This window comes from Notothenia rossii (genome assembly GCF_949606895.1).
Source record: "Notothenia rossii genome assembly, chromosome: 2".
Classification (NCBI taxonomy): Eukaryota; Metazoa; Chordata; class Actinopteri; order Perciformes; family Nototheniidae; genus Notothenia; species Notothenia rossii.
In genome coordinates this window covers 29,401,491-29,465,464 of record NC_136904.1, presented here as the reverse complement: position 1 = coordinate 29,465,464, position 63,974 = coordinate 29,401,491, and the positions used below count along the sequence as shown (strand labels likewise).

At 40.1% G+C, this 63,974-nt stretch overlaps 1 protein-coding gene across 1 annotated transcript; it reads right to left on the bottom strand.

Annotated features, from left to right (window-relative positions):
* Nucleotides 1–4,360: 4,360 nt before the first annotated feature.
* Nucleotides 4,361–49,338, bottom strand: kcnq1.1 (potassium voltage-gated channel, KQT-like subfamily, member 1.1). The gene is made up of 17 exons (XM_079666019.1): nt 48,271–49,338; nt 41,866–41,956; nt 34,729–34,855; nt 34,180–34,258; nt 33,165–33,261; nt 28,862–29,002; nt 27,125–27,235; nt 26,394–26,489; nt 26,118–26,234; nt 20,896–21,034; nt 17,695–17,751; nt 12,756–12,885; nt 8,452–8,527; nt 7,823–7,917; nt 7,200–7,246; nt 7,038–7,099; nt 4,361–6,277 (listed from the first exon to the last, which is right to left on the bottom strand). The coding sequence occupies exons 1-17, from the start codon at nt 48,627–48,629 to the stop codon at nt 6,023–6,025; spliced, it is 2,079 nt and encodes a 692-aa protein (XP_079522145.1). The 5' UTR covers nt 48,630–49,338; the 3' UTR covers nt 4,361–6,022.
* Between the last annotated feature and the right edge of the window lie 14,636 nt (nt 49,339–63,974).

The following is a 63,974-nucleotide window of genomic DNA, read 5'->3' as shown; positions in this document are numbered from 1 at the left end:
GATCAAAGCCGATTCACTGCACCAAAGGATTTTATGTTATGTTATTTTATTACATCGTTTTATTTTATTGCCAACTTGAGTGTTGGTTAAATTATACCACTTTCTGTTATTTATTCTATTTATTAACTTTTTGTTTAACGTCTTTGTATTTTTATGTTTCATTTCACAAATATGTCTGTTCAAATATTTTTCATTTGCATTATTATGTGAGAAAGCACATTTGTACGACTGACTGGTCTTTGTTTCTGTACGTTTCATTTATTTCTCAATCTTGTTGGTGGATTTTTGTATTATGCTAAATGGAACAGCACTGTTTTGTCCTTGTCATGTTTGCCTAGATTAACTGAGAATGTAAAGCCTACAAATATTGCAATGTTAAATAAACTATGTTTTTAATGACACTATTTCTGATTGAGGGATTATTATATCCTAATGCCTCCCTGGAGGATCTGCACCTTTAAGATAAAGCACATTTAACATATTCAGACAAAGACCCAATTATCTACTGTCCATATTAATTTAGTGTTAAATGCTTATGCATTTACACACTCTAAAAAACTGGTTTATATTTTGTAACTTGGGCAAAAGGTAGCTCGGAAAACTTTGTAATTAGTTTTTTAAACAATGCCTCACAACTCTTTAGTCGTGATTTAGATTTGTCGCTTCCAAATGAACTGTGCCTTGCAGAACTGCACATAGTTTGGGATGTAAAACAACCATTTATAATATACTAAACAAGGTATAATTATAACAAACTGTGCATTTGCATTGCAATTTTGAGTTGAGACACAAACCTATTTGGAAATCCTTTACACTTTTAAATATTTCTGTCAAACATCTTGCAAGCCATATTAATTGGAAAATGAAATGAAAGTGTGTTTTGAGTAATAAACAGTATTTTTAAATGCACTTTCAGCTTTTAAGAGTACAAACAAACACTTTACCCAAAAGCTGCTGTCATAACTCACTATGGTAAAAAAAAAAAAAAAAGACCCTGGAGTTCAATAATTTTATAGATTTGTGAACTGAATTTCAAATGATTTGTTTTTCAATTTGACTGCAGTCTTATGAGAAAGTACATCTTTGGTTTTATGCTGACTTCATGGAAGCCACGGTTGAGTAAGCTTATAATAAGTATGCCTCTAAAGCCATAGAAAAAATCAATTCATGTTGCAAGTTTGGCAATCAAAGGAAGAAAAAAACCTTTTGGAGTAATTGCATTTTCTGGGCTGTATTATGAGATGTTTCATAATCACAAAATTATAAGGACTGTGCTGTCAGGCTTGAAATTATATCCGTTAATGTGAGCTGTAACTGCCAAATTAGCCCATTAAAGAGGCCAAATCCCGCAGAGGCGTATTCCCTCCGACAGTGTTGGGGTTTCAGCTCTAAAGAAAGAGGAGAGGCCATCTGGCCGCAGAGCAGAACAATGGCCACAAAGCCGAGTGTGCCGTCCATTTCACCTGCAAATCAGCCCTTAGAGCTCCCTGACCCCCCGAGGTCTCCCCTCAACTCCCCTCTTTTCACTCCATCTCTTTTCATAGTCATCACCTATTATCACTGACATGTGCCCAAACCAATGCCACTCATGTTTATTCTGACTTTGGCTCATGTTTACTTGTGTATCCTCCTGCATGAAGCAAGCATAAAATAAACATAATTTACATTTTTAAATGCCTTAATGCCAAGGATAGTCAATGTTAAGTGTGTTATTTCTGCATTATAGGAACAGATAATCTTACATAATGCACCACTGGATTCATGTAACCAGTCAAGAAATCAATAATGTAACCATCCCTTGGGTGCAAAGTACCTCATGGGATCCCAATCTCTCCGCCCAACTCCTTCATTAGATTCATTAAAAGATGCACATTACAAGCTGCTAGTACATTATCAGTTAATGAAGCTTTCCCTAGTGCAGGGTTTGTGTCAATTAATGCAGTCATATTGCTGAATGTTTTAAACCTGTACTCTGTATAGGTTCAAACACTGATATAAAACCTAAGCTATTGTACTAATTTCCCTAAATGAGAAGCTAAATGAGAAAAATTATTAAGTTTTTGCAACTCCAACAGTGAGCTTTTTTTTTTTTTACATTTCCTCAAGTTGATAAATTAGCACTCAGCGTTTTAAGAAATACACAGTTTTAAAACGTAAAGTGAAAATAACTCTAAAAATAATTTAGTATGTTGCTACATTTTAAGCTTTGTACCTTGTGATTCAGCAAGTTGCAAGTCAGTATCCAGAGTAAGCCTTGGTTGGAAATATTAACTAAAGTTATTTAGCCAGAGCAAAGCTCTGTTGTTGTTTTCATGAATTGAGCATTTACATTTGTTTGTGTTTATGGCTGTTGTTGACTGATGCGGTCTTTGTTGTGGTTCTTTTAAAACCTCTACACATTCCCTGTAGTGAATCTCTGCCCTCCCTCACCTCCTGAGTAGCACAAAGGCCATCCACCCTCAGCACACTTTAGGAGGGTGGGGTCCATTGTTGCGGACACCAGAGGCAGATGGTCACTTGGGCTTTTTCTCCTCATGGCAACTTGTGTAAAGGAATTCCTGGACACCCCATGGATGGCCAGCGAGGAAAAGGTCACCATCTGCTGCCCAAAGGTCACCCGTGCAAAGGGCATGGTGTTAGCTATCTCCATAAGTCAGCGGAGACAAAGCCACCCCCACATCAAAACAATCAAATACATTCTGCTGCCTGCCACTATAAGAGATACACTGATTTTAGGGAGACAGTACCTTGAATCAGTTTGATAGATGACTGAGGAGAAGAGAAACTGCAAAAACCTTCACTTTTTAATATGAAAAATTACTTTTTGCTCGTATCAAACTACCTCTGGCAGAAAGACAAACGCTCCCTGGTAACTGAAATATTTAGCTCATTTGTTTTAGTCAGATATTCGTTGCCTGAAGGCACCATACACAAGACAAAGACACTTGTTAATAATAACTACAATCTTTTATTGCTACAGAAGAATATTTCTAAATATTACAAATGTGAAAACAACATCTGATTACATTGAAAGTCAAGGTTTGAAATGTAAGGCGTTGTTCAAATCAAATCAGGGTTTTTTTATGGAGCACATTTAAAAACGATTTTTGGTCGTGCCAAAGTGCTGTACATGTAATAAAAACACTTTACTACAATAGCAACAGAAGACAATAATTTACAACAGCAAATATAAAAACAAAACAAAGGGAAATGTCAGGAGTCGTACTCAGCTCTGACTAGAAGGCCAGAGAGAAGAAGTGAGTCTTCAGTGAGGATTTAAGAACCAGGGTCTGGGCCGACCTCTCATGCAGGGGCAAACTGTTGTTCCTAAGATATGATTTATATCGTATTTTATTCCACAAGAATACAGCATATTGAATTATAGTAGGCCTACACGATGCTGTAGCAGGGGCAAGTGTTTGGCATTACTGTAACCCATAGATGGAGTACCCGAGTCCTGGACTCGGGCTTGAGTCGGACTCAAGTGCCGATTTTCGGGACTCGTGACTCGACTCGAACTCGCGCACTGATTGACGCGGACTTGACGCGGACTCGTGAATTCTCGCCCACAATTACTCTGACTCGGACTCTTGAATTCTTCACCCACGATGACTCAGACTCGACTTGTACATTGATTGATGCTCCGACTTGGACTCGGATTCAAGCAAGTTTTGTCTGGAGTCAGACGTACTCTGTCCCGGCTCTACAAAAGATTGAAGAGAAGGCTCCATAACACATTACTCAGTTCAGACATATAGGTTGTCTTGAACACAGGGGCGGACTGGGACTAAAAATCAGCCCAGGAAACTCGACCGGCCGACCGGCCCAACTCGGTACCGCTAGTCAATTATCAACGGGGAGGGCTAGTGAATTGTCCGACCGTCCCACTTCGGTACCGGCCCACCAGGTATTCCCAATGGCCAGTCCGCCCCTGCTTGATGTGCTTTCTGGGGCTTAATCTTTATTGATAGAATTTAAACATTCACTATAATAATTGTAGTGCCCCCAACACCCTTGCTTTTATACACTCATTACCAACAAGAACTTATGCCCTTATCAGCCAGGTGCTAAAATGCAACTATTTAGTATATGTTAATTTATTTGTCATCTATCAGTCGTTATCGTCATTATACATGTTGTCCATTGACTTCCGGTAAAAGTTCCTTCAAAATAAGTCCAGATCTTATTACTATTAAAACAAAAGTGCAAAACAAAAACTTTACCATAGGAAAATATTGGCATACAAATATAATCACTTCTCTAAAAGGCAACTCATTTTAAATATAGTTAGACATATTAAAGGTCATTTACAATAATACAAATAATAATAATAATAATAATAATAATATTAGTAATAGGCTTTATATTTGTACAGCATTTTTTATTCAAGAATTGTAGCCAAACTTAGTAGTTAGTATAACATGGCAGGATAAAAGCAATGTAGAGGAGCAGCTACATTTCAACAAATGTATCCACTAAGATTAATACATAAAGACTTGTGACTCAGACTTGACTGTTCTTGGGTGACTCGGAATTGGACTCGAACACAGGTAATAATGACTCGGACTCGACTCGGACACTCCTTGGGTGACTCGGACTTGGACTCGAACACAGGTAATGATGACTCGGACTCGACTCGGACACTCCTTCGGTGACTCAGACTTGGACTCGAACACAGGTAATGATGACTCGGACTCGACTCGGACACTCCTTCGGTGACTCAGACTTGGACTCAAACTCGACTCCGACTCTCCCTAGGTGACTCTGACTTGGACTCGAAAAGTGGGGACTCGAGAGTGACTTGGACTCGTGAATTGGCGACTTGACTACAACACTGCTGTAACCTGAATAAATGTTAAGCTATATGGAAAAAAAAAAAAAAAAAAAATCCTACAAGGAAATAATTTCTTAAAGAAAAGATAGGAAAGTAATGCTTAAATACAACATGTTGAAAATCATTTTTGAGATGTAAATAATGGATTGAATTAATTGTTACTATCATTGTACCAGCATTCAGCAAAGCTGCTAGATATAAAGATAAAGGCACAGAGTAATATGACAAGGTGATACTGGGTCAAATCTTGGACCTGAGAGTTGGGGGTGGGCGGGGCCACAAGGTCAAAGTGGGAGTGGCCTCCAGTACATTACATTCAGTGTCAATAAACAGCAGTTTGCTCTATAAAGTTACGTTTTTTGCTGAATGTTACCGCTTCGCATTATGGCTAAGCTGAGGTGTTTATCAACAAGTAGGTCAAGACTTCCTTTTCCGTGCTTGGCTCATTATTTGTCTGAAACGCATTCTAAGTCAATAGAAGTACATTTACAAGCACATTTTAAGCTAACAAAAAGCTAAATCATTGACAAACAATTTATGATTAGTCAACATTTGCATTCCTTCTCTTTGTTCTACACACAAACTGTTTACTTTCATTAAACTAAAAGCCGCTCTAACATGATTGGCCAACACATTTCCGACCATAACCAGAAACCACAACACTTTGGATACCACTATCTTTTCATGCTTCCTACAGATTCTCCATCAATATGCATTTATTGCATAAGTGCTCCAGTTGTCAGCATCTCTGTTGTAGGGAGTGCAATAAGTGCAGTTAGAGTTAAGGGATTAATATTCTAAAGTTTAGTTACTGCAGTTAAACTTAGTTTATGGAAATTAGCTCAAAGCTTAAATCCAGCCTGTTTACGTTTTAAAACATTATTTGTTTTTAAATGTTCATCAATATGCATTGTCATTCTTCAAACAAACGATTAAAAAAAACTCATAGTTACCACAAATGTTAAAAGCTGTTTTCACATAAATGATTTATACTTATATAATATATCCTATGTTTTTCTAAAAGAAAGGTATAGTAAATCAAATGTCAATAAGTCTTAATCAAGTCATAAAGGATACTTTTATCAACATTTTGGGCAGCTGACAAACAGATAAATAGATTAATAGATAACTTAGTTTGATCTGAATACATTTTATAAATTGTTTTAAAAAGATAAAAACGTCCTGGTCTCAGCAGTTCTCCTCCTGACTGGCATGGTGGGGGCCGGCTTTAGTGTTGGAGGAGAGGGGGGAAGGTGATGAAGACAGCTGGTCATAGCTTGGCAGGCTGTCCTGACTCGGGAGGACATTACAGGTCCTTCCTCGCCTTACTGTCACCCCGCCTCCCCCTACACCTCCACCCTCACAGTCACCCGGGTCCCTCTGGGCCAGCAGGAAGGTGAGGGACTCTGCGATGCGGTTTAGCGTTTGGTCCATGTGCGATATCTACAAAAGATGAAATAGATGTTGATAAAAGTAAACAAAATGCTCTGGCTGAGAGTTATTTAAATGTTATGATGTAGAGATATATTTTAATTCCATTGTGTGACAAAGGCATCATAGTATTGACCTGTGCCACATTCATTAATTGCTGCATTGTGCAAGGCTCATTAAACAAAACTATATTTGGTGAAAGCAAAATTAATTAGTTAATAACACACATTAAATTAAAGCCATAATAATACATCTCAGCCTTTAACAGCAAACATGGAAAACCTCAAATTCACAACCACTTAAGTTGTATTTAGTAAACAAAAAAAACCTTGTTATTTACTAAATTCATTTTGTGACTAAATCATTTGATTTGATTTCACATGGTTTAGAGGCAGGTATGTCAGGAGTATTTGGAAAACAAGTTAAAGGGAGGTTGTCAAAATGAGTGATTTTCTTTGTTTTGACACATCTTAAAAAATCATTGAAAGGAAAACAACATCAAGGTTTCTCATTGTTTGCTGCTTGCTGGCACAAGCTGTTCAAGTTTTTCACTTGAATCCAAAATAACATGTCTATGCAATGTTATTTTATATTACAAAGCAAAGTAAACCTTTGTTGCATTACCCAATTTCAAGTTTCTTTTTAATGTTAATGTTAAGCATGTTTATATTTATTTTCATAAAGGCTAAAAATATAAAATGGTAAAATAACACTCTGAAACATTACACTTTAGAATTGGAAAAGCTTTTGACAGATTTTGAACAAACCCCACCTTTTCCTCCATCCTGTTGAGTCGGACTCCGATTGAGTTGGTGCCTTTGTCTTTGTCTCGGTCTTCAGAGGGAAGTAAATAAAAATACAGGGGGATTAGGACTGTGGTTTGTTCCATATTTACTGTCAAATATGTTCTGAGAGCAGTGGAGTAATTCATTACCGGAGCCCGACTGGAACAAAGTTATCTTCCCTATAGACTGGTCCAGTCTGAGAGAAACAACAGGAAATGAATGAGAGTTGTATACACTTTCCCTTTGTATTTTCTCCACCATCCCTCACTTGTGTTTTAGATAGTTCTTTTTTAGAAAATAAGATAATCCTCTATTAATCACACAATGCGGACATTTAAAGCTGTACACCAGCAATGGGACAGTACATCAACAAGGAGAAGAATAAAAGTATAATTAATAAGTAAACCGTTTAAAAACCAAATCTACACGGGGCGTCTGTGGCTGTGAGGGAATGAATGAGGTGTGAATGGGTGAGTGACATGTAGTATGTAAAGCGCTTTGAGGGGTTATAAAGACCTGATAAAGTGCTGTATAAGTGCAGTCAATTTACCGTTTACCTAACATGAAGTGTCAAAATGAACATGGAATTCAAATCATTCCACATATGATATTGTTGTCTACTGGGAGCAGAGCTGATTTTACTTTCTGAAAGTAAGCAGGCTTCCGGATTGTCTTACATTTTCTGTCTCAAAAACACCATCATCTACTGGGTAGCATTTCTCAGGGTATATTAGTCATACTGTATGAAGCTGTTATTCATCAAGCACTGTACCTTCTTTGCAGCTCCTTAATTCGCACCATGAGGTTGAGGTGACCCTGGGAGTATTGCTCGATCACGTCCCGCACATCATAGGGCTTACGAGCTTGCTACAAATGGGGAAAAAAGGTTTGGAACTTTTACATCAAAGATTTGTCTTCATTATAAACGTCTTGTTAGGTATAACCCCTTTATATATATCAAATATGTAACAAATGTACATTGTATTTTCCTCATATATCATTCTTCTACGTAGACTGATAGAAAATGAACAAACCCTGGGAGCAGGTTTTAGTAGAGTACTTGCTGCAGCAAATTGTTTGGAAAGAAGCAATCCATTTAAGCTGTCAAAGCTCTGCTCACTTTTCATTTGCAAACTAAGACTACTCCAACTCTGGCTGTTATCAACCTCTATCCACCTGTAGGCACAAGTGTACGTTCCCCTGCGGCAAACATTATTTTTGGTACTCCCCAACCTCTACTGCAGAGTGTGTGTTTGCTTGTCAAGTCAGATGCTAAATAATAACTGTACCTCCTATACAACCCCTTAATAATAAATCAATGTCATGTAAGTTGGATACCTCAAATGTGAACACTGAAAAATCAGCCTGTGAGAAAAAGCTGTAAAATGGTGTCTCACGTACCTGGAAGTTTCTCTTCGCTACAAAATAACGCATTCTCTGGATCACCCGGATGGCTTTTCGGTGAGACTCAGTCAATCTGTGTAAAAGAGTTCCATATGAATGCTTTGAAGTTTCTCCTGAGAAAACGAAACGAAGCTGAGAGTGTGGTGAAAACGACTTTTCACAGATGTGTGAGAAAGCATTAGAAAACAGAGAATAACCCTGGAAACTTTAACATCAAGGTCAGCCATTTAAAAACTCCACATTTATTTTTCTTCACACAAATCATCGTGAAAAGATGGTTATTATGACCTTCACACCTACACTTAGGGGAGAATTGTTGAAGTTCAGTCCACATCAAAAGCCTCTCCCTTCAGACTTTCTTTGAATGGGATCAAGGTTTTGTAAGGGTTGTAAATCCTGCATAAAAGGCCCACAATAATTGTAGTTCATTTTGCCTCTATTATAATATTGTGGAATTAATTGACCAGTTACAATCTGGGTTCGTTACCATTGAAAGTTAATGTGTGTGAGGGCTGAGCCGTGCTTTAATGGAGTCAGATTTGGGTCAATATCCTAGCTCAGGGAGCGGGGCTTAAGGGGCGCATGCTCTGTAAACGCACATACGGGTTCTTCTACTCTGACAGCTAGGCGGGTAATCTGTGACGTTTCGCTCTCTCAAAATAGTTCATACTTGGTAGTTTATTTCGTTTAAAAAAAATATCCGCTGATTTACAGACGTTTCTTTCCCCATGTTAGTCAATGGAAAAAAGTATTTCTGGGCCCAGTGACTTCACGGACTGATACGAAAATGGTAGTACCGCAAGATGTGTTCCTCAGAGTCCGACGCACTTCCTGGGGGCTTGGGTTAGAGCTGTACACAGGTTTGACTCCTGAGCAGAAACCTCGGGCAATGTCATCCCTTCTATCTCCCCCTTTCAACTAGGGGTGGGCGATACCACAAAATCTGGATTCGATCCGATACCAAGTATTTCAGGGCCAGTATCGCCGATACCGATATCGATACCGATACTTTTTTAAATGAAAAGCGTCTTATGTACTTTCATATTGGGGAGAGCTGCATGACATGATTTTTGAGCTGAAAGCATCATAAATAGACTAAATCTGAATTCATTTTCATGAATAAAGACAGGACAGTTTTTATAGACGAATAAACGTTTTACTTTTGCAAATTTAAAGTGCAAACATGAAATATAATAATACAAAGTGGCGAGAGTAACGAACTGTCTTCTTGCACACATCACAGTTCGCTAAATTTGAATTACCAGTTGTGAAATTGCTCCTCACAACGCTGCTCTTTTTCTCAGCCACCATGTGCGTGTTTGTGTTGCACTTGCGAGTCGCTGGCTGCTGCTGTCCTGCCCTGCTGGCTGCTGTCAGTCAGCTTGATAATCGGCGTTCAGGCAGGGAGCGCTGCGCGTGCGCGAGCCTCGAGGAGAGGAGGACAGCAGCGGAGAGAGAAGAAAAGAGCATATACTTGTGTTCGTCTGCACATAGTTTTTTGAAGAAATTGACGAGTAGAGGAGACGGGAAAAAAAGTATAAAAGTATCGATCCTATTGGCTCTAGTATCGATATTTTGAAACGTAACGTAATATCGGAAGTATCGATATTTTGGGATCGATCCGCCCACCCCTACTTTCAACATTGTATAATAAATGCTCTGTCTGGACCAAATCATATCTTTAAAAAAAGACACATGCAGTGAGGCACACAGGGAAATAACTTCTTTCAACTCTTAGTTATTCTACTAAAAGTAGAAAGTTTGCAACATGTGTTAACCCTTATGTTGTGTTCGGGTCTCCCGTGACCCGTTTCAAGTTCAAACCAGTTAAGCCCCATGCCCCGCAACATCTTGAAAGAATCAGCGTCTGAGGGCTTCTTAACGTTTAACAAACTATGAATGTGTCATACCCAGTTAACGGGAAGAAACTCAGCTAACTGACTATATGAATCATTTTTAGCTAAACAAAACACAAGGGTAATAGCAAGCCTCTCAATTAGCCCTGAGCAAAAGAATGCTAACGCACCTAGCACAAAACTCACGGTATAAATACTTTTATTACTTATCGGATCTGCACAAACAAGATATCAGATTAAAGCTGAGAGTCCACAGATTCTAGAGGTATAAGCATCATCACAGGCAGCGAAGGGGAAACCAGACAACACACAATTTAGCTGAGCCAAAACGGCAAATATGTCTTACCCTTGCGGTTTTTCTGATCAAAAGTTGTGTTCAATGGCATTAAAACGATAAAACCGCTGCTGAAGGTTAATCCAATGTGTCTGTGTCACTTTGAAATGAATATTGATAATCGATCATTCCATTTTTGTCAAAAACTGAGATTTCATATTAGCTGCTATGATAGCTACAACCCAGCTTCCGGTTTTGGGCAAACTGCGTGCGCATCACTCTCACTCCTCATAGAGAGGCAAAGTCCCGCCCATCTACTTTCGACCCATGGGACCTTATTTCGGATTATTGTGAAGAGAAATTGAAGATGTTGTTTAATTGCTGATATATTTATGATCCACGTCACATATTCAGTTGTGGCGGCACTTCTTCCTGTTTGTCCAGAAGTCTTCTAATCAGGGCTCTATAAATAAAGAACTACGGCAGATGTGTAATATTTAATGGAGCCGAACCGTGTATTACAATGCCGTTATGTGATGACTTCCAAAGAGAAAAGCAAGCACACTCGGAATAAAGTATTATTATTATTAATTTGTTTAATGTTTTCGGATTTAACATTGCATCAACACCATATCCCAACGTGCATTGCGGCTAAAACATCCAATAAACGAGCTGAGGATCTTGCCTACGACTGTTTCCGGTATTGTTTATGACGGATGTATTTTGTTATACACACATTCCTTCACATTTTAATTTCAATTTACATTAAAGTATTTCGTGAGGCCTTCTAAAATGTTTTAAAATATTAACATGAACCCAAGCTGTTGCCTGGCAACGCAATCTTACAACGTCACGTCCATTAATTCCACAACCACACACATGGATTAACATCGATTTAATACATTAATGTAGCCTTTGTTTCTGCTAAAAGAGGTGTCGACCAGCTGGGGCAACAAGAAAATTGGCGAAATCGAGTGTGACTATTAAAAAATAAATAATTATTATATTAATATTGACAATAACAACCGACCGTCGTAGTAGAGCATTTGCTTGGCATTTCCGGGTATTTGTCCACTGGTTGGGCCATGTTAACAATACCGTGTAACTGTCACGTTTGAAGGGACGAAATCGTGACATCTTCACGTCTCCCGGCATGGTAAATCTTCACATGTTCACGTCTTTCCGTGATACCGGGTTGCTTATATTGTGCTCAAGTTGGTGGTTTCCCTATTTGTTGAGCAGAGAGCTCATTCTTTAAGGCCAATCTTTTCCCCCCATTGCTCTAAATCCGCCATTCTTTGACTGTTCATTAAGTTGGTGGACTTTCTATCGATTTAGGAGTAGCTCCATCTGCTATAACTGAAATGCCTGTTAAAAAGTTGCATTATTTATGTTTCAACTCAATTGTGCTTACATTTTTTCAATCAAAATTGCAACTGAGGCAAAGTATTTTGCCTCGGCTCAATGTGTGCTGGGTGCTTAAATGGAAGAGCTTCTGCAGCTTTTTTTTTCTCTAGAAATTGGTCCAACTGCTTCCTGAGATAGAAAGAAACAATACAACTTGAGAAACATGACAAATATTTTTCCAGGAGGCTGAAAACCTTTGCCTCCCACCTACCTACCTGTTTCAATCCCAGCTTCTTTAGTTTCACTTTAAAGACCATGTCTGTTAGGAGAGGTGCAATTTCTGTCTGTTTGTAACAAAGTCTTGTAGTTTAGCTAAAACCTCTTAAAACCGCAATCATCTTCAATTTACAAATACATCCTGCACTGTGTTGTCAATACCAAGGCAAGAGAAAAAGCATTTGAGCTCCATACTGTTTCAGAAATAATCCTTGATGTGGTATGGAACATGATATTGCGTTTGATCATGGCAGCATTTAGAGTATCTGCCGGTAGAATTCTGAGCAGGCATTAGCTCCTCCGCTCTTTTGTGTTGTTTTTTTAAAAAGGTAAGGAACCAGAATCAGCTATTCTCTAACAGGGCTGAAACAGAGGGATATGAGGGGTGTCTAAAATGCAGGATCTGTTTGGTGTTTTGAGCAAAACACATCATAGACATGTTTTTTATACATTTTTATATATCTGAGAATATGCCTTAAAATTGCATGTTAGGAGATCTTTAAAATACGTTCGTAAACACGGCATCTATGCAACGGGGATGAACTCACTGTGACCTGGAGCTGACAGGAACCAGCTCATTGTACGGCTCCGCCTCCTGCTCCAGGTCATCTGCAAAGCTGCAGTTCCTCCGAAGGGGGGGGGGAGAGTGGACGTCCAGCAGGCCTGGGCTTCTGTTCCCTGCCAATCACACGCAAACACACACATTAGACTAGTTATCCATATGTCTGTGTATCCAGGACATTCACAGATGCTGCTGATTAAGTTGTGCTGTTGTATAGATTGGGACTCGGGTCAGGTCGAGGTGCGGTGATTTACAATTCTATTTATCTAAATGCTTTCTTTAATCTCTTGCTGCTTCTATCAGCAAAACAGAAGTAATTGAGCCTTAATGGTGAATGTGCTTGCTGAGCTAAAAGTCACAGATGAAGTAAATGGCTAAAATCCCTGATGCATTATGGAAGGTTAAACATAAGATCTCTAGCATCTAAAGCAATACTGGTAAATGATTTAATATCAGATTATAATATTGATATATGCTGTCTCACTGAAACTTGGTTGAGACATGAAGAATATTTCAGCATAAATGAGGCCACTCCACCCAGCCATATCAATACTCATATTGCCCGAGGCACGGGCCGAGGAGGTGGAGTTGCAGCAATCTTTGACTCAAGTTTACTTATCAATACTAAACAAAAATTAAATTATACCTCCTTTGAAAGCCTCATTTTTAGTCTTACGCATCCGACCTGGAAAACTTTGCAGCCAATCTTATTTGTTACAGTGTACCGTGCACCAGGTCCTTATTCAGAATTCTTATCAGAATTCTCTGAGTTTTTATCAACTTTGGTACTTAAAACAGATAAAGTAATTATCGTAGGTGACTTTAATATTCATGTTGACGATGATAAAAATAGCCTTACTGTTGCATTTAACTCTATATTAGATTATGTTGGTTTCTGTCAGAGTGTAAATAAACCAACCCACTGCTATAATCACACTTTTGACCTTGTTCTGACTTATGGTATTGAAATTGAGCAACTATTAGTCGAACCGCATAATCCTGCTTTATCCGACCATTTCTTAGTAACTTTTGAAGTACTGTTACTAGACTACAAAGCATTAGCCAAAAGCTCCTGCAGCAGAAACCTATCTGTTAGTGCTATAGCCAAATTTAAGGAAGAGATTCCACCAATACTTAACTCGATAGCATGTCTGCATGTAGGGGAGGAAACTTATACAAAATGTACACCACCCCAAATTGATCATGTTGTTGATAGTGCTACAGATGCGCTGCGAATAAAATTAGACTCTGTTGCTCCTTTGAAAAAGAAGAAAATAAAACAACATAGATTAGCTCCATGGCATAATGCCGAAACCCGCAAAATAAAGCAAAAGTCGAGACAACTTGAAAGGATATGGCGTTCCACTAAACTTGAGGAATCTCGTTTAATTTGGCATATTACTCTCAATGAATATAAGAAAGCACTGCGTAAAGCGAGAGCAGCATACTACTCTTCATTAATAGATGAGAATAAGAATAATGCAAGATTTCTTTTCAGCACTGTAGCCAGGCTGACAGAGAGCCACAGCTCGACTGAGCCTTCTATTCCCATAGCACTCAGTAGTAATGATTTTATGTGCTTTTTTCACGATAAAATTGTTACTCTTAGAAACAAAATCAATGACCTCTTGCCTTTGACCAGTATAGTGTTATCAACAGCTCCCGGAAACGTAAGTTCTAATATTACACTAGATAGTAAACTAGAATGCTTTTCAGCCATAAACCTTGAACAATTAAATTCAATGATTCTCTCTTCTAAACCTTCAACGTGTATCTTAGACCCGATTCCAACTAAGCTGTTAAAATAAGTTTTTCCATTAATTAGCACTTCTTTATTAAATATTATGAATATGTCTTTATTATCAGGCTATGTTCCAAAATCATTCAAAGTAGCAGTGATAAAACCGCTTCTTAAAAAGCACAACCTCGATCGAGAGGTTTTAGCCAACTATAGACCTATTTCTAATCTTCCGTTCCTCTCAAAGATTCTTGAGAAAGCAGTCGCAAAACAGCTGTGTGATTACTTAAAAAACTATGATTTATTTGAAGATTTTCAGTCTGGCTTTAGAACACAACATAGCACAGAGACAGCTCTGGTTAAAGTCACAAATGACATTCTAATAGCCTCTGACAAGGGACTTGTCTCTATTCTTGTCTTGCTCGATCTTAGTGCTGCATTTGATACTATCGACCATGATATCCTATTGCAAAGACTAGAGCACTTAGTTGGCATACAGGGAACTGCTTTAGGCTGGTTTAGGTCCTATCTATCTGAACGTTCTCAGTTTGTACGTGTCAACGATGAATCTTCCATGCAAACCAAAGTTAGCCATGGAGTGCCACAGGGCTCAGTGCTTGGACCTATTTTGTTCACACTATATATGCTTCCGTTAGGCAATATTATAAGGAATCATTCTGTAAACTTTCATTGTTATGCGGATGATACTCAACTATATTTATCAATCAAGCCTGATGAAATTAATCATCTAAATAAAATTCAAAACTGCCTCAAGGACTTAAAAACGTGGATGACCTTAAATTCTTTGATGTTAAACACGACCAAAACTGAAGTTATTGTACTTGGCCCGAAGAATCTACGAAACAAATTATTTAAAGATATATTAACTATGGATGGCATTAATTTGGCCTCCAGTGAGACTGTAAGGAATCTTGGTGTTATATTTGATCAGGATTTATCCTTTAACACCCACATAAAATCAATTTCAAGGACCGCCTACTTCCATCTACGTAACATTGCAAAAATCAGGCATATCTTGCCTCAAAACGATGCAGAGAAACTAGTCCATGCATTTGTTACTTCAAGGCTGGATTATTGTAACTCCTTATTATCAGGGTGTACCAAGAAGTCAGTCAAGTCGCTTCAGTTGATTCAAAATGCTGCAGCTCGTGTACTAACCAGAGTTAGGAAAAGGGACCACATTACTCCTGTTCTGGCTGCCTTACACTGGCTCCCTATAGAACACAGGATAGAATTTAAAATTCTTCTTCTCGCCTACAAAGCCCTTAATGGGCAGGCGCCATCTTACCTTAAAGAACTCATTATACCCTATTGTCCTACTAGGGCATTGCGTTCCAAGAATGCAGGGTTGTTGGTTGTTCCTAGAGTCTCTAAAAGTACAATGGGAGCCAGAGCCTTTTCTTATCAAGCTCCACTTTTGTGGAATCAGCTTCCAGTTTGTGTTCGGACGGCAGACACCCTATCCGTTTTTAAGAGTGTGCTTAAGACCTTCCTTTTTGATAAAGCTTATAGTTAGGGCTGATTAGATTCAGCCCCTAGTTTTGCTGATATAGGCTTAGTTTGTCAGGGGACATCTTACTTCTTCCTTCTCTCTGTCTATACCTGTGTACTCTCATGTTCCGATTAACCCAGCTTCCCCAAATTTCTTTCTTTTTGGTGTCTATATACGCCGGGATCCGGAGTCATGGATGATCCTGCGGTCCTGTGTCATGGATTGCGAGTCCTGGATCTTGAGTCGTGGCTGTGGTCCTGGATCATAAGTCCTGGATGGATATCCTCGTGGATTCATCTTCCTATTATACACACATGCATTTCCAAACATTTGGACTACCTATGTTGCGAATGTATTATCTTTTCAATTTACACACGGCATCTATTGCACGTCTGTCCGTCCTGGGAGAGGGATCCCTCCTCTGTTGCTCTCCCTGAGGTTTCTCCCATTTTTCCCTTTAAACTGTGGGTTTTCTCTGGAAGTTTTTCCTTGTACGATGTGAGGGTCTAAGGACAGAGGGTGTCGTATTGTCATACTGATATTCTGTACAAACTGTGCAGTCCACTGAGACAAATGTACCATTTGTGATATTGGGCTATATAAATAAACATTGATTGATTGATTGATTGAACGTTAATACATTGTGGGAAGATTATGACCAATTCTGTGTGATTGCCTGCTCTGTTTAAGAAAATTACCGAGCTGTCATTTTCCGATGGGACAAAAAGTGATCTTGTATAATGTGGCAATTTCAAAATAATTTGGTGCTTGTGAGAAACATTTTGTTCAGAACAGCTCATTTGCAAAAACAGACAAAAGCTGTTCTTAAATTGAATACACCTATATACGTTTTATTGATATTCCCTTGAGTGCAAAATAAAAACAACATTTTTCATATAAATTAACTTCGACTGAGGTGTCTTATTAAAACAACATATCATGTTGGTACTCCCTGGAGTGCGAAAATAGAAACACAGCACAGGACTTCTGAATGGTTTAAACTCCCTTCACTTGATTTTCCTGATAATATTTACATTATACAAGTTGTACAATTGCTCCCCTGAGTAAGATGACTATTAAGCTCTTTTCAAAACAAATGGCATACCTTATTTCACAGATCATAATAAAGAGGCCTTATTTTGTTGTTGGAGGTTTTCCCTTCCCTGTAGTGTTATCGGGGATTATGTGCACATAAATGCTCTGCAAAGGCTAAAATCCCAAGGTTCCCTCCAGAGGGAGTTTCTCTCCCAGACACTCCCCTCCTGCCTGAAGCGTCTCCATTGGATTGGAATTAAATGACTGTGTAACATTTGCGCTAATATTGGCTAGCGCTCCAACACATTCTGCGTGATGGGCTAAGGGGATGGACATTTCATATTGGTTGACCAATCACAACAGAGCTCGCCAGCTAACCAGTCGTTTCAGACAGAGGGTGAAAAGAGGTGCTGCAGAACAGGCAGTATGAGAAAAATAGAGACCTTTCTGTACATTCATCTATGTAAAAAGTTCACAGTAGAGGCGGAAGAGAATATATGAACCGAAAATGAGCTAAATGAGGCCCCTTATAAACGCATCACACTGTAGTTCACTCTTCAAATGACCTATGTGATGCGACTGTTTATTACTTTAGAGAAAAAGCAACCTGAATATCATATCATAACATCATGTTGTTACCTGGAGGTGGTGAGCTGAACTGAAGGGAGGACAGAGACGTCCAGGACTGCTGGCAATCTGAAACACACGTGAAAGGAAACACAACCATTGCAAATCTTTACCACAGCACAAGAAAAAGAGAAACATAATATTAGTTGCAAGCTATGGTGCAAAGCATTCAATATTCTACTCATCACTCACATCATTACTCAAACATAAAACAACAGGAGCATGTACTGATTAAAAAACGGTGCTGTCAGAGTAACAGAAGATAAAAAGGAGAGCAAGTGAGGACAGTAAAGGCATTGAGGACATGTGCTGGACGTGGACACTAACAGCAGCTCACCACATCCTGCCAGAGTGTGGAGTCCTGCAGAACCAGCTACAGACAAAACATCAAGAGAGGAAAAGGACACAGAAATAGGCAGTTGATTTAGATAAAGAATACCATTTAGACACAGAATTAGAGAATATATACACACATACACCGGGAGGCATTTCTGTTCCCTTCATTGTTATAAATAGGGTGGACCAAATAATATTTTTGCAGTTTAAAATAAAAATAATGTATGCAAAAACAGCTTCCTCCAAAATGATTGATGAAGTTTAACAGATCTTTCATACTTCCCCCCCCCCCTCGAACCACACGCATCTTCAAACAGAAACTACATTCGCGACTGTTTCCGGCACAGTTGTGACCATAGAAATAGCAGCGGCCATTTGTACACTGTTTACAGTTCCCATTGCAAGGATCTGCAAACAGCATAGCAGGTTACTCATTGGTCAATGCAACAGTGCTGAGTGCCATTTCCTGTTGATCTAGTCAAATGGTCACATACAATATTGAAATGTTGTGTAAACTCATTTTGAATCATCACCTCCCTGCAACAAATCCAACACAAGCTGACATTATAACTTTGATTCATTTATTGTACAGCTGCTGTTGTGCTGCATTTATTTTAAATAGGTGTACCTAACAAATTGATAACTGTGTGGACATAGTAGTTCACTTTTCTTGAATCTAATATCCAGTAAGGAATTTTGAAGACAGAGGTTGTGTTTCTTAAAAGCCATGCATGACAATAATGTTAGCTGACTCCAAGCAGCAGATCACTTGTGTACCCAGCCAGTGTTACCACACACCAGATGGCAATGCGGCAATTTAGCTAAATGATTCATAGTTAAAAGCAGCATGTTGTAGATGTTAGATGTGCAGTGCGACCTGCGGAATCTATTTAGCTTCAAATCAAAAGACACTGATTTTCATTGAACACGAAGCCAACAGACAAGCATACATCTTCACAACATGGGCAAATTAAATTATGCTGTTGCACTCAGGTCTGGGTGCGAAACAAAACCATTTGCACATCTACATGTTGGCCAGGCAGATTTTCAGGTTACCAGCTGGTGTTAAATAAAAAGGTTATATAAGCACAACAAAGAATGTGATCTAGTACGATGTTCACATATTACAGGCATGCTAAAAGTATCCATATTCATCTCCTATTGAGAACAACACACTATCCTCTCTTGTATCTCATTTTGACCATTGATGTCCTCCATGCAGCTGTGACTTCATATGGTTTCAAATAAGTGCATAATACACAATGAGGAGAACACATTAAGGGATATAATTAGGGATCAAATAAATAATTACGTCAAGGAGAATTTTGAATTTCTCGAGTGTTTGTTGCTCTGGGGATGTGTTTAGGTTTTAAGAAAACAGCTCAGTAACTCTTATTCCAAGGCTTTCAGAAAGACTGCCAGAAGGTCGCAGGCGGAGGATCATTTGTGCTCTGATTCATATTTCTAATACGCTGTCTGTCTATCACTCTTAGTCACTGCTCTATTTGATACTTCTTAAATACCTTGAGTCTGCTCTCTGTTCTGAAAAAATAAAGGCTCCAACAAACTCATGGCCGCTAGAACATGAAGTGAATATGAGCTAAAAGCTGATATTAGAAAATGACTGGGATGATATACAAGGGCAGATTAATATGTGATAGATGTGTTGATGGGTGAAACACTCACACACTGTTTTGCTCTTTACAAAGACAAAAAGTTTAAAGCTTCCCCTAGCTCTTAAGTCAAAGTCACTCTTTTTTAAGACACTTCAAAGCTCAGGCATCTAACAAAAAAATAATTAAACAAAATCCAAATAAAGGACTCTTATTTAGCGCTCTTTGTCAGTGCAGACAAATGAAAATGTTCATACCTGATGATGGCACTAGACAGGGGTTCACCAAGCCATTATATAGGCACAACTCTCCCCTATTCCTTTATAATCTCCCCTGCACATGTAGCAACCTTCCCGCCATGTGCCATATAGTCTAATCACACATCCTTTGTTTTGGTTTCTAGACAGCTGATTCCCTGTTCTGCCTGCCTGCCCCATCGCCTGTTTAGCTCTCCCTCGCTGACTGATTGCTGGATTGGGCCTTGAACCTCTGATCAAGTAAACGCTTGATTGCTTTGAACTGCTCTGCCTGTGAGTCCACATCTCCGTGTGCAGAACCGTTACCGCACCAAAAGCATTTGTAAAATTAAAGTCAACTGAGATTCTGCTATAAAAATGTTTTAATTTAACCAACACTTTATCACTAATTCTGCTTTTCTAAAAACTGCAACACATTTTAAATGTATTGATTGGAGACGTGTGGAGAGAGAACACGCAGGCTGTCGTAAATGGCTTTAGAGGGATGCAGTGCATGATTTGAATTGCTTCTTTATATCACTCTTAGCCCTTAACTTTGATCCTGCAGTATACAGTAAACTGTGTGGAGTTGTCAAAGTTCAACAGTGCAATAGTGGAGTTCATGCTCATCAATGCAACCTCACATTTTCTTGCTGAATTGTGCTCATCCATCTTTAATGCCTGGACTTTGTCCTCTCCACCTCCTGTGGCTACAACTGAAGATCTAATCTTCCAACATTTCCTTTTTACTCTATCATCATTTAATGCGTAGTTTGTAGCCAGCGCAGCTTCAGGCTTTTCCTTTCAAACTTGTGTTCACCTTGAGTGACATTGCGAGAGATAATGCAGATTTTAATTAAATCACGTAAATGACTAAAAGAAAAATTGTAGCCCTATTTACTGTAACATCTAGAGTGTGTTCTCAAATGCGTTGTGTTGTATACAAGGTCTTTGCACTGATAAAGGTAAAAGCAATACAACCTACTGCATCAGAGATAAGAATAATGTACGGTTTGTCCTATCTTTACCTGTGCCCACAGTGCTATACACATCTGAGCTCAGCTCTCTGCCGCTGTCGAATACAGAGTCGAACGTGATGCTGGGAATTGTGGGAGAAGTTGGACCGTTGTCCTTGTCACTGCTCTTCAGCTTCTTCCTTATCTTCACCTGCCCAAGAAATACAAAATTCTCAGCTCAAGAAAGTTTTCCTGTGGATAGCAAAACCCTGTTCACACTTTATGAAAAGATAAAAATGCAGACATACTTATTAGGCTGTCACTGATGTGGCCAAAAAATGCAGCCTTGTAAATCTGTAGTCTGTAGGCTGTATGTTAAAAAGCCAATAAAATAAGTTGTCAATGATGTAGATTTCTATTTTTGTAAAATTCATGTATAAACAATTTGATTGAGGTCTAAGTGCAGCAGCACAGTAATCAAATGGACTATACTTTATATTTAAATAATTTCATATTGTTGTGATATCACAACTTTGAGGTGAGACCCTGAGTCTAGAGGGAACACTTTTGACACAGAAACAACATTTTAAAGTTTATGCATTAGTGTGGCCATGGTCTAATAGCCAAGTAGGCCCAGCAGTAATATTGAATAATCAATACTAATATTGAACGGCAGCTGGCGTTCTGCTGGCAGTTGCATACCTTATTTTATTTTCTGCCCTACTTTCTTGTGTTTTTCACCACAGAGATTTCACATCGACACACACACCATGGAGTTATTGATAATTATTGAAATGTTTTACAAAAAGCATTCAGTGTGCATCTCCTGAGGGCGGGACTAAGTATTGAGGACAGGAGTCGAGGAGGGGAGTTAGAGAAATGAGAAAGGGCCTAGGAGTTTAGGATGGCCGAAGACACTACACTACACTACCCATAATCCCCAGCTATCGTTTAGGACTACAGTCCCCGTGATTAATCTTCAAGCTCTGGGATTGGATGTTGGAGTGGCAGTGCGCCAAGGTTACGCCTAGCGTCAAACAGCTGTTTGAAATGGAACGAAACCACGCCAGACTATCCAAAACTGGAATCGAACGTCCCCCCAGAACTACACCAGTGTTTCCCCTATATACAAATAGTGGCGGTGCAGCGCCGCTGCTGAAATATGCGCGCTGCTGCTAGGGGGCGCCAGTCAGGTACCCCAAAGAATATATATATATTTTTTTTTTTTTACTTAAAAAAAAAGAATTCAAATAATAATAAGTGGCGACCCTTTTTCATTTTAGATTGTTTGTTATGTGGATTTGTAGTATTGTGTTACTTTATGTTCAATAAGGGTGTATTTTTGCTAAATTTTGAGACATTGCCACTGTATGTACTGGCAGGGCCGTTTTTTGGCATAGGCGACATAGGCGGTCGCCTAGGGCGCCAGATCTGGGGGGCGCTGCGCTGGTAGCTCTGGGAGGGGAAAAAAACATTTTTGACCGTTGGCGCTCATCCTAATTTTCGGCCTTGATGTAACAACATTCATAATTAAGTAAATGTAACACCATTTTCATCCCGGTTACACTTTTCATTTGCCCTGTACAATGGGCGCTGTAAGTGATGAAAGTGGGGGATGTTGGCTTATCAGGCGCCCGCAGCTCACAACCAAAGTGCGAGTATGGAAGCGAGAGAGCGAGCGAGGGAGAGAGAGAGAGAGGGCGCACCGGTACCGTCGCTGTTGTTATTAGAATCTGGTGCTAGCTGCACTAACGGATATAAGAAGTAGATGTTTCTACAACCAGGGTGAAGGAGAGCTCTCCTGTCAGACTGAGAGGCTCAGTGAGGTAAAGCCAAGGACTCTGTTTAGATAGTTAATTTTAGTCTAAGTTATCTCAGTGGGTCTCAAACATTTTGACCACAAATTATGTAAACACATATTTCCAAGGCACTCCTTTATGATTATTAGGATAAATAAAAACAGGTTTGAAATCATTCCAATGTATACTATAGGACAGTTAACCAAAAATATTGTTTAAAGGAGAGATACAAAAATATGCATGAATAAATAAATGTTAACTAGGTAAAATAAGATATGAATGAACAACAGAAATAAAAAAAGTTACATTTATTTGTTATTGGCTATGGTAGGTTATTGGTTATGTTCATATTCTTATTTGATTATTAAAATGTAAACCGATCTTTTTCATATGGGTGTTTTTTAGAGTTGTACCCCCTAGATCAGGTCTCTTGTAATTGTGTGCTCAAAGTGCACGATTGAAGCATTTTACTTTCAAATGTTCAAAAAATCTCTTCCCGGGAAGGGCATACCCCCGGACCCCCCTAGAGGATGTGACGTCCACCCCCCAATTCACACATGTTCATACACAATACTGAATACATTTCAAGCCATTTTGACGTATATTGTCTATGTCCATAAGTTTCTGTTTTTGTAGTGCATTTGTCTTTAGTAGAGATTTTTCATTTATTATTTATATATAAAATCTCGCCTAGGGCAGCAAATTGGCTAGAACCGGCCCTGGTACTAAGCCTCAAGAGCCTTTCTTGTGCTGGCAGACAGATAAAAACAAATTGGCGGGTCGCACTTCGCACGCGCACACACAAAAAAATTCCACGCGCTCCGCGCTCACATTATGCTGGGCCCATCTGCCTTAGCACCGCTGCTATGACTCCATCCTAGGGGAAACATTGTACACATGCTGGCTATTGTGTTTCGCAAAATGTTCTATGGGACGTCTCCACTGAACGTTTTCCTTTTTCCCACAATTAGAAGTTGCCAGTATTAAACACATTGGTGTTATCAAATGTAAAACATATAATTAACCTATTAATAGTTAACCTGGTATTTTTACTCCACTAAATCTATTTGAGTTACTTTGCAGATTCTGATTAATGATGTGAAATATAAACAACCCTTAAATCAGACTTTAGTTACACCTGAGTAAAATTCAGGGAAGGTGATTGTCAAGTGCCAACAATCAGGAGAGATATTTGATAGTTGGTGCTTGAGAAGACTAAACATGTATCTGAAATTGACATGAATGGAAACGAGTAATAATGTATATTCATTACTCGTTATTCTCTACTAATAGTTAATTAAAGACTGCATATTATGGCTATTTTGCACATCCCTTTCAAGATTTTCAAAGGTTTATTGACATATCATATACACAACTACGGTGTATGCAATGAATGAAAATCACACAGGTTCCTCAACAGCGCATTACAAGACATCTATCAATATGTGTGCATACCTCCACCATTAAACTGTTACATTCTGCACATTTCTTATACTATATACATACATAAGAGTATAATTCATATGTATAATATCAGTTAAAATAAGTGCTTCAACATAGTTAACATTGCATGAAAGCAATATATTAGACGTTAAGTACTTTGTCAGGCTTAATATTTATCTGTAGATAGATACCCCCAAAGGTTTTTTCTTATTTAAAAGAAGTATCTAACGTGTTATTTAATGTTTAAATAAAGGTTAATTCGTTTTTCTGCTTTGCACATCCTCCTATTAATATCTTTGTACATCCTGCACTAAACTGTTTTATTGTAGAGATCACTTATAGTATCTTCTTGATTTTTTATATTCTATATTTCTATCACAGACCTTCTACTTTCCCCCTATGAAAGTATGTACTCTTAATATTTTTTTAATCAAATATAACACATAAAAACAATAATTCAATAACGTGCTTTAACCACTAGGCGGTGCACACAAGGTACACAGCCATAATAACTTTGTATTATTAGTGTGGGACACTTATGTATGTACAACATCTGAAGATGTGTAGTTTTATTCATGCTTTCACATAATTTTACAGCACATTGCTATACTATTTCAGACTCAGTATTTACATTCTTATATTCAAAGAAAATTAGTAATATCTTTAAAAACTACAAGTCCTTTTATATCAGCGGTGCACCGTTATGGTGTAAATATAATCTATCTACGAATTAGATCAAATGTAAAAGTCAGCCGAATTAGTGTTGATACTGCAAAGAGACGTATTGTGTGAAGAGAAATTGAAGATGTTGTTTAATTGTTGATATATTTATGATCCACGTCAAGTATTCAGTTTCGGCGGCATTTCTTCCAGTTTTTCCAAAGGTCTTCTCATCAGGGCTCTATAAATAAAGAACTACGGCAGATCTGTAATATGTAATGCAGCCGAACCGTGTATGACAATGCCGTTATGTGATGATTTTCAAAGAGAAAAGCAAGAACACTCGGAATTAAGTATTATTTTATTCTTTTCAAATGTTTTTCCGATTTCATATCATATAAACACCATATCCCAGCATGCATTGCGGCTAAAACATCCAATCGGCGAGCTTAAACCATAGCTGAGGATCTTGGGTAATCGCTCGAAATGCCTACGTCTGTTTCCGGTTATTTTTATTTTTAAATTCAGTTCCTGACGGACGCCAAAAAAGCCAGAGATTATGGAATTAAACCAATAAATAAAAACAAAGAATAATTGTGTGTTATTGGTGAGTAAATAACAGTGTGTTAATTTGAAAAGAATAACAAATTAGAAGGAAAAAAAGATTGAAAAAATACAGATTTCAGTATTCTGAGGCTCTGAGCCCCATTTATTTTCCTCACAGACGGCAACAAAAGTCAGAAATTATACGATTTAAAATAAAAGCAATAATTGTGGCTTGATATTGAGTAAGAACATGTTTTTATGAACCACACAGCTTCCGGTCTTCCACGACCCGACCGGAGAAAAAGACGTGCTGCAGGCACGAAACACATTACCAGTAGAAATACATTGCTTTTGAAAATCGTTCTGTGTGACACGAAGAAAAGGGGATAATTGTGTTGGTGAACACGAATCAATAGATTACATTTCGTGACTATAACACGAAATGCCATGAGACATAGCATATTTTTGATTCTACATTAATGTTCTGAATGTCATGTATAGACACTTCACTTTCAAGTAATATATAATAGTTTGTTAATCCTTGAAACGCCCACAACAATTATGGTACACTTACATAAAATAATGCAATGTTAACAATAATCCCTTCAGTCCGTCTAAAATTGGACAGTCAGTGGAGTTGCTTTCCTTTGACTGTGATTTATTTCATTTAGTTACAGCTAAAGTTACAGCTGAATTTAGCATTACAGAAGTCCAACATAGCCTCTACACTACTAAGACTTTACGGTATTGCATGGATGTTGCTTCATATTGCATTCATTTTTGCTTTAAGACGGAAATGGAGCATGAGAAGCAGTTGCAATGAAATCTATGAAAATTGTTACAAACCGATTTCTTGGGCTTGGGGGTGGACAAAGAAGAGGCAGGGATGTGGGATCTCTTCTTCAAAAACATTTTTAATGTGGCTGAATCCAAGTTCTCCACTGCAAAACATCTCCATGATGTCTAAAGGGGCATGAAAAAAAGCAATATTGATTGGACAGGACTAATTTCATGCCATGCGAGAAAGATAGTAAAGGATTGTTTCAATAATATCACTGGGGCTCAGAGACGGTTCACTCCCTCGGCTGTATTGTTCTGTTTCTGTGTTATTTGGTCACATACCTGAATGAGACAGGCAGCTGCAGGGATCTGTCTGTTGAAGTGTTTTTGTCTTTGCTTCTGCTGCACCTTCAGGGCGAAGCCAGAGCCTAAGATTCCCTGTGAAGAAAAGCACAGCAGAGTTCCTGCTCATTAATTCCCTTTTAACGATTCACTTACAGGGAGCAGCAGGATTCAAAAGACCAAAATAAATTCAATTTAACCAAAGATTAAGGAATAATGGGCTGTTTCACGCTGACATATTTCTCTACTATAATTTAATATGTTTAAATGGATGATGATGTGAGACATTTAGGTATTTTCTCAACTTCTTAGGATAATTTATTGTAATTTCACGACAAAATATTTTGCAAAGAAATGTTGTAATAGCCCCAAAATATCCACTATATTGGTTATAAAAAATATGATGGGTATTTTGCGTACCTAATTTCTAACACTGTCTTCCTACAAAAACTACTTTGCCATTCAAGTAAATAACTTTTTGAGGAAAGGGTATTTTAGATGTTAGAACCGTAACTATTTAAGCTTATACAATACAGTGGGTGGTGCAAGGGGGTTACCCTCACTCAGAAATTAACAGTAAACTGAAAATATTTGTAATCAAATGCAAACTAGCAGACAGTGTTTTCTTCATTTACATATAAAAGACTAAACTAATTACACGTTTAGTTCAGTAGGGATTCATCTGACGGAGTAGCAGACACCCTGGTTCAACAATTTCTCGTTTCACTTACTGCAGGCAGAGCAAAGAAAGAAATGGCAAAAACTGAGAAACAGGATGCAATGGTCTTTCCAATCCAGGTTTGTGGCACTTTGTCTCCGTACCCAATGGTAGTCACTGTCACCTTTGAAAAACAACAACACAGGAACTCATACAGGTACTTTCATTCTATAAAAACACATATTTTCTGTAAAGAATGTTCCAACACACAACATTTTGGTTTATAGATAGTAGAAGAAAAGTATCAACACCTGTAGTTATCTGTCACATTTTTAATTAGTTTTGGAGCAGCCACAAATCTGTGAGTTTTTTTTCCCCAAAATGAGAATTTGAGCCTTGACTTTAAACTACATGTCAGGGGGATGCTATGAGGCAAATGCTAACTTCAGCATGCTAACATAGTGACAATGACAATGCTTGAATGCTGATGTGTCACAGGTAAATAGTCAGATGATTACTAAAGTCAGTAGGCACCATGAATATATGTATTTCATGCCAAACCATTACACATTTATTTCAGCCAAGATTAAAGTGGATCCAAGTAGATTGACTGACCAACCAACATTGCCAAAGAGCCATGTAGCTAGCAAGGCTTCAACAGCAACAAACTAAAAACAATACGAATACAGGCTTATATAGAAAATGCTTTGTCATGTTGGTAGCCAGAATGTTTGACATGTAAATTATTTGTGAACACAAACAGTTCAGATTGGTTGAAAAATCAATCCACTGTGAGTCTTATCTGAATTGCATGAGGCCTGAGCTTTCCCTGACCCTCCAAAATGCTGACCTTTTTACCCCTCAGACTCTCACTTACACATTATTGGACTGAGAGGGTCCATGACTGCGAGTTCGAGAGAGTTGACCCAAAGCTCATACAACTCCTGGAATATAATGGGTAAATATTGCATACACAGTACACTTTCATTTATATGGAAAGTGTTTTTGACTCTGCTCTGTGTGGCCTTTTTTAATATCAGAGTCTCTGAAGTTTCCAAGAAGCAGAGTGGGTGGTGACTTATTGTCTGAAAATACATTTCCATCCTCTATTCTCTGCACTATTTTGTGTTTGTATTAGCAGCCCACTGGATCTGCCCAAGGGTCTTAACAAAACTCCCACTGTAGCAACAGTAGTACAGATAAAGCAGTTTGTGTTTGACCTTTCACTTCCCAAATACTGTTTGAAACAAATATGTGTTTTCTGCACAATCTTACTCTTGGCAAGATTGGGAAGAACCAACAACTGTTCTAAGAAAATAAAATATCTATGGTGGACATAGATATGATCAAGGTCAACTTAGATGCAAGAAAGATAATAGTTCTGTGGATTTAAAATATGATGATAGTCAGGCATAGTAATCTTATATAACCGTTGTTGTTTTCACACTGTTTCTTTATACAGAATAAACAAGACATAACGTGTTAATTAGTGAGCTTTAAAGAGGCTTGTAAGCAGATTCTTTTTAACCTTTGGATAGAGCTTTGATAGCTTTTTCCCCCAGCTCCTGGTCTTTATGCTAAGCTAACCATCCCCTGGCTACTGCTTGATATTCATCTCATGACATGAGAGTGGAATCAATCTTTTCATCTCATCTGTACTTACCAAAATGTCAAACTATTCCTTTGATAAATAAAGGAATTCATCATTCTGCAATGAAGACGCTGTCAATCAAAACGTTTCATATCCGTTATATGTCAGATGTGTACAAAATCAGAGGTGAACAAAACACACACAAACAGATATTCTTACCACTCCCCACCACAGGGCATCGGCATAGTTTCCAAACTCTATGGAGCCGCTGCTGTCGACTGCATCTTTCTCTGCCAGGTAGACAAAGTACGAGGAGAAGATCAGGCTCAGAAAGCCAATGTATAAGGTAGTGATCAGCTCCTGAAATACATACGCACGACATATTTCAAAAATCAATAAGCCAAAGGAATCATGTCAAATAACACAATGAGATTGTATGATTATGTCAATCTATATAGTATATATATACTTTCTCGCAAACCCTTCATTATGTCCAAAATGTGTCTGTTATATCACTTAACTTCTGCCTAGGGGCTAGTGTTTGCTTTTAATCGGACATATGGGTGTGAATATTCATGTCAATGTGTTGTAAATATGATGATTGAAATATTTTTCTGACAAGTCTGCAGTCCCTGTCGCCTTGATGGCAAACTAAAAGCGGATCCACACTTTAAGCACAGTGGCTACTTTTTTGGTGAAAATGTTTTCTTCCTAAAGGATTCATTGTTTGCTGTCATTATGCACTACAGGGCTGCCCAAATAAAATGTGTTGTAGACTAGTCCATCAATCAAATTAAAACCAACAATGTGAGAATCTATTTCTCAATTCTGTGGCTCTCAGCCCCAAGCCCATTTGCTGCTACTTAACATCCTTTCAGACAGCTCTGAACATTCCCAAAACAGCTGGGCTTAATAATAGTTTGCAAAAGTTGCTCAAATGGAAATAAATACTGCAATATATTTATTTTTAAAAATACTTTTCGGACAGATTAATATACATTCATTTTGCTATTAAGTGTCACCGTCAGGTGCATGTGGAGTTTCCTCAAAGTACATTTTGGTGAAATAAAATAACATATTACACAGTGAACAGGTGTGGCTCAGTGATATGTTTTTAAGCATTTGAAAACATCAGAGCTTGATTGCATATTGAAATAAAGTTAAATTCGGCTTTTGCTACCCGGTTAACACTTGTTAATAGGATCAATTCATTGTTGATTTTGGCATTTTCATGGGATTTTTTTATGTGATTTCCATGCCAAAGCCTGCATTTAATGATTGCTACACACATATAACAGTCAGGTCTGATCAATTTTAAATGTTCCATGCCTGCTGAATCTATTTGGTTCATAGTATAAAAGCTATTGAACACAATATAGTCTATCCCCACACTACCACCAAGGCTTGAATTATAGAGCTGTCTTTTGTTGTTGTTGACTGCCTTTATAATTGGACTATATTTTAAAGAGCATATGTTCCATTCCCCCAGGAGCCTTAATTGGTGAACTGGGTTTGTTTAAAATTAGCATGTAAATTAGAACATGTTTCATGCCTGGATGTACTGTGTAAATACACAACAGCAGACCAGACCGGCTCTCTGTAAAGCTGCACACGTTATGATACAATCATCCTTATTTTAGTTCTTTAAGCCCAAAATCAATTGAATGAAATTAAATTTGAAAGCAATCAGGGGACGTTTGTTTAAAATGCTTATTTTTGGGTCTTAACTACAACTTTGTGATACATGACCTTAGCTTAAAAATTATAAAAGGAATACAATTTGATAAATATGACAAAAACAAAGACTTATGATCTCAAAACGAAATGTTAAACCAAATTAACAAAACATCATGAGGTACATCCTCATTCTACAGTTGATGTAAAAGTATAACTAAAGTAACACACATCCTGCATATTATTCTGCTTCATGCAGGAACCAGAAGGGCAGCCAAGATAAAACTAAAAGTATGTTCACTCATAATCACTGGATGGGTGTTGATTGAATTCAGATGGGCACTAACTCATTTAAAATTAATTTGGAAGTCCAGACAGCTGATCTATTCCATCATATTTAAAATAATTATGAAGCAGCTTATTGCAGATTCAATAAAGAGCGGTCTGTGTTTACAGGAGGTCTAATTGGTGTTGGCTCTCATCCTGTCTGACTGTAATTTGAATAGTGTTTTGTGAAAGAGCTCTTTAAGTGAATGTTCTGTCCGTACTTACCTATAACATAATTTAAACATGTGTTTAACCAGGGAGTGGCAGAACATTCACTTTACTAAATCAGACTGAATTCCTGATCAGTCAAATTCACAAGTGTATATCAGCCCAAAACTGTCACTCCCAGAGCACCAGGGGAGTAGCAGTAGATCATACAAAAAGAACCCAGGGATTGGCTATGTTGGTATTTCTCAAAACAACATTAATATACATTCCTACATTACCCTACCCAAGAGTCCTTATGGTTTTTTTCTTACGTTGCATTTTAGTCTGTATTTCCTCATTTGGCAGCTCATCTTTTTGAACATTTTGAACTTTCTAGTCATCAAACCTTTGACTGTGAATAGTTGAGCATGAAACATCTTTCAATAACATCACTGCTTGCAACATAAAAGTTCAGGTACAACCTATTTGAGTCACTACATGGGGTTAAATAGATGTGTTGCTGCCGCTGCGACCCGGCTGACACATAATCTGCCAGCGACAAAACGGGGAGCAACTGTGCAAATTGTGTTTACAAGCCATAAGCACTACTCAATGTGGATTTAAAGGCTGTAATCAAACAAAGAATTCATACTGATGGAAGTGACTGACACTCTGTTGACTCTCAAACTTTAGCTGTCGACATACTGTGGAAGCGATGCAGTTTCATGTGCGTGGATAAGAGAAATATTCAGGTCTCCTGTGGATTTAATAGCCAGAACGTCACAAAGGAACACATTTCAGAAGTAGTGCACAGTAGGGTGAAAAGAGCTGTTATGGGTTTAACATATACATATTTAATTGTCAAAATAAGTAGTCCAAGGTGACAAAAATGAAAATGAACGCACCACAGTTAAAACACCTTCCAATCAGGATTTATTATAAAATGGACTATCCAAATGTTAATCACACACTTACCATCTCCCTCTGCCTCCATTTGTACATTTCTGTGATAGATGCGCCATATTCAATTTAATCTCAAACCTGCTAATCTGAAGTGGTCTCCAGCCACTTAAAAGCTCAATTTGTCCTCACCAGTGCCAACATCTTATCCTCCACTACCTGGAATGCATGGGAGGTAGAGGTGATGAATAAAGGAGAGAAACATCATATGAATTTAAATTCCGCCTTGCTAATATTATTTCGGTCATGTACGTAGCCTAAATCACAGGTTCTCTCAACCCAGTGCTCAATAAATCTCAGGGGTTCACAAGATAATTCATGGAATAGTAAAAGAAAAATGTACGTCTGCTACATATTTCAGACTTTTTCAAGTTAGCTCTGATATATTAGATGTCACCTCCTTAAGGCTTCTAAGAAGTCATTCAAATAAAGCAATATGAAAAGAACTAAATCAAGAAGAAAGAACCTCCTGCACAAATGCGTGCACACAACCAAAGTCTAAACCTGTGAAGTGCCAGACATCCTTATTTTTTTTTCTGAGGGTCACAAGCCAAAAGTATTTTCATTGAAAACCTTTTCATGGTGGATGAAATAAAAGCAACATAAAAGTAACCATGACTTATGTCTCTTTATAAATGTATTTGATGACTTGTACCTATGTGCTGCTTTAAATCATCTAATAAAGAGTGCAGCATCTGTTTTATTGCACATGGTGATTGCCAGTGGGATGTAGTGCATTTGTAGGGAAACTAATCATATTAAAAGCTTAACAAGCAATCGTGATCTATTATTATTCATGGTGATAGATGTTTCACGGTTACGGCAACAACACAAAATGTGCAGAGTTCACCTTTTATATCCTGAATCTGAAGTTCACTTAATAGCAGCAGGTTCTACTTCCTGCAAAGTGATTTCTTATTGGAAAGGGCCCGAATGTCTCACTGCTGAGGTCAATGACTGCTGATGACCATCCTCAGCCAGGAGCAATATGTCCATAAGCACAGGCCAATACGAGCATCTCTGCAGGCGGCAGTGGATGAGCAACACCCCCGACTCTCACCTTCATCACTCTCTGTTTTTACACAGACATCTAAGACAACCTCAGTGGCCCCTGGGGATAATCACAGACACTTCTATCTCTCAGCTCAATGATTCTGAAGGGGCTACAGTCCTCTCCAGCAGAGGAGATTATGGCCGTAACCCTCTGCACAGTGGCTCTTTTCTTCTGCCTCTGCTGAATATTAATTTTCGCTGTAATCCAGAGTACAGAAAGGAACAATAGAGCGTCATAATACATGACGAGAAGAGGCTATAAATCTCCTGAAGGAAAGCCTCCAGCTTACTTTTAACAACTAAAATCCTTGAATGCTTTGGACCTGGAAATGTAAAGTGATTTGTAATCTGCAATGCGTACCTGGCGATGGATAAAGACGACAGAGCCGAGCAGACGCCAGGTTCCTCCCTGCCGATCCACGTGAAGCATTCGCAGGATCTGCAGGAAGCGAATCCCTCTGAAAAAGGACACAATTGTTTAAATGCTGATCTCGTATTCAGGCCAATTGACGTATGTTTGTACTGTACAAACACATTATCATGGCAAACATATGTGGATTCCCAAATGTGTATGGCTGTATGTGATCATTCCACAGCCATGGGCATTATTCTGCTCCTGTAACAGCTTTCCTCATGAAGCCTCGTGGCAGGATTTGATCTTTCATGATGTCACCATAGGCCAATTCATCCCAAGGTGTTAGATGGGTTAAGGTCAGGGTGCTGTGGAGCTCAGGCATATCCTTCCTCAGGTAACTGGAAACAACTTCCCTTTATGTGACCTGGTGTTGTGCAGTGGAGCATTGTGATTTTGAAAAGGAAAATGGCCTTTCCCAAACTGTAACAACAATGTTAGAAGGACACAACTGTCTCAAATAACCTTGTATGGTGTATTGTCAAGATATTCAACACCACTAAGGAGGTTATGCATTCGGCGCGATTTGTCGAAAGGATTTTAGTCACAATCTTAAAGTATTTCTGCTGTTAACATTGATGTTGGAGAAATTGGAATAATACATCACCGACTGGGAAAATATGAAAGTCGAAATGTTTCCAAAGATGTTCTAAAACAACTGATGGCTCACTAGGTCCATTTGCTTTGCTCTCTGCTGTCATTTAAATACTGGAAATACTTTGAGAAATACAGTCAAATATGCCTACAGTACATGAACACAGCAATGTCTGAAGAACGATCCGAAATGGGGCCATCTGAGGAGAAGGAATATCCCGTATGGCCTTTGCGGAGGTTGCCCTCAGAGTGCTTTTCCAGTTCTTAAATTTGAACCAAGGGGCCTAACTCCAACACTGAAAAACAACCCCCGCACTAGAAGTAAAATAAAAGTGCCTACATACGTTTGGCCGTATACAATGTATCTTACCTTACAGCTGAGGTGGCAAAAACCTGGCCTTTGGAGCCCACCGACAGCACAATAATCGAGGCAGCAACTACAATCAGATCTATAAAGATAGAGAATAAGAGGCTGTAAGTACAAAAAGGCACAAGAGAGCAGACTTTCATTATACAGAAATTCAACATATCAAAAGCAAGCATTGTCATCTGTAATGTTGTAAAAGAAAGTGGATGGGAAGTACTCTATTAAGAAGTTATCTTTGTTTTTCTTTTAAAAAAATTATTCTGTAAATTAATTGAAGTCAAAGGGGTTACCAATACCATTAATGCTAATACTTATTGCTGCTTATTTAAAAAAAATATCACCTGGAGATTCCAATTTTAAGAATAAAAAACTGAAGGTAGAAAAATAATTGCAGTGACAGTTTTAATTTCACGCTGAATTTGTCTGAGGCATCTCATTTTGGGAAGAGGCTCAGGATGTAGATATTGTTTAAATACTGTGTGTGGGTAGGGAGCGATATGTGTTTTTTTGCAAGTGCATAGATATGAGTGTGTATGGGGGTTGTGTTCACACCTATAATAGATATCGGCTTCCTGGCAAAGCGTAGTCGGCCGCAGATGCCAACATATTTACTGCGGCAGCCTGCTGACCAGAGGCGGACAAAATACTCCACACCGAAGAACACCACAAGGACAATCTCCTGTTGGGGAAATTAGGGAAACAGAACAGACCAATGAGGGAGAAGGACAGGTGGAAAAACGAATGGGGTGTTGTTGCAGGCTATTGAGTGCAAAAACACCTAAACAGCTGCTCAGACATCAGAAAAGTGCTTCAAAAACAGATATTGTTTAATTGGAGATGCAACGGTTGCACAACTGTTCTCTAAACTTCCTATTTTCCGGTTAAGTGCAGCTTCTCTCATTAAAGCTGTCACAGTAATTCATTAAGGATTATTGATTCTCAATCAGCAGCTGCATCATCTGTCTCTTTCATTTCTGTTAATACGTTGATTTATTCTCCATTTCAGCTGCTACATGAAGCTGGATCTTGTCGATGGAAAAAGTGATTCTGTAATAAAAACTTTGGATAATTCTGTATAATTCTATTTTCTCTTTGTTATTATAATTCACATAACACTAACTGAAATTAGCCCAAACAGCAGGTGCCCAATGCTTAACATGAAGATTATTCAATCAAAGCTTCTCAATTAAAGCTGCGCCATTTCAATTCCATGTACTGTAAGGTTCTTTCAGTGCTCATTGACGACTAATGGATTTGATCAAATCTATTACAGCACACAATTACATCAACACGTAGAAATTAATGAACTGGTGTGAAAGAGAATGCTAATACCGTCTCTAAATCATTGACTTGTATTTGGAAATGAAGCTGTCTGAAAGTGACTCAATGCTCTTTCATAGATATTTAATGGTGACTTGATGATTTTGCAGTGAATTATGGGAGGAACAGCCTGGGGGGAATCAGGCACAAGATGTGGCATGCTGTGCAGCAGGAGATGTTTCCAGCTTGGAATTATTGGATGCATTTGTATTCATGGCAGCCAGAGATTTAAATGGCAGTGAATACAAAAATGGCACGTCTTGTTAAACATAAATTGGATAAATAATATGTTAAAATGTGTTCTTGGCAGCAAATATCTACGATATTGTATTCCGTAACTTCTTCCCTGAGGATTTCTACTTCAAGGTTGAAAAACAAGTTGTCTATCCGACGAAGCAACACATTAACAAACAGGAAGGTAGTAGGAACAGGCGTAGAGGAGAATCAAGAGAGTAGCTGTGAGCACTTCATTGTGTCCTTGGAAAGAGAAGTCTACTCCATGGTCCATTTACCTGCTGGATCCCTCTATAAGACAACTTTAGCACCAGATGGTGGCTTAACATTTGAATTGTCTGCTGCATTCCAATTATAAAGGACCTGTAAAAAATGAATCAGTAACCTAACTTAAGTATCACAATAAACATAATGTAACCTGATTACTTTTCAAATTTCAAATGCATTGTGAAGCCAAGGCTATTTGCTGCCTTCATCCACATTCAGCTAATAACGGCTGTACTATTGGCCCTAGCATGAAATGACTGGGTGTAGCAAAAATACTTTTAATATTTCTACAGTAGGGGTCAAGGCTCATGTCATGCCTGCACATTATGTATTTTTAAAACCCTGCAGTGACAGATTCAGAGTCCGATTGAACACAAAATGATGGCGAAAAGTTCAGTCAGTAAAAGCATTCTTTGAACTAGAGACCTCGATGATTACCTGGAAGATTATCTGTGGTCTCACTCGAGACTCGTTTCAGACTCATCTCATGTGGTTCTTTAATATAAAAAGTATTGGAACATTGTAATCGTGCTAGTAATCCCCACCTTTTACAAATTTAACAGTAAACTGATAACTTGTTTTTTTATTTAACTGTAAGGTTGTAATAGTTATCTATTTCTGTATCCTGAATATGTCATTATGTTACCTGCAATCCGTTATTCTCTAAGCCTGACTACTGATAATAATTTTGTGGGGTTAAATCCAACAATTTAAACAAACACAATTTTGTGGGGTTAAATTCAATCTGGGTGGTTAACAGCTTTATGACACCTGGTTAGAAATGTGAAAATGAAAGAACAGAAACCAATACTGAATAGCATCCATCTACCTAAACCTCACCCCTCTATTCTTTCCAATAATTGGTTCTCACGTCCTTCACCCATCAAATCCCCCTTCTCTACTTCCTCACCTTTTCCACGTGTTAAAGGAACCACAAGGGGGACAACATAGATCGGATGCCTCATCTGGTCATTCCCGAGTCTCATTCCATCCACAACATCTTTTGACATAAACCCATCATGGATTCCCATTTCACTCTCGGTTCATCCCCTCTTGCTCGACCTTCATTTCATCCCTCTCTTCAATCTTGTCCCCCTTCATCCCACTCTCCCCAACCCTCCCTCCGTCCATCCTCCTTTTTCAAATAAACTCATTTGAAGTCACGTATCTCTCCGCATTCCTTCCAAATTCACTATTGTAATCTATTAGTTTTGCGAAAGCCGTTCTAGGGAATAAGCGCTTTGATATTTGCATTGGATAGCTGTTGGTTCTGTCCCATCAACTAAAACCATAAATAAATAAAGTGTAGCTTTACTTTTTAAAACGTACACTCATTTTTGGATCCAAACAACAAACAAGCCCTTTTGGGAACGTGGATCCTTTGGGCTAGCTGCCAAGCATCTGGCCAAACACACTACTACAAACACTTTCAGCAAACACTGCATCTCCAAGTAAAGAACAGAGTAGTTGACCTTGAGTGTGAAGGAAAAAAGAAACAACACAAAGAAGATGCTTTCGTGGTGTGGGGAGGAGAGAATGAAAGAGTGGTGGGGTCACGGTAAATATCTTAACTAGAAAGCAAAAAGTACAAAAACAACCCCTTTGGGATTGAGGATGGAAAGAGATGAGTGTTTGAGATTTTGGTTGGTTTAGTAGCGTGGCAAATATTAATTATTCATAATCTCTGTCGAAGAGAATAATAAGAAGATTAAATATCTCCAGGGTAAACTTAAGATGGAAACACATTTGCCATAAGATGCATATTTCATGATATTGAGGTATTTATTTACAAATGTTCTGTTCACTTTTCCTCATGATTATAGGTCTGACTAGAGCTTGAATCTGTGAATCCAATTAACCTGTAGGATTTCAGATTATATGCCGGCTCATGAAAGACCATGACCATTTTATCCCATTATCATCGGGCCAAGGTGAACTTGTCACATATGGCATGCTCCAGGCCGCCTCAAAGAAAATCTCAAAGTCCTTTTTATCCTTTCGTGGGGTTTTCTTTTGTTTGAGCTTGAGTGACTCACTCATCACAAACAGTTCCTTTGCACAGCAGCTAGTTTCTCAGGGTTAAGTTGATCCCATTTACTATTGACTTTGAAAGAAGAACCTTCGCCCTCTTAGGCCAGCGGGATGCCCTGAAAATGTTTGCAGAGCGGGAAGCCGATGCAGTTACAAAGAAAGTGTCCCTAAATTGTTTTTTTGTGAGGCAGCGGTTAGGAGAGTCAAACCTTTGAAATTGCTTTTCAAACAAAATAAACTGTTTGTTATTTTTTGTTTCAGCAACAGCCCCAATATCATAGTGATGCCATTGAAAATATACAAACTTTTATAGTAACAAGGTTATCCAACATGTGTTTTATTTCAAAAAGCGTTGTTGATGTCTTTTAGCTGCATTTTTTTACAAACATCCTCTTTTTTTTGACTTCGCTGTTTGACATGGAACAGGAACAAAACTATCAGAAGATGATAGTCAGGTCTGTTTGCAGATGCCAGCCAACAGACAGAGACAGAAGTGCAGAGCAGATTGTGAAAAACCAGATCAGGAGACAAGGCTGCAGGCTTCATCTACAGTGTAAACAATGCAACATGTAGATAAGATGGAGATTAGATTCTTTCACATCTCAATCACTCTGCTTGTATCTGTCGTTCATGGACCAGTGATCAGGATCATTAGAGATACAGCACACTAAAACATTTCCTGCACACACAGCAATTGTATACATTCGTATATTGCCTTAAAACATTCTCGCAAATCCTTGAGGTAATCTTTGGATGTATGCTACCCCGTAAAATATCCATAAAGCGGATGATTTTTTATTTATTTATCATGATACCTGGGGCCCATATATTGGTGCACTGTTACCTTCTGGAGCATCGCTACAGAAACAGGGTGTGAAACTTGACAGTCAAACCTTCTGTCATGACCTTCATTGGTTAAATGAGAAGTTTGTTATGCACCAAAATGTCGATTTAAAGAGGACCTATCATGCAAAATGCACTTTTTGATGTCTTTCATAGATAAATATGTGCCCTCGGTAGGATGCAAAGTTCCGGGAATTTTCAAAGATGGAAACGGGAATTAACGAAAAAAACGGGAATAAACAGGAATTTATCGGAATAAATTGGGAATTTTCAAAATTGGAGGTTGGCTCTTCATATGGAACTTAAATATAGTTGGGGAAAGTATTTTATCATAATCTTGACTAAAACAAACCAATGCCATTAAAGTACACTTGCATATCCGTGACATAGCACACTGCTTACTGCATGGCTATTGAGACCACACAAAGGTTCGCAACAGGCTCACAAATGTGAGACTGGAAAAACTGGTTGGCATTCGGGCAAACCTAAGGCTCTTTGAGCCGGACACAGAGCCATCCTCAACAAGGCTGGACAGTGACACTGAAGAGGAAGACTCAGAGATGGATGTTGATGAGGGCCATGAGAGCCCATCGACTGAAAGGCTTTAGCCAAAATGCAGAGGATCGCTTGAAGGAAGATGTGCATGTTTAATGGAACTTTTTGGAGGGAGAAGGGCTCTTTTCATTTAACATTTTGAATGGGACTTTGTGGGGATCTTTGGATGGGGGGTGCATTTTTGTTCATTTTTTAATGAGTGGGGTTGGGGGGGATGAGTAATATTTAACTCAACATCCCTGCTTTCGTTCTTCAATTAAACTAATAATTGTTCAATAAAATAATTAAAACTGGTTCTGTTCTACTTAAAAACAAAAAAAACAATAAGAAATCTATTGAAATGTCATGTTTTTTTGTTTAATTTTGCATCGAATATTTCCAAAATTCCCCAGCTTAAATTCCCATGGAAACTTTCCACCCCTTTGCAACTCCGTACCCACATCTCTAAAAACGGGGGTACAACGAAGCTGATCCAGATTTGCGTCCGATATGACGTAATATCGGAAATGTGGACCCACGGCACTATCAGAAACGTTGCTATCATAAACAATGCGCAACGTTTTGGACGTAATATGGTCTTTGTTTACATTAGCAAGCATCGCTATCACTCAGAGCTAAGCTGTACTGGAGAGCATGTGTGAAGAAGCAGGAAATAAAAAAGGTAATCACCTTGGGGTAAACCCGCAAGAGAAAAAGCCTTTGAGCTCCATACTGTTTCAGAAAATAATCCTTGATGTGGTTAGGAACTTGTTATGACATTTCATCCCTAGAAATCTCCCGCATGAGCAGGCATACGTTTTTTTTTAATTGTATTTTTTTTTTTAAAGCTCTATACCCAGAATCAGCACTTTTGAAACAGGAAGTGAATTAAAGGGATATGAGGTGTGGCTAGAATGGGTGATCTGTTTGGTGTTTTGAGCAAAACACATCATAGACATGTTTTTTTATATATTTTTATATATCTGAGACCTCTGCTATTGCATACAAATATCATGATAGGTGACCTTTAACATGCAGTAACACCAGTAGTTTTGTCCAAGTTCTAAACTGATCTATATCATCTTTATAGGAGTATCATTAGATGTGGAGCTGGAGTTAAAGCTATTCTTCTCTTTTTCTCAAACTTTCCTTAGCTCCTGCAAGGATTACTTTCAGATTCCAGTCTTTCAATCTCTGATTGCATGAGTTGAGAAAAAAATATCTCGGTAGTGCTGATTTTGTAAGGAGTCTAAAAAGGAGAAAAGTATCTTATTATATAAAACTTTATATAACCCATGGTCTGCCCCACAACAGAGATCCGGTATGTATCCGCAGACTGCAGTTGCAGGAGAGCAGCATACAAATTAGTCAAGAATTTACCTCGAAGTATAGTTTCTCAATGTTCTGTCTTCAAGGTTTTACATTGGCATGCACCTCCCACATTTAGTCAATTCTTAATGCAGAAGGATAATAGCAGCAGGGCAACAAGGGCATCTACCAGAGGGGACTGTGTTCACAAAAGAGCAAACGGCATTTTCAGTCAGAACCACCAGATACTGGAATAATCGTCCTATTGAATAAAGTGGGATGACTTATTCACCTAACATCAAAACATGAAGTTAAAACTGCAATTATCAGAAGCCACAAAGCCTGATCTCTGGCAACACAGCTAAATACTATCATTGTGAATACCTGCTACTATTGGAATGCATGTTTTTACTCTATTTGTATTGAATTGCATCATTAAGCTCTTAATTTGACAAATGTACCCACACTTGGTGGTACCGCAGTGTTGAACAGGTAAGTGAAAACAGTAGGTTAGAAAGAAAATAAAGACAAATACATTTACATCTAAATGAAACCTGATAACTCTAAATGTCTAGGGAATAATGCAATGGCTAGGTTACTGTTTGGTATTGTATGGAAGTTGATTATAATAGATAAAGTACATCATGTCCTGATGTTTAGGAGCTTATTCTGATTGCAGCTGCAGTGTGTCCTGGAGAAAATAAGACAGGCTGCCAACATGCAAATCAGGTGCCAGAGAAATGTAAAACAAAATGGCGATTAATAAGCACCGTTCCCAGTAATAAAAGAAAAAGTTAAGTAACTTTAAAGAACTTACTTATTCTCGTGTTTTTTACCAAGCTAACTCACCCCATACATAATCACTACAACAGCAACATCTATGAATATCATAAAGCCACCTTGTGGTCTAACCAGGGATATAACATCTCTAGTTTTAAGCCCTCTCCCTACAGCATAAATCATTTTAGCCTATCTGACTCAAAACCCAGCTCTCAGCTCTGAGAGTTAGGGTTGTCCCATTGGGATTAAAATCATCTTTTGCTTTTCTAAAACCTCTGTTTGGGTAGATACATTCTGACAAACGACCGAAATGACACAGAAAGAACAATGTTTCTGCAGCTAATCCCATAGTTTAAACAAATGAATACTCACCACCCAGAAGAGTGTTGTGTGAGCGAGAGCCTGGTACTGGTCGATGGTAGACAGAACGCTGAGGATCAGACAGGCCAGAACTATGAGAAACCTGTAGGAGATAAGGCAGATAAAACATGATTAAAGTTCATGTGGGTGGTTATTTTTGTTTCTTTTTTTTTTCTTATATCATTCAATTGGATGAAGTCCAGACCTCAAATCCTTTTTAACTTAAAAACAAGCTTGAATCAAAGCTTTACATAACTTGTCATCAGGCAGGTCTAAGAGGGAGAGACGGATCTCCCCAATCCACTTTCCTACTCATATTCATGTCAACATTTCCGACTTTGATTTCATCTGCAAATTTTGGTGTGTGGTTCGAGTCAACAACTTTCAAAAATAAAATACTTACAAGACAGCATAACATTACTTTATATTTTTGTCAGGAAAAGCATCCGACTGATTTTGAGCAAACATTCAAGGACAGCCCTCCCGAGGAAATACTGTGAACCTTCTGAACTCCACATGAATGCAAAACGCATGATAAACTTGTCAAATAATGAGCACACACACGCACACATACGCACACATACGCACACACACACAGTTTCAACAAACACTAAATGGTTCCTTAACATTCTCCTTAATCCCCCACAAGGTCACACGTCTTTGAACTGCAGCAACAATCGTCTGCAAGTCCTCACACTACATAATAGGAAGATGTTTCATTTATTTCAGAGCACACTGCAAAGCCATACCACTCTCTTATGTGGCCTTGGATGTTTTATTCCATAAATCTTCAACAAAAACGTACTGTGTTTTTTTTACATCTAGTGTTTGCTCACATCTTGTGTTTGCTTACATCTTGTAACACCATATACATTTAAGTAGTAATGTTATCACAGCTGTTCATAAAAGTCATAGGGAGGGATCCTGTTTGAGGGGAGTATGATGGCATGCATGGCTGCCTGAAATATAGATGATAATCCATCCCCAAATATGTATAAGCTTGTTCCTACATGTTTCAGTCCACAGGGCCAGAAAGGCATTAGTTCCTGTTTTTTAATTTGCGCAAGTACAGCATTGTGTCCACTTTTTGAGTTGAAATTGAGGTTATATTTCACCCTGTTTCTTTATGCTTGTCTGTTTGAAAGCTATCTTAGAATATGAATGTGTGTTGGACTTGGTGAAAAGCTTAGCATTGTGGCAAGGACAAACTTCTGAATGGATTCACATACACCATCTGGTTTAATTAGCCAATCAGCTGACAGAACCCACTTCCATGATTGGACCGATCGAAAGAACATGGAGGCACTGGAAAGTTGGCTTTCTGTTAACAAATAGCTGCGCGGACAATATGTATTTCAATGCTTGGTACTGTGACAGAAGAGCATGTCTTTGCTTACTGAACAAAAAGCAAAATGATTCAGTAAAATGTGAATATATGATACCTGGAATGGGTTCTATACATGAATACTTGTTGATATACTTGAAAATATTTTTAAAAACAAACACACATTGCTGTTAATGAGAAAGTTTAAGACTTGAAATGGGTTTATATTTAGTTGTTAACTTTTAATTTATTTTAGAAAATATGATTTAAAGGTAAAAGGAAATAAGGAACAACATTGACCAAGGACATGGCAGATAAAAAGGCAAGTGCTCTTGTGTGAGTGGTACTGGTTTGTAAAAAAGACATTGGCATATCTTGAAAATACAGCACAGTGTTTGAAGTATTTGCTCATCGTCGATATTGTTTCAAGCTATTGTTAAAAAAACAGCCCTTACAGAGTCCCTGTCTTGCTCCTATATGAGATAACTTGATGGAAAATATGTGTAGAGGGAGTTTTAGTTTCCAGTCAGTGTTTGCACCATGGAGGCTTATCACCACATGCTACAGCCTGAGTTTATTGAAGACAGGCCAGGAATCCAAATACCCCCCTTTTAACACACACACACACACACACACACACACACACACACACACACACACACACACACACACACACACACACACACACACACACACACACACACACACACACACACACACACACACACACACACACACACACACACACACACACACACACACACACACACACACACACACACACACACACACACACACACACACACACACACACACACACACACACACACACACACACACACACACACACACACACACACACACACACACACACACACACACACACACACACACACACACACGTCAACAGAGATAAAAGACCGCGGGGAGACCTGCTCAGGGAAGATGGACTTGCGTGTTTTGAGGCTAACAAAGCAGCTGCTTCTGTTTGAAGGAACAGATAAAGTAGACAATACAACCACGGCAAAATGACTCTGTAGTTAACAATCTTATAGTTTACTTTAAAAAAATGTAACTTAAGGAATGTCATTGAGAATAATTTATTCTATCTTTCAATTTTCTTTATATATACAGTATATCATTTTGGGTCGTCTAGTTGTCGCTGTGTATTTTTTATTTTCTTCTTGTTTTCCTGTGTTGTTTTCCCTATCTTTATTTGAAAGTAATTCGTAATTGTTGGCGTTATGTTTTGTTATTCGGTTAGTGTGAAGGGTCTGTGGATGTGGGAACATTGTTTGTCTTTGTCATTCGTGAGAAAAACTAATTTGTAGTTAACAGTGTCTTTGGCAAAATAACCACGGTCTGCTATTTGTTTAAATGGTAACAAATGTGTCTATTACAAAGAGCAGGGCACATAGAGCATAAACAAAAAAATAAGTGAGAACGCAGTATAATTTATGAAATCTTATGTTCAAATAAGACAGAACAAGTTGAAAAGAAGATCAAAAGAAAAACAAATGAACATCAAACTTTCCAAGCAAACACTATGCTATGCTAATGACTGCAATTTGTCAGCGAAGCTCTGCCTAAATTATTTCAGGGCATTTGAAATGCCAGTAAACATACACACTCAGTATGCTGAGCCTACACTTCTGCTTCTCTTTGAATCCATCTGAGACGATCCGACTCGTCAGTTCTTCTCTACTAACTGCACCATCATATTTCACTTCTTACCTCCAGTGGCCTTTGTGGAGCAATAGACAAAACAATACATAGGCGGAGCTACATAAGCCCCACTGAATTACAAACCAAAGCTCAAAGAATTGCTCCTATCTATTATTGATGGACAGATTCACTTGCAGTCCGCTGTGCAGTGAGTGTGAAGGCAACGCAGAGGACAGGATAAGAGTTAGTAGTGACGTTGCTGACCATGTCACTGGCTGTCAACCTCAAATATCCTGTTTGGAACAACAATCAAACTTTATTTGTATCACAGTGAGTGACTTAGCATATTAATATACGACAAAAGATAGATCAAACAAAAGCAATGGAACACAACGCAAATGTTTAGATAAATACTTTGATAGAAGATAAACTTCCAATGTATTAAAGTGATTATTTTATGTAATTTTGACAGACAATAGAAGCCTTTTTCAGAAACTTTAACTGTTATTGGGTTAAAACTTCAGAGATATAAGGCAGTCACCAACAAGTGACCTTGTATGCTCCTTTAACAATCTGAGCTCCTGCGTTTTGTTAAAGAAAGCAAAAGATAAAAATATGAAAGCCTTTTCCCCATACACTAAACTACAGCATGGAATACAAAGCAGCTTGAGTCAAAGATGTTCCTCATTTTGAAAAGAAAAACAGGACATAGACTGTTAGCTGGTTTGTTAAATCATTAAAAAAAAAGTGCCAGTGTTGATTACCTCTAGCTTGATGCTGTTTGACCGAATATCTGGATCAGTTTAATGCCGCAGAGGTTGAAAAATGCTTTCTGAATTTGGTTTCTCCCAACTCCTCTGATCCACTCATCTACAACCAGCATGTGGGATGGACTCATGCTGTTTAAAACCAATATACACTGCGTTTACTCTGCCGCACACTGCAGACAGGCAACCAGCGAGAGCATGGGATATACTTTTTTTTTTTATTGGATAAAGCTAAATATATACAATTCTTCTTTCCAGTCAACTACACTCTTGCTTTCTTTTTCACCAAAACCGACCTGAGGTTGTGTAAACACACAGAAGCAGCCACACGCACAAACTGACAAATGTATGCATGTTCAAACACAGACATAGGAGTACCTCTGATAAGGACTCTGATCATGACGTTCACGTTTTGGGTCAATGATAAGGCTGTGCTTGCTCTTAACTGCTCCCACTCAAACATTTTCAAAACAAGGTACCGAAGTTATCCGAAAATCCTGCTGGCAACATGCTCTTAAAACAAACACCTTCTTTATTACAGAATTTAGAGAGTTTGATTTAAGCTAAATCCACTCAACCTAGTGAAATATAACATAACTCAAACTCTGAGTACTGCTGACACTTCAGAATATACTGAAAGTTTCTAAAAGGTATATGTTTTTAAAGCCTGGATTTGGGTGTACAGCTTCCTGTCAAACCTTTTCAGTAAAGGTACGATCACATTTCACTTCTGTGCAAATATTGTCTCCCACTCACGTCAATTGAAGCCCACACAACAGACACATTCAAGGATGCGCATCCTTATTTGGTGGAATCTCCTCGCTGGCTGCAGTGGACTTAAATGTTGATGATAACCATGATTCAACTTTGACCATGTGTACAGAGCCAGCCGATAGAAACACAAACAACTTAGTGCGGCATTCCTCTCACAAATTGTTTAACAGTTTGTCACCTGTCCAGTTTTAATAACACACTGTAGAGAAAACAATTCCTAGGGGGCTAATCCACTGTTTATCAAAAGATGTCTGATGGTATAGAAGTCTATGAGAAAATCACCCCTCTTCTAACTTGAATGATCATCTCTGTATGTTATTTTCTTTTTGAGTTTATGCTCTCAATCACTTATTTCAAGTATTCTTCAATACAGCAGCATGTTGGTTTTGTGAATGATGGTCCCATTTACAGTACAATGGACAATAAAGAGGCATATGCTTTAGGACAGGGCCGCCCTGCGAAGGACAGGTTTAATACCTGTGAGGTCTGATTTCGGTTCTTAATGTTTTTACCTTTAAACCATTTACAGTGTGTTTTCAGGCCATGAAAATAAATTGTACAATTCAGGCTGCCAAACAATTTCTTTTTTCGACCTTCTTCTTGGGCACATCTGGCAATCTGATTCCAAAAACAAACAAGATGGCGACAGCTAAAATTGCAAACTCAAAACTATACTTTGAAAACTAAAGGGCTCAGCCACTTCTTTAATGCTTGTGGGGTTTCCTGTCATTACATGCAGTCTGAATCTTCTTGGAATCAGGATTGCAGTGGCCATTACAGGAAGGTTAAAGCACCTCGCCCTTGCTGGTTTGAACCTCATGAAGAGTATTGTAATATAATATAATGAAAGTTGATGCCTAAACAAAGCAGTCACTAGCTTCTTGTTATTGCGCTGCACTGTGTTGGCTCATGCTCCCTTTGAGTCACCAAGACTCTAACCCGCTCCGACAGCCTGTGTCCCCTCCAACACTGCAGGGTCACAGGGTGGCAGCGCCATACAGGGCTGCTACCTCCTCCCCAGCACACACACACTGCCAAGTTTAGCTGCCTGCTATCAGTGCCAGCAAGTTGGGACAGACAGCACACATGGGGGTGAGCTGGTAGATCACAGCCCACATTCCTAAACCTCTGCCTGAACACTGGATCTATTGGACTGTCACTTTCCTGACTGTGGTTTATACAAAAAAAGAAAAATTGTGAAATGTATCTTTTGGCATTACATCAGTGGAGTAAAGAGAGCTGCTTGTCATGAGTAACATTTCATTTGTCAGAAAAGGACAGGTTTTAAAGCTACCTGACAAAACTGCCACATCAATTCACCATAATGTGACATATTCATGATATTGGAGCTTTAGCAGATACAATCCATCCCACAGTGAATATATTTTCATTATTATTTATGTTTCATTTTCATTAAACCAGTTAGTCTCACATACAGTCAGGAACGAAAAAAAGAAACTAATTTCAAATTTAACAATTTAGTGAATGAGCACCAGACCCAGCTCTGTGTTTTTGTATTCAAACCGTTTTGGAAAATTAAATGGATAGTAGGCTCCCAAATGAAAGATCAATGTTATATTCCTTTAGTGTTCCTGTGAGAGCTTATTTTCTGTGTTCCTCTTGTCTGTCATTAATTTATATACCGGTTGTTTATCTGCTATGGCTAGAGTTACATTTCATTATGATATTTCTAGCGGGAAGTTGTGTTATGATATCTTTGCAGCATCTTTCTCAAATTCACAGGATTAACAGTTATTTGTAAGGAGAGCTTCCAAGGCTCTACATGCGCAATTAACTCCCTGTTTAATTAAGATCTTACAGTTGCAATTATACCCTTGAATACCCCATGGATCTGAATGATTATGAACATTTAAAAAACATACTCACACTGTGAAATGATACACGAAGCATTTCCAGCCAGACGGCCTTTCCAGGAAGTTATACACACGTCCTTGGATGTAGGCGCGGGTGACGACTGGACGAACCCCGGTACTGTACACCGACATCCGCACAGACATACGGGGATGAGATAGGTACGGGTGGAGGTGAACAGTTGGCACATTTGTTGAAGAGTTACCATCCTCTTGCATTGTCTCTCTTTCAGAAAACGTGTCGTTGCCCACAGGTGTCTCCGGTTCAGGTGAGGTGAAAGGAGTTTGCGACAGCTCTAAATCCGGAGGTTTGTTTGCACGTGCCACAGCAGAAGACCTCCGTGTCTTCCCGGGATAGGAAACCGAATTAGACATTGCAACTTCCTCTTATTCCTCTGTTGCTGTGTCGACTTTCTCAAAGTTTTTTCTTCGGTCACTGACACAAATGTTCGCCCATGTGCGCGTACCTTCTGTTGTGCGCCTGATGTCACAAGAGCGCATAAAGCTGCAACATAAACTGTGTTATTAATGATCTAGATCACCAGGGCGGTGTTTCTTTAATTTAACTTTACAGCTCTCTGGGCTGTTGAGGTTATGGCGAGTCTCAGCCCTGAATGAATCTCCCCCCCACCTCTCTCAGAGCACTTATCAGCCTGCAGAGCTGTGGGCGCCAGGCGGTGCGCTGTGAGTCGCCAGCTGTTCAGACATTTTACTGTTTGGCAAAACTGCTCCAAAGCAATATGCATCTGATGAACTACTTCCTCAGATCTGTGTGAAAAATACAGCACACCATTAACTTTACCCCCCTATAGTTTGCTTTTCCATACACAATGCAAGTATGAAGTATCCCTGCAAAACTGTGAACACAAATGTACTGTAATGTTGTCGACCTTCATATGCTTAATTCCAGTCAAATGGATTTGGGGTGGAATGCTGTCACTCTGCAGGCATGTTAGAATTGTTATGCACAATACCAAATAAAAAGCAAAGCACTCATTTTCCTCAAGGTTATCAGGTAACTGTGCAAAACTGTTAAAGTATCTTGCATCACACTTAGGTATTCATACAATTGAAAGTAACTACCACATGTAAACAGAAGTGTTACTCCAACACCAAAATATGAAACACAAAATAATAACCTGTTATCATGTTTAAGTTTATAAACATGTCTGTTGCTTCAATCATGAACAGTTTAAAAATACATGATCTCTGACTTTCATCTACACTGCGATGGACATGTTTAATTATTTTCTCACATTTTATAGATCAAGCAGTTAATCAGAAATATTATCAATAATGAAAATAATCTGTTGTTGCCGACCTTGTAGAGAACAGACATGTTTGACAATAAGTCATAGCAACACAGTGTAAAGTAATGAAAGATCGAGTCAAGGTTGAATCGAGGCCTTCAGCAGGTGGCTGTATTGTTGCATGAGATTATCAATGTATTGTTGATGAATTAAATAATTATTTAAGATTTTTGCCATCTTTAAAGAGGAAGTGAGTTAAAGCAGAGTTCATTTGCGCAGGTGTTTCGAATGGACTTTTGTTAGAGATGATGAAAAGACTAATTAACTGTTGAAAGAAGTGACTCATTGTGATGTGAAAATTATATATACACCGTATATGTGTTATGATTTAAATCTCTACCTTCTCTCTTTACCTTTTTTCACCGTCAGTTCTCTGATGTGAGACTGTACATAATTATAAGATGGAAACTTGATCACAGAGCTTTAACTTTTACATATATATTTCATTTAGAAAACGTTTCCCATTCCCTACTTTCCTCCACTGCCCACTGTTTAAAATAAGAAGGAAAATAAACACCTAATAAAAAATAGATCATATAAACATCATGACATGACATTTAACATGTTACTATGCTTGAAGATCTCGCCTGTTTTCTGACCTACATGTGTGATTTATAACAGTTCTAAAGTAACTTTGTTAACCCTGGTGTTGGTTTAATCAAGTACACTCTGGGGACGCAAACAGCTTAGTTTGACAAGGTTACCCTGTTTTGTTCTTTGTAGTGACCTTGGCTGTGCTAGTACAAGGAGGAGGAAACAATTTCACTGCAGCGGATTTAATAAGAGTCGAGTGGCATCCGTGTGATGACAGGATCTGTTGCCAGGTAGACATTAAACACAGCTCTAACGGGTTCTTACCTTTAGATACTACCCACTACATATGAGTTGTTGTTAATAATACATAAAGGTTAGTTATCTTGAAGGTCACCCAGGCTCCTGTATATTTCATTGTGTGAAGGAAATAAAATATGTAATATAATTTAATATGTAATGAGAAAACATTATGAAAAACATTATTGTTAAAGAATGAATGTCAAAGATTGCCTAGCACAAGCTTTATTGATTGGTTTTCTTATGTGATAGCAAAATGAACACCTGGGTTTAATAAGACAAATAAGAGATCTGAATATTTTTTTTATTTTCATATCTAAGAGACTAAGATTGTATAACAATTCTAAATATGGGGATGTTTTAATTTGGACAGGAATTTCAATAAAAGGTCTGCATGCTCACTGTATTTTCAAAGAATTATTGATGTTACCCATATAATTATATTTGAGATGTACCTTCAATTGCTTTGAGCACAAGGAAGAGCGCTATATAAATAAATAACATGCATTATAATTATTATGACCTGCAGAGGAGGGATAGTTTGAGAAAAGTATTAGTGATGTGTATTTAATTTTAAAAAACTGCTCTGGTAAGATTTAAAATGTGGATCAGACCAAAGATGTTCTATATTTGTCTTGTTTTTTCAATCCGTCAGCAGGGTATTATACAGTATGTCTATTTAACTATTCACTAACTTCTGTCTAAAATTAGCGTTGCGTCCTCCTTTACAAACTTCCCCATGATCAAATAATATTTCACATTTCAACCAATGTCAAACCAGTTATTTGAAAGATTGACTTCACTTAGGTAAACGCTCTTTCTGCATTAGTTAACGTTTCTGCAGGAGTCTGGTGTAAACGTAGAAGCTCAGCTTGCTCCACAACAGCTAGAACCATTTTTATTAACTCTTATTTACACCAGCTGATCCAGATGAGATTAAGAGCTTCTTTTTCCAAGCCCCAGCTGACACAGCAGCAACGCATAATCTTGTTTGCGAGGGGAAACAAACAATAACAATCCATCGTAATTAATTGATGATCCCGAATAAAATTAAATGGAAGCCAGAGAGAAAAAAGATGCAGTGAGAAGGAGAGACGATCAAGAGATAGCATCCTAAAAATTACCATTGCAATATCAAAGGTTTCCTTGCCATAACCCTCATAGACAGTTACATAAGTTGGACTGTTTCTGCAGGGTAGCACAGACAGCCTCTCCACACAGGCTCTGTCCAAGCATTCAGGGACGTCAGTAGAAATTAGACATGGGATCTCAGACTGTATTGTCCTCCATATTCATGAGTAATATATAAACACATCAAGGGACGGTGAGCTCTCCCTTGATGGCCATACAGACAAAAAATCAGTGACTGAGCCTATTCATGTACAGACATGCTTAATCAAGCCACGGCATAAAACGTATAACGATAGGTGAGGGCTCTGCATTTTGTGAACACAATTAGTTATGATGAACAGTCTACCACATGTGCATCAGAGTTGGGGCTGCACAGATTCACGGTGGCCCAATTCGTTGGCTGCATCCTTTGAAGTCTGTGTTTCAAAACCAAACATGACAAGGCTGTCCCCTTCCAAAGGAATGCAGCCTGAGGATTGGGTCCCGCTTTCGCCTGCATTTGAAGGACACAATTGGTGTATCCTTTGTGACCCTCGTTCTACGTGCAGATACCGGAGGCTAGACACACTGCAAAACACAGTCGACTGTCACTGACTCCCATTTGAAAACAATCAGATTTTGTCTGGCTTTGACTGGCTGGAAAATAGAACTGTGTACTTTTTCTTTGCTTTTCTTTTGTTTTGTCTTATGTTGCAGCCATGGCTATCGAAACACCCTGAAACAAAACAGTTAATTTTTTTAATGAATGCACAGATTAAATATCTGAAAATCACACCTGTCACTTGTACATTTAGGTTGTTCTGGTTCATTCATAAAGTTCATACAAATCATGTGAACACAGATTGATCAACTTCAACAGATGTGTTTGTTCAAGTGATCATGAGTCAAATTGTATCCTATGATCATGCCCATGTAAATAAATGCAATTGATTTGTGCAAATATTACTGCAGTTCACACTTTTTTGAAATATAGTAAAACAATGATATAACTTTACTGAAAACTGTGACGTTATTTCCTTAAGGGGTCGTGTTTTGTTAACATTGAAGATTACTCTTAACTGTATGTAAATTAAATTGTTTTCAAACATCTAAAACCCCAGCTACGCCTCTGGAAATGTCCAGCAGATCTACATTAGGTCTGCTATTGTGGCCATGCTGACTGTTTCCAACAGTTGGAGAACAAAATATGACCAATCTGAGCCCAGTATGTCCTCGACTTTAATTGCAAGCTAGCTAGTTGGTTACATCCATGAAACCAAAAATGGGCAAGTCAATACGAAGCTGAAACAGAGGTTGTTTTAAGTCGACTTACAAACCTAAATCACTCGTAAAAAACAAATATGAAATGTTTATCTAGCAGTAGTCTGCCAATTGTCCGTCATATTAAGGTGACACATTACTCATCCTCACTTGATTCATGGCAGATCCTTCAAGAGCAAGATTTCACAAAGAGCTGGAACACAATAATCTTGGTCCATCATCGGAGTTGATGCCACACGTTTGCTGCAGATTCTTCAATCATTGTCACTCAGCCCAATGGTTATCTGTTTGGTAGAGATCCAGCATCTGGGGAGACCAATGGAGTAAACATAAGTCACTGTCGTGTGTCACACTCCTAGGTTTACAGATGTAGCCCTGAATTTCGGACTCCAGCTTACAGCTTCCTGCCTACCACCTGCCAAATACCAGTATAGAGGAATGTTAAGCCCTCCCACTATTTTCCAAGAGGGCGTTGCCAGATTTTCAATTTCAGGTTTTAACCAGGAGATGGCGCTTCATTCACAAATACAGAAAGACAAGTTTCATGGACTTTCAGTTGTGTTTTGAAGAGCATTTGAACACATCAATATTTTAGATCAACTAAAATATAGATAATCTTGTAATTCAATAATATATAGTCTTTATATATTACATAATCATAATGTAAATGTTTACATTACACTTCTTTATTTGTTATGCTCATACTTTAACCTTTACAATCGTTTGCTTTAATATGCAGTATATTTTTGTGTTTGCTTCCTCCTGCTCCCTTTCGGACACATAGGCCTACTGTATGATTTATTATTAATATGAAGATATTATTAAGATAAGATAAGATGTTACTTTATTGATTGAACATTTTAGTTTAGAATGTGCTGTCCCACGGTAATTCAGAAGGCTCACAGGTCACATTCCGACCATTATTTAAAACAATAGGTGCTTTCACACCGTCTACAGTTTGATTTTTATAGAGGGAGCTCTGTCAGTTTTCGAATTACCCATTTGCTTTCGGGGAGCCCTATTTTTCACAGCACATCCTGCTACTAAATATGTCACACGCACGCTCTGTTGACTGGCGCAGCAGCGCGGATGCGATCAATTGCTTCTTCTACTAATACAGACGGTGTCACTATGCCGGCGGATGTGGCCGTTGTTGAAGCCTCTTCAGGCTCCGCATCGGCAGGCCTCTCCCTCGGTGTGGAGCTGTCAAACTCGACCCTAACGCCGCTTACAACAATTGTTTTCCGTTCACGTTGTCATTTTTAGACTCCTTTGCTTCTTTGCTAGTGAATCCAAAAGCTGTGACGCTTGGCTGTTTTCGTTTTGCCATATTTTTTTATTACACAGCCAGAGTTAAAAAAATATCAATATTGTAGTGCCGAGAGACGGGAGTCGGAGGCGGGGTATCGAAGGTACAAGCTAGACTTTTATTTAACATCAGAACAACATGTAAACAGCTTTCAGCCCGGGAAGATAAGACCAGGGGAAACAGGAAGTCCGGTCAACTCACTAATGTCCGTGCGGAACAATACCCCAACCCATAGTTCCGTGGGTGAATAATGTCAATAACCACACAAGCCCCCCCAGAATTCACCCTAGTCAAAACCCTCGCGCCTGGGAGGAAGTACCGCCCGACCCCGGCGCGTACGGACCACAGGGGCTGAGGAGGGCGGGGCCGCAGGCGAGGGCAGGGGCAGGGGCGCCAACGAGGGCGAGGGCATCCCCACAGGGGGTGGGGGGCGGGACATGGGAGGGCGGCCCCGACGTGGGGGCAGAGCCAACTCCAACGGCCTGGAAACGTCCACGTGAGCAGGCTTAATCCGATCAACGGACACAGTCTCAGGCCTGCCACCAACGTCCACCACCAGGCTCTTGTCCCCGTGACGTATGACCCTGAACGGACCGTCGTAAGGGGGGCGCAGGGGACCGCGGTGAGCGTCGTGGCGAATAAAAACGAAATCCGCCGACCGTAATCCGGGGGACACCCGGAAAGCTGGGTTGCTGTGCTGCGACGTGGGGACGGGCGTGAATGTCCCGGCGGTCTCCAGCAGGGAGGAGCGCTGCCCGGCTGCAGACCAGGGCACAGTGGCGGTGGGAATGAATTCCCCGGGGACCCGTAGCGTCTGGCCATAGACGAGCTCCGCCGACGAGGACTGCAGGTCTTCCTTGGGGGCACACCTGAGGCCGAGCATAACCCACGGGAGCTTATCCACCCAGTTGCCGTCTGTCAATCCGGCACGCAGTGACGCCTTCATGGATCGGTGAAACCGCTCACACAATCCGTTAGCCTGGGGGTGATATGCGGTGGTGCGGTGCAGCTTGACCCCCAAACCCACAGCAACAGCGTTCCACAGCTCCGAGGTGAACTGAGAACCGCGGTCAGAGGAGAGGTCAGACGGGGTCCCGAAGCGCGCCACCCACGTGCCGATGAAAGCGCGGGCGACGTCGGAAGCTGACGTCGAGGTGAGGGGAACGGCCTCGGGCCAGCGGGTCGTCCTATCCACCATCGTAAACAGGTAGGTGAAACCGTGAGAGGGGGGACGCGGACCTACGAGGTCGACATTGACATGGTCAAACCTCCTCTCAGGAACCGCAAACAGTTCAAAAGGGGCCCTAGTATGGCGGTGGACTTTAGCCCGTTGACAAGCCACGCATGCGTCGACCCAGGACTTCACGTCCTTCTTAAGCCCCTGCCACACGAACTTCTGCGACACCAACCTCACGGACGGTTTCCTACCGGGGTGGGAAAGATTGTGAACCGCCTCAAAAACGGGTCGGCGCCAGTCCGTAGGGACTAGCGGTCGAGGCTGGCCCGTGGAGATGTCACACCACAGCTTCGCGCCCGAGTCACCGACCGTGACCTCCTCCAGTCGCAATCCCGTGACCGAGGCCTTGAGGGTCTGGACCCCGTGGTCAGAGGCCTGGTCAGCGCCCATGCGGAGGTAATCGAGGCCCAGCTGCACAGCTCCGATGACCGCTCTGGAGAGGCAGTCCGCGACCACGTTAGCCTTGCCAGCGATGTGTCGTATGTCCGTGGTGTACTCGGAGATGTACGAAAGCTGGCGTTGCTGTCGGGCGGACCACGGCTCGGCCACCTTGGACATGCAGAAAGTAAGTGGCTTGTGATCCACGAACGCCGCAAACTCCCGGCCTTCCAGCAGGAAACGGAAGTGGCGAACAGCCAAATAGAGACCAAGGAGTTCCCTGTCGAAAGCGCTGTACTTGCGCTCCCTGGGAGTCAACTGGCGGCTGAAAAAGGCAAGCGGTTGCCAGGCGCCGTCGACCCATTGTTCATGCACCGCGCCCACAGCGTAGTCAGACGCGTCGGTGGTGATAGCGATGGGGGCCCTGTGTGACGGGTGAGCCAACATGGCGGCTTCGCTCAGGGCGGCTTTGGTGGCATCGAAAGCGGCTTCCCTTTCAGCCGTCCAGTCTATGGCCTGGCCGGGGGACTTGTCCTTGAGGGCCTCGTACAGCGGGTGCATGGTGTGGGCCGCCCGGCGGATGAACCGGTGATAAAACGTCACCATCCCGAGGAACTCTCGGAGCGCCCGAGCTGTAGACGGTCGTGGAAAGGCGGACACGGCCTCCACTTTCGATGGGAGGGGGGCGGCTCCATCTTTGCTGATGAGATGCCCGAGGAAGTGGATGGAGGACAACCCGAACTGACACTTTGCCGGGTTGATAATCAGGCCGTGTTGGCTGAGCCTCGCAAAAAGGACACGTAGATGTGCCTGGTGCTCTTCAGAGGAGGAGCTGGCGACAAGGATGTCGTCTAAATAAAATGAATGGCATGTCTCTGAGCGCCGAATCCATCAGCCGCTGAAAGGACTGAGCTGCGTTCTTAAGTCCAAACGGCATACGCAGGAACTCGAAAAGCCCGAACGGCGTAATCACCGCAGTTTTGGGGACGTCTGAGGGGTGCACCGGAACCTGATGGTAGCCCCGCACCAGATCCACCTTGGAGAAAACCAGCTTGCCCGCCAGGTGTGAAGAGAAGTCCTGGATGTGAGGGACCGGGTAGCGGTCTGGCGTAGTGGCGTCGTTAAGGCGGCGGTAGTCACCACACGGTCGCCAGCCACCGGCTGATTTAGGGACCATGTGGAGCGGCGAAGCCCAAGGGCTGTCCGAGCGGCGGATGATGCCCAGACGCTCCATGCTGTCGAACTCCGACTTGGCGACCGACAGCATGTCAGGGTTGAGCCGCCGGGCCCTAGCATAGACTGGGGGGCCTTCAGTGTCAATGTGGTGCTCTACCCTGTGTTTGGTAGTGGCAGCGGAAAAGGTGGGCTGCGTCAAGTCGGGAAACTCACTGAGAAGGTGCTGGAACTTGTCACCCTGTGAGAGTGAGCTGGAGAGCCCGCTGAATGACGCCTCGCCGCGGGTACATGCGAACGAGGCAAACGTCAGTGTGTCCACACAGGTCCACTGTCTTTGTGCCATAGGTGCGGATAGGGGTGTCGTTAGCGGACGTCAAAGGTGGGCCGTGGCCCCCACCGGCGGCGTCCTCCACCGTAGCCGGCAGGACGCTCCGCTGGGCTCCTGTGTCACAAAGGAGTCTGCGACCAGAGAGGGTGTCCCTGATGAACAGGAGCCGGTTGGATGTGCCCACGCTCGCGGCCACTACCGAGCGCAGGCCTTGGCGTTTCCCGTTTCCTTGTAGGTGCAGGGGGGACGGCACATCCTCGCTTTCGCCCCATAGCGTGCATGGTACTGACACAGGCCAGGGCTGGAGTCGCTGACGTCGGCCCTGGAGCTTCTGCTAGGTGGCATGCCTCTACCAGGGAAGGAGCCGCTGCGTGTCGGGGCCAGCACCTCAGGGGTAAAACGCTGGGTGGCCAGGAAGAACCGGTCAGCTTCTTCGGCTAAAGCGCGTGGCTCAGTAATAGCCGTGTTAGCGAGCGCTGTCTGAACATGCGGCGGCATGTGCCGAAGAAACAGTTCTATGAACAAAAAATTGGGTTCTTCCGTACCTAGCAGGTTGAGCATCATTTCCATGTGGTCAGAAGGCTTGCTGTCTCCCAGGCTATGAATAGCGAGCAGGCGTTCCGACCGAGACAGCTCGAAAGTCTTTAGCAGGAAAGCCTTGAACGCTGCATATTTATCCTGGGCAGGGGAGATGTAATAAAGCCCACCGTCCGGGTCGCAGTGGAGCTTCCCAGTGCCGAAACGACGTGGAAATAGCGTGATGCGTCATCAGTTACTCCGCGGAGGGCGAACTGAGCCTCCGCCTGTGCGAACCATGCAGCCGCAGATGTATCCCAAAACTCCGGCAGTTTGAAAAAAACGGCGTTATTTGCCATGCTCGGTTCAGTCTCGGATCCTTCTACGAGACTTATGTCGGGGTCACCAATGTAGTGCCGAGAGACGGGAGTCGGAGGCGGGGTATCGAAGGTACAAGCTAGACTTTTATTTAACATCAGAACAACATGTAAACAGCTTTCAGCCCGGGAAGATAAGACCGGGGGAAACAGGAAGTCCGGTCAACTCACTAATGTCCGTGCGGAACAATACCCCAACCCATAGTTCCGTGGGTGAATAATGTCAATCACCACAATATGAACATTTCAAATACCGCGCTGGCATCACAGCCATAACCATAGCAACGTAAGTAAGAATGCAGCGCCGCCACGTAGGCTACAGATGGCAACACCCAGACATATTCACAAATATAAAACAAATATTCAGAAACTGTAATGAACAATAACTATTATTTATTTCAAGAACTGTTATTTACAGGAACTCAACATTTCTAATCTGTGTGACACAAATATGCACGATTGTTTTGGGCTCCCCCTATTTATCTCAAAGTCAGCCATCAGGGGAGCTCCCTCCCTCTTCGGGGGAGCCAAGCTCCCCCTAGCTCCCCCCCATTTCGAACAGTGTCTGTGGCTGAATGGCCAGCGATTAGGTGCGGCGCATTTATCATAGGTCATCAGAGCTAACTGCCTGCCGTCAGATTTCATTTAAAAAACAGATCTGATTTTAAGACTATTTCTGCGCTCATAAAGAATGATAAGAATAAGAATAATGCGTATTGAACTGGTTTCATTAATTAGTGAGTTTATTTAACACTAGAACCGCCAATTGGGTCAATGTGTGTGATGTGTGATGTGTGTTGTGTGTGTGCAATGTAACTTTTTTTCAATAAAATATTAAAGTCTCCCAGTCCGTGACTTTTCCTGAAAGTGTGTTATGTAGCACACTATGTTGTTAAAAATTGCATTCTAATAGCGGGATTTGACGGCTTCAGGTAGGCCTATACAAAAACCTCTGGCGGTTCTAGTGTTAAGGTAATTAGGTACAGTAGAAGCCCTTTTTTTTATCAGTAACGAATTTAGCAGTAAGAACATAAAAGTCAACTAACTGAGGGTCACTTGCAATTACAGTGTTGTGTCTAACTGTAAGCTTGTCACTCAGAGTAACCTACCGTTAATTTAGCTGCTGGAGAAGAAAGATCAAGGGGGGAGGGGGGGAGAGAGCTGTGGTTGATGGGCCATTAGTTGTGTAAATACACAGCTGAGAGCTGCCGTTTCATTCAGACTGTTTAAAAAACTGTAACAACGGACTATTTTTCTGAGCCGATGCATGTCAATTTAAATCAATACATACAACTATTTTTTAAATCAATACATACAACTATTTTTTAAATCAATACATACAACTATTTTTTAAATCAATAAAAAACATTTTCTAAATTCATAAAAGCATTTCAATTAATATTGGGAGTCATGTCGTTACTTTGTTGAGAATGTGGCCGTGTAATAAGCGGGATAATTTGCAGCGACTTGTTCCTTATGGGGAAAATAACACCCGTCATGTGTGTGTAGAGGTGTGTGTGGTTAAAACACTTTCATGAAGTGAAGGAATTTCCTTCTATAAAACAGCTGTGGGCAGCAGTGAGTGTCACGGACATGAATTCATAGATCAAGGCAGACTGGTGCACACACTCTCCTGTCCTGCCAGGCGACACGCCCGTTCTAAGCCGTGTCCCTCACTCCTCAAATCCCAAGCATCCCCGAAAAGTGTAATATGTTGTTACATCTCAGATGTTATGTTTCAGTTGTGCTCTTTCTATGTTCAGTGATGCAAACTTGTCACCTTTCGGCGAAATTCGCCGTTTTTAATCCAAAATAAGTCGTTTGTGTGATTCATGTAGATCTGCAATACAAATATTTTTGGGGTATGGGGGGGGCTGGGACCCGGAGTAATCTGCGGCCGTGAGCTGTTATGTGCCATCATGACACGCATGGTGTTCTTTTTTTATATATTATAATGAAGTACGAGCTGTGTGCTCGAGTCTTCCTGCCTGTCGGCTCTGCTCATGGATGTATAATAAGGCACTGCTGCTCCGAGATGATGGTCTAGCTTCAGCAGCTATATTACCTACGGGTGCGTTCGTTAATATTAACTGTGCGTCCGGAGTCACTGTGGCACAGACTGTACCGCTGGTGAACAGCTGTTAGAACGGGCCGTTCAGGTGTTCAGAGCAGAGCTCCCTGTCGGAGCGGCAGAGCGTGATGTGAACTGAAAAGTTTTTCTGTGGCAATATTATTTAAGGAATCGTTGAGCTAGCTAGCTAGCATACATTGTCACTATCTGCTAACGTTAGCTTTAGCCTTCTATTTCTAATAGTTTTTTTCATAGGCTATAAACAGAGGTGGTATAAGTATATATATATTGTACTTGAGTAAAAGTAGAAGTACTCAGATCTTGTACTTGAGTAAAAGTAGAAGTACTCAGGTCTTGTACTTGAGTAAAAGTAGAAGTACTCAGATCTTGTACTTGAGTAAAAGTAGAAGCACACAGATCTTGTACTAGAGTAAAAGTAGAAGTACTCAAATCTTGTACTTGAGTAAAAGTAGAAGCACACAGATCTTGTACTAGAGTAAAAGTAGAAGTACTCAAATCTTGTACTTGAGTAAAAGTAGAAGCACTCAGGTCTTGTACTTGAGTAAAAGCAGAAGCACACAGATCTTGTACTAGAGTAAAAGTAGAAGTACTCAGGTCTTGTACTTGAGTAAAAGTAGAAGCACTCAGATCTTGCAATTGAGTAAAAGTAATAGTCCCAGAGTGTAGGAATACTCTGTTACAGTAAAAGTCCTGCATTCAAAATGTTCCTCAAGTAAAAGTAGAAAAGTATTATCATCAAAATATAGTGAAAGTAGCGACAGTAAAAATAGTCATTGTGCAGATTGGTCCATTTCAGAATAATATATATGATATGCAGTGGCGGCCGGCCCATAGGGGCACTAGGGGCGCCGCCCCACCTCTTCCCACATACAATTTTTTTTTTTTTTAAATATTAAATTAATTTTTTTTTATTAACAAATATATATATTTCAAAAATATATATATTTTATATTTTTTATTTTTAATGAACAAGGTAAATATCACACAATTGGTATCAGTAAAATGTATAATCTACAATAAAATGTTGTTTAAAATTGTGTTACGATGTCTAAAGTTACTGATAAGTCACATGTTTCCTGCCTGGCCTTGCCCTTGGCATTAGTTTATCATTACGGGGCGCTGTCCCCGAGCCAAACAGCAGCAACCAGCACGTAAACTGTGCCGCCGAAACATAATTTCAGCCAATCAGCGCAGTCAAATATTTTGGTCACGAGAGCGCTCACGTTGGCGCCCACGTTGCTTACGTGCGTTGACGTGAGTTGTTTTTTAGACTCGTGAGGAGCTGGGGTAGTATCTATAGCAGGGGCCGGCAACCCCTGGCACGCGTGCCAGCATTGGCACGCGGCACCGTAACCAGTGGCACACTAGGAATAAGTGGAATAAGTGTGCAAAAATATTTAAATTGTATTTTCGGATCCTGAACGAGACCGCCGCCAGAGCGCGTCTCCCCGTTACCTGCAGAAGGAAGCCATGCACGCAACGCAGCCCCGCTCTCTTTATCTCCAGGTGACATTCTGCCGCTTTCCTCCGTGGTGCAGTGCTGATCGTTTCACCACGGAGGAAAGCACTTCACTAATTGCAGTACCCATAAGGAGCTGTACAAATGCCGCAGTTTTTGCGTGGCTGTGTATTTAGTTGAAAGCCCAGTGGCGATCTGCTCATCTCTCATCGACATAATATGCTACAAAGGGGCGGACTGGCCATCTGTGTGTTGAACTTTCCTGTCGGCTCCCAGACCGTAATCGAGGAGGGCAGAAGCAACAAGCTTCAGGTTCAATAACCCACGTTAGAGAGAGGCGAGCTCTTCTTGGGAGGCCGTTGCATTTATTTAGCTGTTTTTCTGTTTCACAAAATACATCACAGACCTCTGTTTTTCTGCTTCCTCGTTTCACTTCCAGAAACATACACACGTTCTCTCCATAGGTTCTCTCACTGTCGCTCTACAATCCACAAACACACATGCACAAGCCACACCCCTCTCTCTCTCTCTTTCTTAAAGGGACAGCGATCTCATCTCGCTCTGCATGACCCTAATATCATAGCATGTGTGCTCTGGAGAATCACAGAACGGACGATCGTCCTTATTATTATGCCGTTTAAACCAATTATTTAAATGTGTTTGTTGAATTCGGCATCATGTGAGTTGCGCTGACAGGTCCACACACACTGCTTCCCCGCAGCGAGGCTCCCCCGCCCTCCTGCTGATAGTTGACGAGCGTCAAGCTCCTCAACCCTCCCCCTGTTGATAATTCTCCATCGTTGGCACGCTGATAACAATTATTTTTTTAAATGGCACTTCATATCAAAAAGGTTGCCGACCCCTGATCTATAGTAACGCAGTGTAGGCGGAGCCGTGACGTCATCTTCAATGAGCTCCCCAGAAAAACAACACAGCCGTTAGCTCTTAGCACTCAGAGCTCAAAGCTCTTCATATCTGTTCAGAAACTAGACAAAAGTTAAACAAGTACAAACCACATACTGTCTGTGTCATGGCGAATACAGTCGCTGGTTTATTTATGTCTGTATAGGCCGTTGTTGTGAGTGTGGACGGTCGGAGCATTTACAACGTTAGCTTAGCCAAATCTCCATTAGAAAACACGCATTTTAAAAAGTGTTTCACCTGCCGTCTGTCTGCAGACTTGTCAAAGCCTTAATTCATGGTTTTTACTATCCGGTATCAGTATGTTGTTACTTCGGTATCATTTTGAAACGTGTATTACAATTAAATCACGGTCAAATATGTTCATCTTGTTGTAGTTGTAGCCCCCTTGACAGCGATTCTCTCTCTAGTTTTAGACTGCGGTCAAGCCAGCCTCCACTCGGAAAAATACCTTTTTTAAAAGACCTTTGGGGACAGGGATTATAGCTCATATATGAGACTTCAAAGGTATTTTATTTTGAAACTACATCAGAATGTCCTGATTTCTTCTGAGTGACTAGATGGGATGTCCTGCTATCACCCTGAAGTGAAATGAGTCTTTGATACTGGACAGTTTTTGTTTTATTCTCATCTAAACACAGAGGGATGATTTTTTTTGACTCTACCGTAATGCAGAGGATATTCGCGCACCGCAATATCACGTGAGGGCTGGCTTGACTAGGTTTTCCCGAGTGGAGTCTGGCTTGACCGCTGTTAGTTTAGCATACTCAGCCCGACTCAGCCTGGTTGTTCCTGGTCCTAGAACCACGATTTTATGGGGGCATTACATCACCAGAAGTCCCAATTTAAGGGGTCATTTCTCCCCCCACATTTTTTTTTACTCAGTATATCAACAGCCCCACCAAAAATATTTTCTACCAGCCGCCACTGATGATATGTTTTATAATGATTGATCATAAAAGTATTCTCAAAGCTGGTAAAGGTGCAGCTAGTTTGAATGACTTTGTATACTGCTGGGTAGCTTGTGGATTTACTCCAGGTGGAACTAAAGTCTGATTTAACACTTGATTATATTTCACTTAATTAATCCAGATCTGTGAAGTAACTAAAGGTATTAAATACATGTAGTGGAGTCAAAGTACACCATGTACCTCTGAACTGTAGTGGAGTAGAAGAACAAAGTAGCAAAACATTGAAATAATTAAATAAAGTACAAGTATCTCAAAATTGTGCCCAAGTATAGTACTTGTTGAGTTTATGAACTTAGTTACTTTACACTATGTGGCTATAAAGATAAAAAGACTTAAGCCTTGCACAGAGGCACGAAAATACATTTTCAAAATGCTCAACAGTGCTGCCAAAATTATAAACTGACTGCTACACAATTTAAAATAA

What these genes read in the sequence shown, in the direction of transcription:
- kcnq1.1 (XM_079666019.1), bottom strand. Translation starts at nt 48,629, where the DNA reads ATGTCTAATTCGGTTTCCTATCCCGGGAAGACACGGAGGTCTTCTGCT. An exon ending in ACACAACACTCTTCTGGGTG is followed by an intron (nt 34,856 to 41,865) that starts GTGAGTATTCAT and finishes TTTCCCCAACAG; the next exon opens with GAGATTGTCCTTGTGGTGTT. An exon ending in TTTGCCACCTCAGCTGTAAG is followed by an intron (nt 33,262 to 34,179) that starts GTAAGATACATT and finishes GTCCTTTTTCAG; the next exon opens with AGGGATTCGCTTCCTGCAGA.